General features: G+C 43.8%; 1 long non-coding RNA gene across 1 annotated transcript; it reads left to right on the top strand.

Annotated features, from left to right (window-relative positions):
- Positions 1-19,669: 19,669 nt before the first annotated feature.
- On the top strand, positions 19,670-61,264 carry LOC137330880 (uncharacterized). The gene is made up of 2 exons (XR_010965340.1): positions 19,670-19,732; positions 59,607-61,264. It is a non-coding gene; the product is annotated as an uncharacterized lncRNA (long non-coding RNA).
- Positions 61,265-72,089: the final 10,825 nt, after the last annotated feature.

Raw genomic sequence — 72,089 nt, 5'->3', positions numbered from 1 at the left:
AGGGGGTGCAGGAACAGAGAGACCTGGGGTTTCACATACGCAAATCTTTGAGGTTGGCAGGACAAGTTCTGTCAAAAAAGTTTACATGATCATAGGAACAGGAGTAGGCCATTCAGATCCTTGAGCCTGTTCCACTATTCAATGAGATCATGGCTGATCTGTATCCTAACTCCATCCACTTGCCTTGGCTCCATATTCTTTAATACCCTTGGCTAGCAAAAATCTATTGATCTCAGATTTAAAATTATTAATTGAGCTAGCATCTACTGCTTTTTGTGGGAGAGAGTTCCACATTTCTACCACCGTTTGTGTGAAGAAATATTTCCTAATTTCTTTCCTGGTAGACCTTGCTCTGATTTTAAGGTTATGTCCCCTTGTTCTAGACTCCCCCACCAGTGGAAAAAGTTGCTCTCTATCTACCCTATTAATTTCTTTCAAAATCCTAAAAACCTCAATCAAATCACCCCTTTACCTTCTCTAATCCAGGGATCCTGGGCTTTATAAATAGCCATGATGTGGAGATGCCGGTGATGGACTGGGGTTGACAATTGTAAACAATTTTACAACACCAAGTTATAGTCCAGCAATTTTATTTTAAATTCACAAGCTTTCGGAGACTTCCTCCTTCCTCAGGTAAATGTTTCAGAAACATTTACCTGAGGAAGGAGGAAGTCTCCGAAAGCTTGTGAATTTAAAATAAAATTGCTGGACTATAACTTGGTGTTGTAAAATTGTTTACAATTTATAAATAGCGGCATAGAGTACAAAAGCAAGGAAGTTATGCTAAATCTTTATAAATCACTGGTTAGGCCTCAGCTGGAGTATTGTACCCAATTCTGGGCACCATACTTTAGGAAGGATGTCAAGGCCTTGGAAAGGATGCAGAGGAGATTTACTAGAATGGTACCAGGGATGAGGGACTCCAGTTATGTGGAGGGATTGGAGAAGCTGAGATTGTTCTCCTTAGAACAGAGAAGGTGAAGGGTAGATGATGGTGTTTGAAATTATGAGGCTTTTTTATAGAGTAAATAGGGAGGAACTGCTTTCACAGTAACCAAAGGACACAGATTTAAGATAATTAGCAAAAGAACCAGCGGGGAGATGAGGAGAATTTTTTTACGTAGCGAGTTGTTATGATCTGGAATGCACCACCTGAACGGGGGGTGGAAGTAGATTTAAACTTTCAAAAGGGAATTAGATATATACTTGAAAAGGAAAAATTTGCTGGGGGAAGGGCAGGGAAGTGGGACTAATTGGATAGCTCTTCCAAAGAATCGGCACAGGCACAAAGGGCCAAATGGCCTCCTTCTGTACTGTGTGATTCTAAGATTCCATGACTTTGGCTAGACCATAGATTGAACTATTTTTGTACACTGTCTTAATACTTTGAGGAAAACAACATCAGATTGAAGTTTTATTATTGTGGATATTCAGACTGTAAATTGAATGTGACATAACTGAAATCCACTGTACTTATGTGATTGCCAGGCCTCAATGTGCCTTACAATAGTACATGCTGGCAGCATGGAGTTATACCACTGGTTGTGCATTGCTGTGTGCTCAGACAAAGCAGAGCTCTGCATCTGTATGTTTGCATGCAAGTACAGAGTCTGCACAATGTTCAAACAGCAATTACATTTTTAATGTAAGGAGTTGCACAACACCAGGTTATAGTCCAACAGCTTTATTTGAAATCACAAGCTTTCGGAGCTTTGCTCCTTCGTCAGGTACCTGACGAAGGAGCAAAGCTCCGAAAGCTTGTGATTTCAAATAAAGCTGTTGGACTATAACCTGGTGTTGTGCAACTCCTTACATTTGTCCACCCCAGTCCATCACCGGCATCTCCACATCATTTTTAATGTTAGCAAATAGCCAAGGGGACAGGTCTATGGTAATACTAAAATGTTTTGAAATTAGATTTTTTTAAAGTTGCCTTTGGACAGGTTGCAGTTATACTGTCGAGTGTAGTTTTATCTCCTCAAGGTGGTCATAAACTCCTTGTCAAAATTTGATGAGTCATCGGATTGTCAACAGCCTTCACTTTCTGGTTGTACTGCAGTTTATGGGTAAATTTTCCGATATGTGCTGGTGACTCAGAAAATCTATCCTTTCGTGTTAATGCAATGCAAAAGCTATGTTACAATGTTGCACAGACTGCAGTATAACTGGGCCACAGTATACATTTCACATTTTGTTTTGATATCTGTGCATTTTCGGAATGCATTGTCCATTTTTACTGTTACTTGTCAATATAACGTATCAGCTCTTTACATCTGAAGTATTTTGCACAGGAATGCAATCTAAAACAATAGGCAGCTTGAAATGGGTGAAGTACTGTTTGATGTTACCCAGACATCTTTTTTGAGATTCAGCTAGGGGTGGAGAGGGGAGTTTGGAGAAAAATGCTTTCTCTGTTAAAAGCGCTTGTATGTGAATGAGTGCAGCTCTGTGACCCATTAGTTTTATGTGATCATAAATCACTATCTGCTGTTATATACTGCATAAAAAGATTCTTCTCTTTTAACAATAGAATAAGAAATAAAAGTCAGAAGAACCAACATATAACGGTTTTACTGGTCAGTTGTTAATAGGGTGTTTTGCACTAACTATAGGAAACATGTTTCCTGCCATTTTCATAATATTGTCATAACTTCCCAATTTCACTTGTGAATCTGAGAGTCCCAGGAAATGATCAGTTCTGCTACTTGCACTGAGCCATTTCTTTCAAACCACAGTTAAAGTTTTCCATTGTGTGAACTTATGAACCTGTTAGCTTATGCTTTCTGATCCGGATTTATGTTTATGCTGGATAAGAAATCTCTCTTTTTTTAGTCAAACTTTCCTCTAATGTTTTTCCATTTCTGCATCAGAGGAAATGGTGAGGCGCTTCTGCAAAATTGGTTTGTAACAAAGATTCCCACAAATTCCTTCTGCAAAGCATTTAAAAACTTTTTTCTGCCTTCCATGGAAATTTGAGGAATCAATAAATTCTGAGTTCTAAGAATGGCAAACCAGATACGCTTTAAATGGCCATGTCAAGGTTTGTGCACGCACAGACAAACACAGATTAACATTTTGGAAAAGATTAAAGTGTATGGAATTGGTGAAAGATAGCAAAGTAGATTAAAACTTGGTTAGAAGGGATGAAACACAGCGTAAGAGTTTAAGGGCAGTTTCTCAGAGTGGTTGGAAGTGGGTAGCGGTGTTCTATAGGGTTCTGTTCTGGGACAGCTTCTGTTCACTGTGTACATCAATGATTTGGATATAGGGCTAGAAGGAGTGGTGTCCAATTTTCAGGTTATACCAAAATAGCAAATGCATAGTAAATAACTCTGAGTGCCAAAGGAAGCTGCAGGAGGATATTGATAAGACCGTGGAATAGGTAAAAAGGGGCAGATAGAATTCAATGTCAGTAAGTGTGAGGTGGTACATCTTGGTCTAAAAAAATGTAATGATTATACTTTGAATGTAGGAAAGCTGGGTGATGTGGAAGAGCAGAGGGATTTGGAGGCTGAGGTTTACAAAACCTTAAAAGCAGCACTTCAAGTAGATAAAGCCATAACAAAGCTAATGGATTATTGGGTTTTATGGCAAGACGTATAGAGTATAAAAGTCAAGATATAATGACAAATCTATATAAAACATTAATAAAACCACCATTGAAGTACCGTTTTTCAGTTTTGGGTCCCACACTACAGGAAGGATGTTGAGGCAATAAGGAGGGTACAGAGTAGATTCACTGGGATGCTGCCTGGTATGAGGAAAATCAAATACGAAGAAAAAGCAGGGCTATTTTCATTAGAACAAGGCAGATTATGGGATGATTTGATAGAGCTGTTTGACATTATAGAGATGGGACAGAGTAGATAGAAACAGGCTGTTTCTAGTGACTGAGGGGTCTAGAATCAGGGGACATAGATATAACATTAAATGTAAGTGATTTAGGATAGAGAGGAGAAATGTTTTTACACAGAGGGTTGTGGGGCCATGGAATGCACTACGAGAGTTAATGATTGAAGCAAAGACCATGTTAACTTTTAAGAATAGGTTAGATAGGTAGTTGAAGGAAAGGAGAATAAAAGGACAAGTGAACAGGGCAGGAATATGGGATTAGAACTACTGCCCATATGGAGGACAAACACCAACACAGACTAGTTGGGCTGAATGGCCTGTTTCCATATTGTAATTTCTATGTAATTCTTTTTTTTTCTTGCCTCCTCTTCTGAAGACGCTAAATCATGCTAGAATACAGTTCCTGGGTACCAGCAGCACTTTAGAATCCCATTCAAGCAACAATTCTTCGTTAGTGAGCCTATATAGTAGTCTCAACAGCCTATTTGACTGCACTGGTTATCACAGCTGACCCAATCTCTTCCTGACCTGAAGTCCACACATACTTTCCAGTAGGAGCAATCGGGAGCAGGGGTCCTGGCTGATTTTTTTTCTCCTTTCCTAAGCCAAGGGATATTGAGGTTAATTGTAGTAACTTACTTGCTACGCTGGTGGAGATCGGCTGATTCAGCACATACCAGGAATCAAACCTAAGACCTGCCTGCTCTGTGTGGCACACGGACTGCAGCGGTTCAAGAAGGCGGCTCACCACCACCTTCTCGAGGGCAATTAGGGATGGGCAATAAATGCCGGCCTTGCCAGCGACGCCCACATCCCGTGAACGAATAAAAAAAAAGTACCATACTAGGTACTGCATTTATCAATTGACCCATCAGGGGAACTGTAAAAGAATTTTTAAAATAATTTCTTTAATCGAAGAAAACAGTGGCATAGTAACCAGCTCTACCTCACCACCACCTCTCTTGACCCCTCCACTGTCTCTCATTTATCAAACTGCTTGTTCGACATCCAGTACTGGATGAGCAAAAATTTCCTCCAACTAAATATTGGGAAGATCAAAGCCATTGTCTTTGGTCCCTGCCACAAACTCCGTTCCTTAGCCACTCACTCCATCGCTCTCCCTGGTCTCTGGCTGAACAAGACCGTTCGCAACTTTGGCGTCCTATTTGATCCTGAGATGAGCTTCTGACCACCTATTTGCTCTATCACCATGGCCGCCTACTTCCACTTTCACCTCTGTAACATCGCCTGTCTCCACCCCTGCTTCAGCTTACTTGCTGTTGAAACACTCATTGATGCCTGTCTTACCTCTAGATTCAATGTTCTCCTGGCCAGCCTCCCATCTTCCACCCTTCACATAAGCTTGAGCTCATCCAAAACTCTACTGCCGTATCCTAACTTGCACCAAGTCCCGTTCTCCCTTCACCCCTGTGCTCGCTGACCTGACATTGCTTTAGATGAAGAACGCTTTGATTTTAAAATTCTCATCCTTGTTTTCAAATCCCTCCATGGCCTCACCCCTCCCTATCTCTGTAACCTCTTCCAGATAATCTCCTCGAGATCTCTGTGCTTCTCCAATTCTTGCCTCTTGTGCATCCCGAATTTTAATTGCTCCACCATTGGTGGCCATGCCTTCAGCTGCCTAGGCCCTAAGCTGTGTAACTCCCTCCCTAAACCCCTCTAACTCTCTCTCCTCCTTTAAGATAATCCTTAAAACCTACCTCTTTGACCAAGCTTTTGGTCACCTGTCCGAATACCTCCTTATATGGCTAGGTGTCAAATTTTAGAGTCATAGAGTCATAGAGTTATACAGCACGGATAGAGGCCCTTCGGCCCATCGTGTCCGCGCCGGCCATCAAGCCCTGTCTAATCTAATCCCATATTCCAAATTTTGTTTGATAATGCTCCCGTGAAGCACCTTGGGATGTTTTACTACGTTAAAGACGCTATATAAATGCAAGTTGTTGTTGTTGTAATGCTTTAGATGAAGAACTGGTCACTGCTGAATTCTACTTATTGTGGTATATTTTAGAGAATTGCTGACAAGTGTATTCGTACAGCTGACTAGCCATAATAAGGACTAATTGAGCAATCACTTTCTGTAACAGTGAGCTGGGAAAGGCATTAGTTTTTGTGCTTCTATGACTTTGAGATATCAAGAATTTCCACCCTCTCTCACAGCTCAGTGTGGGAAAACAGGAGCAGTCTAGTAAACTGTGTGAGCGTAAAGAGTTGGAAACACCAGCTATCTGTTACACATTTTACAGTATCCGTTCCTTATTGTGATAGCATTTTCCACTATAATGGAACTTGCACTGTCTCTTTAGCTCAAAAACAATAAACTGCTTGTGTGCGCGCTGGGAGCAAAAACTGGATTTTCTGCTTTTGGTATCAACTGGCATTTTTTATTTGTTCAAATTGCACGGTTGTGCAGAAGCAAAGTTCTTGCTGTTTTGGGTATCCATGTTGTACTTGGCATCAGAAAAATAGAGGCCATGTTCAGAACAAAAGGTAAATGTCCAAACAACAAAAACAAGAAAATGGATTGAAGAAGGAACCCCGACAGTTTTCTACCAGGGACTGGAGTCTAAACTTTTTTTCTACACAAACACCTATTTTATTTTTCTAACACTAGTTCTTAGATTTGTAATGAGCTCTTTGCTGCATGCGTTTGAGGTGAAAACAGAGGAGCTTAGAGCTACAAGGGCTGAGTCCTCTATTTCCTTCCTGAATAGTAGCAGTCGTTGCATAGAAGAAAAGCTGTCAACCTAGCATTGCTGTTACAGGGGAAGTGAAAGTACTGTTTGCACTGATGTTGGCGCAAACTCTCTCTATTTGTTCTAGTGTCAAGCTTGAAAATAGGTCAGTGCTGGCACACCCACTGTATGTATTATTGCGCTGAGTGAAAATGAAACTCATTGTTTTAAACGCATAAACAGGTCAAAGATAAATGCATAAAAAGTAGATACAATATATACAACAAACAAATTCCAGCATCTATTCCTGTAGAAATGGTCTTGGGTACGACAGATTATCATAGTATCATAGTATCATAGTAGGTATAGCACAGGAGGAGGCCATTCAGCCCATCGTGCCTGAGCCAGCTCTTTGAAGGAGCTACCTAATTAGTCCTATTCCCTACTTTTTCCCCATAGCCCTGTAATTCTTTTCCTTCAAGTATTTATCTAATTCCCTTTTGAAATTTATTATTGAATCTGCTTCCACCACCCTTTCAGGCAGTGCATTCCAGATCATTACAACTCGCTGCGTAAAAAATTGTTTCCTCATGTCGCCTCTGGCTCTTTTGCCGATCACCTTAAATCTGTGTCCTCTGGTTACCGACCCTTCTGCCACTGGAAACAGTTTCTCCTTATTTACTGTTCATGAGTTCAAAACTGTTCATGATCTCCCCTCTGTTCTAAGGAGAACAACCCCAGCTTCTCCAGTCTCTCCACCCACCTGAAGTCCCTAATCCCTGATGCCATTCTAGTAAATCTCTTCTATACCCTCCCTAAGGCCTTGATATACTTCCTAGAGTGTGGTGCCCAGAATTGAACACAATACTCCAGCTGGGGCTTAACCAGTGTTTTATAAAGGTTTAGCGTAACTTCCTTGCTTTTGTACTCTATGCCTCTATTAATAAAGCCCAGGATCACACATACTTTTTTTAACAGGCTTCTCAACTTGCCCTGCCGCATTCAATGATTTGTGTATGTGTATGTGCACCCCCAGATCTCTCTGTTCCTGCACCCCATTTAAATTTAGTTTATATTGCCTCTCCTCATTCTTCCTACCAAAATGCATCCCTTTACACTTCTCTGAGTTAAATGTCATCTGCCACGTGTCTGCCCATTTCATCAGTCTGTGTGCATCCTCCTGAAATCTGTTACTATCCTTCATATTATTTACTACATTCCCAAGTTTTGAGTCATCTGCAAACTTTGAAATTATACCCAAGTCCAGGTCATTAATATGTATCAAAAAGAACAGTGGTCCTAATACTGACCCCTGGGGAACAGCACTGTATACTTCCCCCCAGTCTGAAAAACAACCATTCACCACTATTCTCTGCTTTCTGTCCCCTAGCCAATTTTGTATCCATGCTGCCACTGCCCCTTTAATCCCATGAGCTTTAATTTTGCTAACAAGTCTATTATATGGTATTATCAAATGCCTTTTGAAAGTCCATCTACACAACATCAACTTTACTACCCTCATCAACCCTCTCCATTACTTCATCAAAGAACTCAATCAAGTTAGTCAAATACGATTTTCCTTTAACAAATCTGTGCTGACTTTCATTTATTAGCCCATACTTTTCCAAGTGCCAATTAATTTTGTCCCGGGTCATTATCTCCAAAAGTTTCCCCACCACCGACATTAGGCTGACTGGCCTGTAATTGCCGGGTTTATTCCTCTCCCTTTTTTTGAACAGGGGTGTAACATTTGCAATCCTCCAGTCCTCCGGCACCATCCCCATATCCAAGGAGGATTGGAAGATTGTGGCCAGAGCCTCCGCAGTTTCCACCTTTACTTCCCTCAGTAACCTAGGATGCATCCCATCTGGACCGGGTGACTTTATTCCACAATAAATATTTCAAAGAACAGAAATACTTTACATAATGGGGGTAATATTAATGATCGGGTGGGTTGAGAGCGGATGGGCAGTAAAATAGTTTTTGGAGCGGGACCGCATCCCGGCTCCAACGTGCCCACTTCCAGGTTTGACCCAGGCACATTAGGAAGCGCGTGCGCAACAAACACCTGGAAGTCCCATCGGCACATAAAGCCGGCAAACCAATACTTAAAGGCGCAATGTACTTCATTGCGATAGTTGAGGCACTTAACTTTTTGTGTATTACAAATGTAAAATGAATTTTAACTTACCTGTTTGGGTTTCCCATTACTTCTGAGTCACGTCAGGTGAAAGCAGGCAGGAAGGGCAGGATCCATGAGGTGAGTGCCTTCATTGCTCTGTTTGTGGACCAAGAAGAGTAGGAGTGCTTCATCCTAGACCAACAAGCTCACCTGGCCAACAGAAACCCTGCAATCGAGATAGAACAAGACCAGGGAACTATAGACCAGTTAGCTTAATGTTGGTGGTAGGAAAGATAATGGAATCTTTACTCAAAGATGTAATAGAAAAACATCTAGAGAATGAAAATATAATAAAGAATAGTCAGCATGGATTTCAGAGGGGAAAGTCATGCTTGACCAACCTCATTGAATTCTTTGAAGAAGAAACAGAAAGAGTAGAGTAGGGTAGTGTAGTAGATGTAATATATTTGGATTTTCAAAAGGCTGTCGATAAGGTACCGCATTACAGACTCATGGCGAAGGTCAGAGCATGTGGGAGTCGGGGGACAAGTAGCAGAATGGATAGTAAGCTGGCTACAAAACAGAAAACAAAGAGGCGGGGATAAGGGTAGCTATTCAGACTGGCAAAAGGTGGGAAGTGATGTTCCACAGGGATCGGTGCTGGGACCACTGTTGTTCACAATTTACATTAATGATTTGGATTCAGGAATTGGAAGTACAATTTCAAAATTTGTGGACGACACCAAATCTGGGGGTGTAGTTAATACAACGGAAGATTGCATCAAAATGCAAGAGGACATTAATAAACTTGCAGAATGGGTGTGTAATTGGCAAATGAATTTCAATATAGATAAGTGTGAGATAGTGCATTTTGGTAGGAAGAGTAAGGAGGCCTCATACAGCTTGGATAATAAGAGTCTAAACGGGATAGAGGAGCAAAGGGATCTAGGGGCACAGATACACAAATCACCAAAAGCAGTGACACAGGTTAATAAGACCATAAAAAAGGCAAATAAAACACTGGGGTTCATTTCTAGAGGGATAGAATTGAAAAGCAAAGAAGTTATGTTAAACTTGTATAGAACCTTGGTTAGACCACACTTGGAGTATTGTGCACAGTTTTGGTCTCCATATTATAAAAAAAGATATAGAAGCATTGGAGAAGGTGCAAAAAAAATTCACAAGGATGATACCAGAGCTGAGGGGATATCCTTATCAGGAAAGGGTGGGCAGGCTGGGGATCTTTTCTCTGGAAAGGAGTAGATGAGAAAAATAACATGGACACATTTAAGGGGAAGCTAGATAAGCACATGAGGGAGAAAGGAATAGAAGGATATCCTGATAGGGTTAGATGAAGTAGGGAGGGAGGAGGCTCATGTGGAGCATAAATGCCGACATAGACCAGTTGGGCCAAATGGCCTGTTTCTGTGCTGTAGTTTCGATGTAATTCGATCGGCTGACCCCCCCCCCCCCCCCCACGATGGTGGATCCTCCCCCCCAACGGTGGATCTTGTCTCCAATGCTGGACCCCTCACACCGATGTTGGACCCTCCCCTCCAATGCTGGATCCTCCCTGATGCTGGACCCCCCCAATCTTCTCCAAGGCCCACCTGATATCGTCCATCTCCCCCCACCTCCCCCCACCCCTCCAATTTCTTCCAGTGTCTCATCCTTGTCATTCTTCTCTTTGCTCCTCTGCTGCTTCTCCTCCTTACTGCTACTTTCTTTGATTTCACACAATAATCTGCTTCACACTTCTTTTCTGAGTCTCCCTTTACTTACTTTTGATTGTCTCCTCTCTAATTCTGCTGTTTTTCTACCTCTCCCTTTACTCTCCCCCTCTATGTCTCTCTCACAGTAAAACATTCCTCCAATCCCAGCATCCTTTCATTACCTGTACTTTCTCCTTTCCTTCTCGAAAGTGGTTCCACAATTTATAATTTATCCCTGAATTACCTTTAATCCCAGCCACCAGTTTTTAACATTTGTAGTATTTCCAATAAAGATCGATTCACTGGGGCAGCCCCAACAGGTATTGGGCTGTTTGATGCCAAAAGCTCTGGAACTTCAGGCTCCTGAGCTAACCATTTTTTTCAGATTTCAGCTCACGCATAGTGACAGTGAAACCAGCATTAATATTAGTGATAAAGCTGCTCAGATATTAGCAATAATGTTATTACTGTAATATAACAATAAACCACTAAAATACTTATTTTCTAAAATTACACGTTGACTTCCCCAGTCTTTTCTTTCTTCTGATGTTTTTTTTAATTTTGCTGTTTAAACTTTAGTCTTGTTATTTCCATACTCTATTTTAACTTTTCTATTTCTCTTTTGAATTATTTAAAAATGATTTATGGCCCACAATCTCAGTCTACCTCCCACCCCCTCTCCGATTCACGGTTCGTTTGCCTCCCGAAAGGCAACTGGCCTGTCAATCTGGCTGCCTGGTGCGTGAGTAACCCAGAAGCACAAATACTTACCTTCAATTGAGTTGCGATCGCAGATTGCGACGCACTTAATTCACTTCTGGGTTTCCCACATGAACCCACCCGTTCAATTCCCAGCTGCATGCTAAAATAATGCCCAATGTACCTGAAGTGGGACTGTTTTCAGTGGGAACTTGCCACAGTGAAATCAGCTGACAAGGAGGAAAACGGTACAATTTTGCAGCCCAGGAAGATAAGCCATATATCTCATTAATGTTTTGCGACTCTCATTTTTGCAGGCTGTTCCCACAGGCCTGCTGAAAATGATTCAAATCTCTGATTGCTGGAATGGAGGACACAAATATTATATTTGCAAGCTTTAAGCAAAATTTGTGATGAGAAGGATTTTGTTTTTCTCTCACAGAGTCGCAAATGCATGGGGTGGTTTCCTAACAAAAGCAATTAATGCATTAAAAAAGTAATCTGGTTAGGAATGTTTGGCCCAATCATCGTTGCGGAGCTGACGGACGGGAGTTTAGTAGTAGTAGTTGTAGTTAGGAATGAGACTGATTCCTAATTGGAAGAATAACTAGAGATAAAGGCAATTGAATACTACGTGGAGCCATGTTTGTGTTTAGGAAGACAATCACTTGCAGATTTGTGATGTAAGGTCAGGTGGATACTCTGGAGTTCACTTGATTAACTGGGGAGGGGTTGTAGAATCTTTCCTCAGCCAGTGAAATGGTGGAAGTGTCAACGAAAGAATGGATTGTACATGCTTTGTAGGAGCAAGCTGCTTGATTGGGCTAATGGACTTTTGTTGTTCTGTGCTTTCTTACATGCATATGTCTTTGACCATACATTCTGCACTGTTTTGTGCTTGAAAGTGCTTCATTATGGTACAACATTTCATACGCTCTACTAAATTAACTAATGTATAAAATTCAGTAATTTCACTAAAAGTAACACTCCTGGGGAACAACAATTATTGTAATGCCCAACACCTCAAAGCTGAAGGGCAGGAAGCAGGAGGGAGAGGTGGTTTTGTCCTATAATCTCAGTGAAATTACTTTCTAAAATTTGGCAACTGGCCATGCACAGAATAATTGGAATGTTACAAGCTGAAATATTTCAAAGCACAGCTGCATGCAGTCCGGACCACTTGGCACGAGATTCTGTTTGTTACTGTGCGGTTGAAGTCTATCAGTTCTGAACAGAGTACAGTTCCCCATAAATAATAATAATAAAGATGCTTGATAATTGCAATATTGAAAAGCTACGTTTCAACATTCAAAATAAAGTGCACTTCTAGAACAGCTACAACAGTCGGATGATAAAACATTATTACTTTTAAAGTTTGAATGGCTGATGTTTGCACAAAACAGTCTTATGAAAGAAAGAACATGCATTAATATTGTGCCTTTTATGAACTCAGGATGACCCAAAGTGCTTCATAGCCAGTAAAGTAGTTTTGAAGTGTAGTCACTGTTGTAATATAGGGAAAGACGGCAGCCAATTTTCACACAGCAAGGTCCCACAAACAGCAATGAGATTAAAGACCAGATAATTTGTTTTAGTGATATTGCTCAAGAGTTAAATGTTGGCCAGGAGACCAGAAGAACTCCTCTAAATGGGTGAATGGGACCTCAGTTTAACAACACATCCAAAAGACTACACATCTGACAGTGCTGCACTCCTTCAGTACCGCACTGAAGTGTCAGCCTAGAATATGTGCTCAAGTTTCTGGAATGGGGCTTGAATCCATGACCTTCTGACTCAGAGGTAAAAGTGCTACCAATGAGCCAAGGCTGACACATTAGAAATGGTATAGCTAACTTGGGCTTCCTAACTTTGTTTCATATGTATTAATAAATAATGCAGCTCAAGAAAATTATATTACTGTAGCTCCTCTGTAGCTCTGTAAGTAAATATACCATGTGGTGTGCTACAGAGCTCTAGTGAACAGGAAGGGCACAGATCCAATCCCTGCTCTGTACTGTGAAAGCTGATCTCAGGTGGGCAGCAGTTGGGCTGTTACAATTGACCTCAATGCCAAAGTTAAGAAAAATCAAACAGAGTTCCTGTTCCTATCAGTTGGCACTGATTGAATGTATGTGTGAGTTTGCGGACGTTGGATGAGGCTACGTTTGGGTTCGGCTTTTATGATACCCCCCACAGTCAAATAGTCTAGGGCAAATATCTAGCCTCACACTTAAAAAATTATCATTTGGGCACACACTGATGGACGGTCTGCACCCATGGAAATGTACCCCATGATGAGTTGGTGCCTTCAGGAGAGTAGGGGGAGAAAGTAGGGGGTGAGGGGGGAAGAAGAAAATAAAATGAAACCTTGTGGAACTCAGTATCAGCAGATTTAGCCATGTGGGTAGTACTCTGATTTGTTGCAACATTCAATCCTTTCATGGGCCAGTTTTGCATCCAGATGTTCTCCGAATGCAGCAAATTTTAGTTGTGAAGTAATTTCTGACTGTTTTCCCCCTGAATTATTGATAATTATTTTCCTATTTTACTAAAATTCTTATGACATCCCTATTGTTCAGGAAAACCTGCATAGTTGTGATACATTAGTGGTTGATCAGAAAGTGACACAACTGGTGGAAACAGAAATAAAAAGGTTAATTTCATGCGGCTGGTGCAGATCCCAGGTCAGATAGTTGGGACTGTAGTGTTGTGCCCTATCTCCAACCCAGGTCAGATAGTTGGAGCTGTAGCTTTATGCCCTATCTCCAACCCAGGTCAGATAGTTGGGGCTGTAGTGTTGTGCCCTATCTCCAACCCAGGTCAGATAGTTGGGGCTGTAGTGTTCTGCCCTATCTCCAACCCAGGTCAGATAGTTGGGACTGTAGCGTTGTGCCCTACCTCCATCCTCATCGAATGAAGCTTCAGGGCAGCAGCAGAGTTTGGCAAAACTACCTCATGGAGTTCATTCTGGAGGACAGAATCTGAATCCAGGTGGAGAAGCAGCAGAGGCGGCTGAATGGATAGTGACAAAGAAGCCGATGAGCTCCTCGTATTTGTTGTTGGAGGTGAGGGTGGAAGGGGCAGGGGAGAGGGGTTTAAGGAGATTGTTGGTAGCACAGTAAAGAAGCTGGGGGTTATCTTTACATTCCAGGATGATCCTGGAGTAGTAGGTGGTTTAGGCAGAGGAGACTGAGGCCCAATTGTGCTTTATGTGGTTCAGCCAGATCTGGTGATGGATGGTTAAATCAGTGGTGAGCCAGATACACTCATGTCTGCGCCCCTTGGACTTGAGGGAGTGAAGATGGAGGCCATACCAAGGGAGCGGCTAGGGTGGGAGAATCTTTTTTACTGGGGATAAGGGCATCAAAGGTGGAGGTGAGCAGAGTAGTGAAGCAAATCAACAGCTAGCATAAAAATGGAAGTAATGTAAAAATGGAGTCATTGTAAAAATGAAGGGCTAAAGGCTAGACAGGGAGTTTGAAAGTGCGATTGTAAATGATTTGGGGGAGAGTTTTTCCAGGAGCAGACAGAGAAGAAAGTGGGGCTGAAGGGGATTAATGGATGTAGGCGGTGTGGGATACAAGGAAGTGGTTGGAGACAGCCTTGTTTGTAATCGAGACCTTGGGAGTAGAGAGACCATGTGAAATGGCAAGGTCGAGTGGATGGCCATGAATATGGATAAGAGAGTTTATAGGGAGGGAGAGATTTAGAGAGTAGGAGTGTAGTGAATTCAATGGAGAGAGGGCAAGGTGAGTTGAGATGGAGACTGAAATCATCAAGGATAAGGAGTCGCTCAATACAAAGGCTGAGGGAGGAAAGGAGGGACAGGACCATGGTGAGAAACTCAAAGTGGGGCTTGGGGGATTAACAGTAGAGAATGAGGATTTTAAAGGAGAGGAGAATGGGGTGGAATAGGGTGCTTGAAGGAGGGGAAGGTACCAGAGAAATAGGGGGAGACCAAGATCTGATTGGTGATAAGGGCCACAACGTCACCACAGTGGTTTTGGGTGGTGCCGGTGGGGAAAGTGTAGCCAGCTGGGGATGCTTCAGTAAGGGGCAGAGTGTTGTGACCCATGAGCCAAGTTTCCATTAAGTGCAAGGACAGTAATAGTTACAGTGACAGTAACTCTGTGCTCATTTCTGCTGAGGTTTCAGTTTTTTGGAATGTGAGACACCTACGTGTCTGGTGAATTACCCGATACTGATGTGCAGCATTTCACTTTAACTCAGATGTGTTAAATTCCCCAAGTGTACTGCTTAGTTAGAGCCACACCCTGGGTGGAAAAAGATCTTGAGTTGCTGGTGAGCTGCTGTATTTCAAAACATAGATTGCTGACAGCAAAGTTTCCTATTTTTATACATTTCCATTGTTCTTTTTCCACATATTAATAACATTGTGACTGTTCAGTTTAGGTGTTTAGTACAAGTTCCTACACGCTAAAGACAAACATGGCTAAATGTTCAAAGTATTTCAACTTGAGGGTGTAGTTTGATGGAATGTTGTTGTTAGCTTGACTTGGCTAGGTTGCTGTGGTTTATACCAAAGATGTGGTTAAAGGATCAGCAATTTTCTGTCCTTTATTTCCCAAGTGGGACAACTTTCAAAACACTGTGGGCTCAATTTTAAAAGCAAAGTCTGGGTGCAGTGGGGGCGGGGGGGCAAAGAAGATCGTGGTTTCTTTGGAGTGGGCAGAAATCTTGGCTCCAACATGCCGATGAACGCACACGACCCAGAGTCATCTGGGTACACGCGCTGTTCCCGAACCCAGGAGTCCCGCCGGCAATTAAAGCTAGCAGGACGGTATTTAAAGCAGCAATTGAACTAGTTGAAGTAGTTTAAAAAGGAATAAATGCACTCTACAATGAAGGCACGCCATGTTGAAGGAGACGTGTTTCAGCCGGCAGCCATTTGGACATTTAAATGCCTGTTTGACAGATGGGGATAAAAGGTGAGTTATTGCAGCAGGGCACTCAGTTCTTTTAGACAAACTTTTGGCTGGGAGATCTTTGTGTTTAGACTGAAAATTCTCAGTTTACACTCAGAATTGTTCTGTTTACAAATATTTACCAACTTTTTGGACCCCCCCAAACTGACACCATCAGGATGGGGGGGCGCGATGGCTGCATTCACCAGTACATCTGAGGACGAGCAACATCACCATCCTCACCAGGCACGGCGTGCAGTTTGGCCATTTGAGGGTCCACAACACAGTGCTGAACCTCTCTGAGGAGCAGTGCACACGGAGGCTGAGAGTGAGTCACCAGGTGGTCGCAGATATCTGCAGCCTCCTTCATGCCGAGCTGCTCCTGGCTGATCCTGGCGGCATCTCATTACCCATTGCAGTTAAAGTGTCCACTGCCCTCAAATTCTTCATCTCTGGATCATTCCTGGGTGCCACCGGTGACATCGCCAGGGTCTCTCAGTCATTTGCTCACAAATGCATAAGGTGACAGCTTGTTTCACAGAGCCTCGCAATACGTCAAGTTCCCCACGGGTGACCTCAGCCAGACGGAGAGGGCAGTGGGATTCCACTCTGTGGCTGGCTTCCCACATGTACAGGATGCAATTGAGCACCTCCACATGAGCCAGGACTGTTCATCAACAGGAAGGGGTATCACTCCATCAACGCTCAGCTCGTTTGTGACCACCGCAAAAGATTTCTTCACGTGTTTGCCAGATTCCTTGGCAGCTGCCACGATTCGTTCATTCTGAGGGAATCCAACATCCCAGGCCTCTTCCATGCACTGAACAGCCTTAAGGGCTGGCTCCTCAGGGACAAGGGATACCCCCTGCACACGTGGCTCATGACACCTCAGGGGAACCCCATCAGCGAGCAACAGCGTTGATACAACTACAGCCACATCACCATCAGGTCTATAATTGAACATGCGATGGGACTGCTGAAGATACGATTTTGGTGCCTCGATCGTTCTGGGAGAGCACTTCAGTGAGAATGGGTCGCATTATATTCTTGTGTTGTGTCTGCACAACATGGCGCAACAGAGAGGGGTACCTGTTGATGAGGCCCCATACCCCAATCCACCATTCACATCTGCCATCCACATTGAGGAGGAGCAGTAGCAGAAGGAGGAGGAGGAGGCAGAGGAGGAGGAGGAGGAGGAGGAGGACGAACCCATAGGCAGAGCAGCAGCTCACCTGGCTGCTCGTGAGGCTAGGGAATCACTCATATGTGAACGATTCTCGTAAGATCAGAAAGTGAGAAGAGTGCAGTCCTCACACCACCTGGAAAGACCAGCGTCAACACCAGCCCCCTCCCACTCCCTGCACAAAACAGTCCTGCAACTACACATACACCCACTGTAAAGTGACCCATTGGACGGTATCAAGTCTTGCCGTTCATGATGAAACTCATGAAAGGGCCCTATCACAAAAGCCAGTCAAGAATGGGCAAGACGTGGCAGTAATGGTGAGAATGATAACATTTAATGTGACTTTAATAAATACAAAATATAAATGGAAAACATGACAGTCTGTCAGACACCCTTGTGCATACCCTTCGTGATCACAAATCCTTAGTCTTTCTTTTCCTATCACTTCTACGTGGTGCATCCCCTGTGGCTGCAGCAGATGTAGTGGCAGGTTGCTCATGTCCATGGCCGGACTGATTCGACGCTTCCGGCCTACACCCTTTGGGCTTTGGAGCCCGTGAGGGCCCCTCCAAAGACTGCTCAACCTGCACCCATGCAGGGGTTGACTCGGCCACCTGGAGAGGAGGCAGCATTGCAGGTACTGGTTGAGAGGGGGGCAACAGGGGTGAGACGTGGGAGCGCTTTGAGTGGCGTTCCCACTTCCATGACCCCTTTCGCCATCATCCCCCTCCTGGACCAGGCCCACATCATTCCCACCACCCTGCTGGAGAACAGTTTGGAGGACATGTATGAGGCCTTGGAAACCCAATTGTAAAGTTTCTGTCTGCCTGTTTAAGGCGGCAGAATGTTGTTCACCGTGAGTCCGAACGGCCGTTGTCAGGGCCTGAATGGACTCAATTGTGAGCCATGCTTGAAGCTCAATGGAGGCTAGCCATCTCTCCATTGCAGACATTCCCACACTTACCTGCGGCACTATCTCAGACATTTCCGTAATTACCTGCGGCACTATCTCAGACAGTTGTTCACGTCCCTGCAACACTATCTCAGAGATTCCGTTATGTCCCTGTGACACTATCTCAGAGATTCCCTCCCATACCTGTGCCACCATCCCACTAATGCAGGAGTTGGACTCCTCCATCCTCTGCGCTATTGTGGAGAGTGCGCGTGGCACCTGTTCCAGTACCTCGCAAATGGGCTGCTGCCCCTCGATCATTCTCCTTTTAAAGGATGGCCCTCGGGGTTCAGCATTTGCATCCAGCTGAACAGAGCCTGGAGAGGAGTGTGCCCTCCATCGCGGACTCTCTACTGCTAGCCCTGCCACCAGTGTCTGCTCGTGCTCACTTGTGTGTTGTGACTCACCAGGTGCCAACCCAACTAACTGACTATTAGGGCCCACCGAGCATCGCTAAGATGTGACGGTGCAACCTCAGAGGCCGGGCGCTCCTCTGAGGAATCGCCTTCTGCGGTCGTTAAAGGGCCTGTAAAAGAACAGAAGGCAATATTAAGCATCATCACAGATGTGTCATGTTGCGATGAACATACTGAGGTGTTCAACATGCCAAGCATTTTTAACATCAATTCATGTTGTGTATAATGAATGTTAAAGTTGTGTCACCAGATGTTTGTGGGATGCCAGTCTTGGCGTCCCCAACCGATAGGCACTCGAGAGTGTGGCTGATCTCCGGGGCCCCCTCCTCCGTGTCTGTGAGGACCACTGTTTGTTGTGGCCCCTCTCCAGTCCTCGCCCTCTCACGTGCATTTTGCACTCTCTTCTCCTACAAGGGGCGAAAGTACAGACGTGTGAGTGAGTGATGGTGAAGTGGCCAACCGATGAATGCATTGGTTTGGGTGAGGCTGACCATGAAAGAGATGCATCAGATGGTGAGTATGAGACAGAGACATCACATTGGATCAGGATTGGGGTGAGTGGGAGTGGTGGGTTCACAAATGGGGAGGTGAGGAAATGCTCAGGAAGTGCAGGTAAGTTTAGGATGAGGCTGAGCCTTAAGTGGGTGTGAGGAGTGATGTGATGGAGTAGTGTTGGCAGTGCAGAATGAGTTGGGGAGTGGGGGAGTGGTGATGTGCACCATGGAATGTAGGAGAATGAGTAAGTGTACTCACTTTTGCTGACCTAGTTAGGTCATTGAAACGCTTCCTGCACTGGACCCAGGAGCGGGAGATGTTGCTGCTGCCCGTGACCTCTTCTGTCACCTCGAGCCAGGCCTTCTTGGTGGCAGAAGCAGGCCACTTCCTCCTATCGGCTGGGTAAAATAGTTCCGTCCTCCTCCTCACCCCGGCCAGTAGCACCTGGAGTGAGGCATCGCTGAATCTTGGAGCATCCTTGCCCCTGTGCTGCTCCAATGGGTCCTCTTGCTCTTCGCTCCAGCAAAATCCATTGGAGCAATGGCCCTTTAAATCTAGATGCTCCGGCTGACAGCTTGTCATGTGGGTGCGCAGTCCACCCACTGCGCAGCTTTCGGACGGCAAACCTGGAAAGAAGATTAATGGCCATCAATTAAGTTGCGATCGCGTGAGGAAAGGTAAGTTTTTATTAGTCGGGTTCGCCGCGTGCCCATTGAACCCCCCCCCCCAACCCCGCTGTCATCCCGCCACCCTTTTAAAATTGAGCCCTATGTTACTGAAAGGCACAATAACAGATTATCTTACTTAAACAGTGGAGACAAGATTTTTCCCTGGCTCCCACAGCATGACTCTATTAGAATGTGGCAGGAAATTCTTAGAGAGCTGTTCCGCTGGCTCCTGCTGTCCTCCACCACTTCTGGGAATTTACAATATGTCTGCAAATGACAGGAATACACCATCCAACATATTTCCTGTCATTGGCACCCTGACAAGCTAGTTAATTGGGTATTGAAATCTAAACTATCCATACTAGCTGATTAATTTGCTACATAGCACTGATGCGCCTTTTTAAAAAGGACTATTTGGCAAACAGTGTTTTAAAATGAAACCTGGTATAATTGTAATTGGAATCTCACTACAGTGTAGGTAGACCTCTCCTCTGTTACAATCTTTTTTTCTAAAACTCAGCATAATCGTGCGCCCTTATTAAGTTTATACTTGTAAACAATTTTACAACACCAAGTTATAGTCCAACTATTTTATTTGAAATCTACAAGCTTTCGGAGGCTTCGAGGAGTTCCTGACATTTACCTGAGGAAGGAGGAAGCCTCCGAAAGCTTGTAGATTTCAAATAAAATAGTTGGACTATAACTTGGTGTTGTAAAATTGTTTACAATTGTCAACCCCAGTCCATCACCGGCATCTCCACATCAAGTTTATACTGAACAGAGCACACAACTGTAGTACATTTTAAAAAAATATATAGTTTAAAGCAAAGGAGAGTAGGCTATTTATGTTGCTTAAAGCACTTATTAAGTGTCAGACTTGGCACCATGGTAGCACTCTTACCTCTGAGTCAGAAGGTCATGGTTTCAAGCCCTGCTCTAGAGACATCTGCACATAATCTAGGCTAACACTTCTATATAGTACTGAGGGAGTGCTGCAGTGTTGGGTGCTGTCTTTTGGATGAGATGTTATAAACTGAGGTCCCATCTGCCATCTGTAGATGTAAAAGATCTCATGGCACTTTTCAAAGCAGTGCAGGGGCGTTCTCCTGGTGTCCGGGCCAACATTTATCTCTCAACTAACAACACCTGGTCATTCATCTCATTTCTGTTTGTGGGACCTTGCTGTGTGCATTTGGCTGCTGCATATCCCTATGTTACAACAGTGATCACACTTCAAAAGTACTCCATTGTGTGTGAATTAGTTTGAGGTCGTGGAAGGCACTGTACAAATGCAATTTCTTTCTTTTCAATTGCATGCTGCGCTGTTAACCATTCAGATACACCATGTTGCACACAAGATGTTCCCCAGATCATCTTACCAGGCTGCACTCTGCTTAAGACATCACAAGCAGACACGTGACTGCCTGTCCATTGCCCTTCAAAACATATAGTCCTGTCTTAAACACCTACATTACTGTGTTTACATAGAATGAAAAATATTGTGAGTGACGTTATTGAATCAACATTTATGCACTTATATAAAACTCTCCCAGTGATTTTAATGGAGGTGTTCAACCATTTAAAATAAAAGCCTCCACTAAGGTAGTGGAGAGTGGAACTTCATTTTTATTCGTTCACGGGATATGGGTGTCGCTGGCAAGGCCAGCATTTATTGCCCATCCCTAATTGCCCTTGAAAGGTGATGGTGAGCTGCCTTCTTGTACAACTGAGTGGCTTGCTAGGCCATTTCAGAGGGCGATTAAGAATCAACCACATTGCTGTGGATCTGGAGTCACATATTAACCAGACTGGGTAAGGACAGCAGGTTTCCTTCCCTAAAGGACATTAGTGAACCAGATGGGTTTTTATGACAATCCGGTAGTTTCATGGCCACCATTATTGATGCTAGTTTTTTTTAATTCCAGATTTTCCTTGATACACGTATGTTAAGAGTTTGTATAATCACATCCCTCACAGTAATTACCAGGCTCATACGAATGCCCGAAGCAATTTTACATCACTAACAGTCTTGCTTTTACATCACAATCTTGCTACTTCCTTTTCAACCAACTAGACAAAACTTAAAGTGCTTTTTGCGGGTCTTCTGGGCCACTGGTCCTAGCAAAACCTGGCGGTTTTACATTTAGCTGATAGTGACCCATGCATTGAGAACCCAGTGACACTAAAGTGGGTCTCAGGCAATGTGAAAGCACCTTTAAATATTCTGGCTGAGAATTTCCTCTCCAGCACAATCTGTGGTGTTGGAGTGGCAGGACAGGCTTTGCACCTGCCCGGCTGACCCACTGCTGACCCTGACAAGGTTTCCAGGGTCAGCCTCATTTAGATTTTTGGTGATATCCCCAACTGCACTTGGGAAATCGCTACTGCTGGAGGGGAGGGGTGGGGGTGGGGGGGGGGGGGTGGTTGTGGGTGTTGGGAAATGGAGTCAGATGTCTGCAGCAGCTTAAAAGGGCAGGTAGCCTCAAAGAACAGAAAATGTTGGAGCCCCTGATTACCATGGAAGAATCTGCTGCTGTGGATTTGTGCGTAGATTGACCTTGCATTTCATTGCACTCACTCATGTGGACATAAGCCCCAATTTTAATGTGAGTGTAGGGTTGGCATGGCGGGTGTCAAGCTCGCCTTAGCTTGTTGACATGAGGCCCAGGCCATTTTAACTGCCGGCATCATTGAAATAGATCAAGCCCAACTCCTGCAGGATTCAGACAAACGTGGCAGGAGGCCGAAGATGGTGATCCCCGGGATCGGTCCCTGGCACTCAGGTAAGCAGTGTGGGGGGGTTGGCGATCATGGTCGGGAGAGGGAAGCCTGGTGCCTAGGTTTTCTTGCCCCTCCCGGCCCCCAAAATTAAAAAATAAATTTACTTTTTCGCCCCTCTTCTGGGCCTTCTGTTCCTTTGCACCTGGTGCCCTTGGTGAAGCTGACAACGGGCGCCGAACGTGGCTGCCCCTAATTAAAATATGGACGGGGTCTGCAGGATGGCACCAGACCCCGAGTTTTGAATTTCAATGAGGTTCTCACCTGTATGGTGCCAGGGCTCCACTGGCTGGCCAGAACGCGCCTGTTAAAGTGGCATGCAGTGCAAAGCCAGTGAGAATCAGTTGACTGCCACGCTGCAAGGAATTTAACCCCTGGCATGCCCTGTTTTCGTCAGGTGCAGGGGCTTTAAATAGGGGCTTTACATTTTTGAAAGCTTTGTGCCTTACTAACTAATGCTAGACACCGTTATCTTCTGGCATGAGTCGAGTCCAGTGTTGTCGAGGTGAAAATGACAGAAAATGTGATGCATATTCCATCATTATTGCCTCATTTGAATTTGTCTATCTGCATCTGGGCGGGCACTTTTGGCATCCAGTGGAAATGACACCGGAAAACCAGAACAGATGCGAAATGGGGATCTGACTTAACCAGTCCCTACCCAACTTTTCACTGCCTTGCCCACCCAGTACTGCCACAAAACAGAAAGCCTAATTTTGCCATCTATTCTTACATATTTATACGTCATTTTGGATTATAGTTATTCAACTTCTTTGACCTAAGTTCCATTTCCTGGGACAAATATTTTGTTCCCAGTAAAGTGTCACTGGATCGCAGTGTGTACACCACACAAATATTGGCAGATGGCAGCGCAAAGTCACAAAATTAACCCCCCTCCCTCCCACTGTATACAAAGATAGATTTTCACATTTCAGCTAGCTCTGGGATTAACTATGCAAAGATTGAAGTTAATTGCTCTCCTAGTTTAATAGTGATTCTTAGAGACAAATTGTTACAGTGCATAAAGTATTTGAATACAGATAATTAAAGAATAAGGGGAGAACCTTCCCACTCATGAATGGTTAGTAGAACCATAGAACCATAGAAAAGATACATAACAGAAGGGGATTTTTCAGCCCATTGTGTCTGTGCCGGCTCGAAGAACAACTAGGTGCCCATTCTAATCCCACCTTCCAGCACCCGGTCCGTAGCCCTGCAGCTTATAGCACTTTAGGTGCAGGTCCAGGTATCTTTTAAAAGAGTTAGGGTCCCTGTCTCTACCACCAATTCGGGCAGCAAATTCCATACACCCACCACCCTCTGGGTAAAAAAGCTTTTCCTCATGTCCCCTCTAATCCTTCCACCAATCAGCTTAAATCTATGTCCTCTAGTTCTTGAACTCTTCACTGGGGGAAACAGGAGCTTCCTGTCTACTCTATCTGGGCCTCTCATAATTTTGTACACCTCAATCAAGTCACCCCTCAGCCTCCTCTGCTCCAAGGAAAACAACCCCAGCCTATCCAATCTCTCCTCATAGCTGCAATTTTCAAGCCCTGGCAACATTCTTGTAAATCTTCTCTGCACTCTCCCGAGCAATTACGTCCTTCCAGTAATGTGGTGAACAGAACTGCACACAATATTCCAGCTGTGGCCTTACCAGTGTTTTATACAGTCCCATCATTACATCCCTGCTTTTGTATTCTATACCTCGGCTAATAATGGAGAACATTCCGTATGCCTTCTTCACAACCTTATCTACCTGTGCTGCCACCTTCAGGGACCTGTGCACATGCACTCCAAGGTCTCTCACTTCCTCTACCCCTCTCAATATATTCCCGTTTATTGCATATTCCCTTTTACTGTTTGCCCTCCCTAAGTGCACTACCTCACACTTCTCCGGATTGAACTCCATTTGCCACTTTTCTGCCCACTCCACCAACCCATTGATATCTTCTTGGGAGTCTACAGTTATCCTCTTCACTATCAACTACACGGCCAATTTTTGTGTCATCTGCAAATTTGCCAATCATGCCCCCTACATTCAAGTCCAAATCATTAATATATACCACAAACAGCAAAGGACCCAACACTGAGCCCTGTGGCACACCACTGGAAACGGGTTTCCATTCACAAAGTCATCCATTGACTTTTACCCTTTGTTTCCTGTTACTGAGCCAATTTTGGATACAATTCACCACATTTCCCTGTATCCCATGGGCTTTTACCTTTCTGACCAGTCTGCCATGTGGGACCTTGTCAAATGCCTTCCTAAAATCCATGTCGACAACATCCACTGCACTACCCTCATCAATCCTCCTTGTCACTTCCTCAAAGAATTCAATCAGATTTGTAAGGCTTGACCTTCCCTGAACAAATCCATGCTGACTATCCCTGATTAAACCATGCCTTTCTAAGTGACAGTTTATCCTATCTCTCAGTATTGATTCTAATAGTTTGCCCACCACCAAAGTAAGACTGACCAGCCTATAATTGTTCGGCCTTTCCCTCATACCCTTTTCAAACAATGGTACTACCTTTGCAGTCTTCCAGTCCTCCGGTACCTCCCCTGTATCGAGTGAGGATTGGAAAATGATCCTCAGAGCATCTGCTATTTCCTCCCTACTGATGGAAGTCATGAATTTTAGTGGGCCAGAATGCGTACCCAGAACCCTGATAAGTACTCCTGAAAGATGAAACTCTGCACCATCAGCACAAATTCATAGACATACCTAAAGTATCTGCTCTTATACTGACACTTGTTTAGGTCGGATTCCAGTAGTTTGGCATCTTTGGGCCAACATTCTGCACTTAATCCGGCTGACTTATCCCAATGGCAGAATTGTAAACCCAAAAAAACTGGGTATATTACAGGAGCAACTTTGCATTACTTGTGCATCCATGAGGTCTGTATATGTCACAGTACCATTGTTGCCATAATTGTTATTTTGGAGCAAATGTGTTTACACAAACTCCATGCACTCATAGGGGGAACTCTTCAGCCTTGTCTTTTGCACTCACGTGCTGAGCTCAGCCATCATTGAGGATGGAGATGTTCATGGAGCCTACTCCTCCAATTAGTTGCTTAATTGTCCACCACCATCCATGACTGGGTGGCAGGACTTCAGAGCTTTGACCTGATCCTTTGGTGGTGGAATTGTTTAGCTCTATCCATAGCATGCTGCTTCCGCTGTTTAGCATGAATGTAGTCCTGTATTGTAGCTTCACCAGGATGGCACCTCATTTTCAGGTATGCCTGGTGCCGCTCCTGGCATGACCTTCTACACTCCTCATTGAACCAGGGTTGGTCATTGATATATATTGTAAATAGTTGAGGCCCCAGCACTGATCCCTGCAGCACCCCACTAGTTAGATTGTCATTTTGAAAATGACCCTTTTATCCTGACTCTTTGTTTTCTGTTAGTTAGCCAATCCTCTATCCATGCCAGTATATTACCCCCAACACCATGAGCTCTTATCTTGTGCAGTAATCTTTTATGTGGCACCTTATCGAATGCCTTTTGGAAATCCAAATATACTGCATCCATTGGTTTCCCTTTATCCACCCTGCCCGTTACTTCCTCAAAGAACTCTAATAAATTTGTCAGACATGATTTCCCCTTCATAAAACCATGTTGACTTGCTTGATTGTATTATGGGTCTCCAAATGTCCTGCTACTACTTCCTTAATAATGGACTCTAGCATTTTCCCAATGACAGATGTTAGGCTAACAGGTCTATAGTTACCTGCTTTCTGTCTCACTCCCTTCTTGAATCGGGGTGTTATATTTGCGGTTTTCCAATCCGCTGGGACCTTTCCAGAATCTAGTGAATTCTGGAAGATGACAACCAATGTATCCACTATCTCTGTAGCCACTTCCTTTAAGACCCTTGGATGCAAGCCATCAGGTCCAGGGGACTTGTCAGGCTTTAGACCCATTAATTTACCTGGTACTTTTTCTCTAGTGATAGTGATTGTTTTTAGTTCCTCCCTCCCATGAGGACAGTGCAGTGGCCACTCCTGCCAATTGAGTATAAGGTCAAGGTCATTCCCTTGTGTTGGTTCTCTCACCACCTGGTAAATTTGTGAGTGTGAAAACTAATTATCTTCAGGAAAGAGAACCTGCCACCCCTACCCAGTCTGGCCTACATGTGACTCCAGTCCCACACTATGTGGTTGACTTTTAGTGCCCTCAGGGAAATTAGGGATGGCCAATAAACACTGACTTGCCAGTGTTGCCCACATCCTAAGCAGAAAAAAAAAGCTATGTAGGGGAGAATGATATTTTAAATATCCATATATTTACTTAGGTGTTAATCATATGACTGCAGCTCAAAATATTAATACTGAAGACTGTAAAGGGCATGATAGCATATAGATCCTTTATTCATATCAAGGCATGACAGTTCCAGCTCTTATTAGAGTTGCAACGTATTCTGTGCATGAGAAAGTGATACCATAGCAGTAAGGGTTGATATGATGGTGTTACAGTTTCCATGGAACTCAAACAAAAACAATTCCTTGGCACACTACAACTTATTCACCCCAAACATGGAAAATATATATTATTGCTTTCACATAGTAAGACTTACAAATTCTCTGATAACAAAAAAGCTGCTAGTTATTATAAAATATAAAACCATGAGCACAGAGCAGCATGTTAGCATATTGTTGGATTATGTAATGCATTTTTATTTAATGCATGTACAGTACTTCATTCTAACTATTAATATGTGAATTGATCAAAGGTTTATGTTTGGTTGAAAAAAATTTTTAAGAGTTATTTTGTGTAATTAAATAAGGCTGCTCCCCTCATATGTGATTCCATCAGGTAGGAGAAGTGAGTGATTCATTAGATGCAATCATTGCCACTTCATGAAAGAGAAGAAGCATATTTGTGGTGAGGGATTTGTTCTTCACCTTCCCCAAACCCCTCCTGTTTTCAAAGGCACCCCACACAGCTGCTAAGTCGAGCACTGACCACATTCATCACTCACATTTGTAGCTGAAACATTTAAGTGATAGGCAAATCTGGGGTGAATTAAACCTACAAACAAACAGCTATTTGGAAAACAAATGCTGCTTTTTTTATTGCTAGGTTCTATAGGCTTTAGAGAAACTAACATAACTGCTCTGTGTATAACACTAACAAACATTAACATTTAGAAGAATGATAAATCTTTTGATAAGATGTTACATTCTAGTCAGTAATTGTATTTAAATACAAAATATCTGAATAAGAGTGTGTTGGAGGTGTAGTGTGGGGATAGGTGTAGACTGAGCTATGAAATACTGCAGAGAACGCAATGGTTCCTGTGCTGCAACAGCCCAGGGTTGACTAGTGGAGATGTGAGGCTGCTTGAATATTCTGTTTTGCTTCATTATATTGTGAATCAGGGAGTTTGTAGTATTTTCCTCATGGGATTAAATGGACGTGACATGGTTTGTACATGGTTTGTGAAAGGAGCAGGCTTGATAGTCTGCATGGCCTTTTATCATTCCACACTTTTTCATGTTCATATAAACAATTAAAAATATATATAATGTGTGATTCTGATTTAATTTAAAGCAATATAACTATCAGACATTTCGCTGCTTCTAAACATGGGTACACATGTCAACTGCTGTGTGTGAGCGCCGTTGGATTTTTAAAAAAACAATTCCCAAAATGAATAGAATTGGTCCATAAAATGATGTGCTGCAACTGGTAGGACATTTAGTGCATTGTGAGATTCCCATCAGACAGCATGGCAGAGCTATTTTGGTGCTGTTTTAGCCACTGTACTTCTCGAATAATCTCCTCGACCAAGCTCCTCCATAGTTGCTGCACACTGTGCCGAACAAACTATCAACAGATTATCACACGTAGAGAAATATTTTAAGGCACTTTAGAGTGTCCCAGTTGTTCACTCAATGAAACAAATAATCACGCATGAAATGTGCTTTATGGTAGAAAGTACAATAATTATAATTTATGGCAGCCTTGCAGCAGCCTCCCAGACAGAAGGTCATAAGTTTAAATCGAATGCCTGGCCTTTTGTTTGAACCTTTATTCTCACTGAGTGAGTTTCATCTGGGAAGCTAACTGGGAAATGTAATGGAATTGATTTGCCCTTTGATATTGTAAGTGAAGGAAAAACTGGCAATGCCAGCACCGGCCTGCAGAAGGACACCTCCTATCAGCTAATCAGGGAGCAAAATCAACAACAAACATGGAGATATCCACTTGCCTTTCCAGCGAAGGAGGCCGAAGGCTCCTTAAGGGGACCTAGGAGGGGGAAAAAAGTGGAAATAAAAAAAAGTAAATACAATTCATAAAATAAACTACAGTAAATCTCGGAATGTTTACATTCGGCCCAACAGGTTCATGTCAGTGTTTATGCTTGTATGAGCCTCCTCCCACCCCTCTTCATTTAACCCCATCAACATATAATTCTATTCCTTTCTCCCTCATGTGTTTATCTAGCTAAACCTCTCTGTCTCTCTACCTCTCTCTGCTCCTTTAAGATGCTCCTTAAAAACCTACTTCATTGACCAAGCTTTTGGTCACATGACCTAATACCTCCTTATGTGGCTCAGTGTCAAATTTTGTTTGATAACTTCTGTGAAGGGCCTGGGGACGTTTTGTTACGTTAAAGGCACTATATAAATGTGAGTTGTTGTTGTTGTTGTTGTTGTTGTTGTTGTTGTTGTTGTTGTTGTTGTTCCCCTTAAATGCATCAATGCTAGTCGCCTCAACTACTCCTTGAGGTAGCGAGTTCCACATTCTCACCACTCTCTGGGTAAAGAAGTTTCTCCTGAATTCTATTGGATTTTTGAGCGACTATCTTAAACTTATGGCATCCAGTTCTGGTCTCCCCCACAAGTAGAAACATCTCCTCTACATCTACCCTGTCAAACCCTTTCATAAACTTAAAGACCTTTATCCCTCAGTCTTCTCTTTTCTAGAGTAAAGAGCCCCAGCCTGTTCAGTCTTTCCTGATAGACATAACCTCTCAGTTCTGGTATCATCCTAGTAAATCTTTTTTGCACCTGCTCCAGTGCCACTATATCATAGGAACATAGGAACAGGAGTAGGCCATTCAGCCCCTCGTGCCTGCTCCGCCATTTGATAAGATCATGGCTGATCTGTGATCTAACTCCATATACCCGCCTTTGGCCCATATCCCTTAATACCTTTGGTTGCCAAAAAGCTATCTATCTCACATTTAAATTTAGCAATTGAGCTAGTATCCATTGCCGTTTGCGGAAGAGAGTTCCAAACTTCTACCACCCTTTGTGTGTAGAAATGTTTTCTAATCTCACTCTTGAAAGGTCTGGTTCTAATTTTTAGACTGTGCCCCCTACTCCTAGAATCCCCAACCAGTGGAAATAGTTTCTCTCTATCCACCCTATCCGTTCCCCTTAATATCTTATAAACTTCGATCAGATCACCCCTTAACCTTCGAAACTCTAGAGAATACAACCCCAATTTGTGTAATCTCACCTCGAAACTTAACCCTTGAAGTCCGGGTATCATTCTAGTTAACCTACGCTGCGCTCCCTCCAAGGCCAATATGTCCTTCTGAAGGTGCGGTGCCCAGAACTGCTCCCAGTACTCCAGGTGCGGTCTAACCAGAGTTTTGTATAGCTTTTTATAATATGGAGACCATAACTGTGCACAATACTCCAATTGTGGTCTAACCAACGTTCTATATAAGTTCAACATAACTTCCCTGCTTTTCAATTCTATCCCTCTAGAAATGAACCCCAGTGTTTTGTTTGCTTTTTTATGGCCTTATTAAACTGTGTCACTACTTATAGTAATTTGTGTATCTGTACCTCTAGATCCCTCTGCTCATCTACCCCATTTAGACTCCTATTTTCCAAGGAGCATGTGGCCTCCTTATTCTTCCTACCAAAATGTGCCACCTCACACTTATCTATATTGAAATGCATTTGCCAATTATACGCCCATTCTGGAAGTTTATTAATGTCTTCCCATATTTTGTCACAGTCCTCTTCGGTATTAACTATACCCCCCAATTTGGCATCATCTGCAAATTCTGAAATTGTACTTCCGATTCCCGAGTCCAAATTGTTTATGTAAATGGTGAACAACAGTGGTCCCAGCACTGATCCTTGTGTAACACCACTTCCTACCTTTTGCCTTCTGCCTTTAACCCCCTACTCTCTTGTTTTCTGTTTTGTAGCCAGCTTGCTATCCATTCTACTACTTGTCCCTGACTCCACATGCTCTGACCTTAGTCATGAATCTACTATTGAAGGCCTTTTGAAAATCCAAATATATTACATTTACTACATTACCCTTGTCTACCCTTTCTGTTACTTCTTCAAAGAATTCAATAACGTTAGTCAAGCATGACCTTCCCTTTTGACATCCGTGCTGACTATTCTTTATTATATTTTTGATTTCTAGATGTTTTTCTATTACATCTTTGAGTAAGGATACTATTATCTTTCCTACCACCGATGTTAAGCTAATTGGTCTATAGTTCCCTGGACTTGTTGGGGGTTAAATTGGATAACCCCCAAAAATTATTAATGTGATTAACCTGTGCCCATTCATTGAGCTGCAGAAAGCACATTAAATTGGTGCTGCCTGCTGATTTCCATAATTGCTGCGTGCAGCCAGCGCTACCTGCACTGTTCATTGGCTGCACGCATCAGCAGGGGGCCCGATACCACGAGTGGTTAGCGCTACTTAAAGGAAGCCTGCACCTCTTAAAGGGGTGAAGCATTTTGGCTGCAAGAAGTGGTGGGAGTTGTTTGAAAACTGAATCTGATACTTTGAGGAATGGCTGAACATGTGAAAGAATGTGCCCCATGGTTTTTTGATAATACGCTGGAGGCTTTGGTGCAAGAAATGGAAAGAAGGTGGGACATCCTGTATCCATAGGGGGGGCAGAAGGTCCTCCAGACATATGCTCAAGAGGCAGTGGGAGGAAGGAGCAGAGGAGGTAAATGCCAAAAGCATAACTCCAAAAACATGGATGCAATGCAGGAAGAAGTTCAATGATTTAACACGAGTTGTCAAGGTGAGTGAGTTCAAGTTTCAAGTGGCAAATCCTACCAACTGTACCACTAGCATCATCCACGGCTCAATGCACTATATCCCCATCACCAACCTACCAACAATCTCTTTCAATCAGTACTCAACCATTCAAATCAAATGCTTTATCTCACCCTTACACACTTAGCATTGTTGTCAAGGTGAGTGAGTTCAAGTTTCAATCCTCACACCCACAAATCACAGTTCACACACACCGGCAGCTATTCAGCCTTGACAGCCACATCACCCAAACATCTTGCAGGACACTCACTGACACACTTCCCTCTTTCTTGTAGGAGAAGATGGCGCATAACAGGAGACAGCAAGAAAGAACTGGAGGAGGACAAGCGCCCCTACATGTTTTAACCCACATGGAGGAGACAGTGCTGGCCATCATGGGAAGGGCCATCGTTGAGGCCGTGGTCACTGGTGGTGCTGGAGGGATCAATGATGAGGATCTCTGCATACCAAATCCTCCTTCTCTCTTCCCACTTCTCCCTCATCACACAATCTTTTCTGACTCACGTGCTGTAGATACTGTAAGCATGCACTTCTTACTTTCTCCTCTCCCTCATCACAACCCAACCCGTGTTACTTTGTCATTTCAGATACCGAAGAATTGGAACCTTCCCAGTCAGAGGAGGCAGAGGAAGAAGACAGTGATGATGAAGAGACACCGTCACTCGATCTGACACTTGCAGCCACCAGCTCAGAGATTGACACTGTGTGTACTTTAGAGGCTAGGATAGAGGAGGGATCTGCACGTGGTGAGACACCGGGCACAAGTGGGCAGGAGCCAGGACGGGGGGAATGGATACCACAGGTGCCAGCTTGCTAGTGGGTGAGGTCACACATTAATTCTGCTGCAGAGGACTCAGATGATGAGTTCGATGGGCCAGGCTACGGAAGAAGGGTAATGGGCCTACACCACCAAATGGTTGGTGCACTGGAAAGCCTGCCAGAAAGCCTGAGTACAATGTCAAAGAGCATGGAGGAGTCCAGCTCCAACTTGGCACAGGGTTTTGCGCAGAGCTTGGAGCGTATCCTTTCCAACCCGGTCACCTCTATCAGCACACTTGTGGCACCCACCATGATACAGCGTCTGATGACCGATGTCGCAGCTTCCATTGCAGCACAAACATCTTCCATCAAAGGTCTGACTGCTGCATTGAGAGCTCAGACTGCTACCATCATAGCTCTGGGTACCACTGTTGAAAGGGGCTTCCAGAGTGTCACAGCAGTCAAGCAATCTGTTCTCCAACAGATCACCAGGATTGCTGCGGCCCCGTCCTGGGAGAGTGGCAGTGGCTCCATGGATCACGAACCTGCTGTCCTCTCTCTGGATGAACGCATTCCTGTTCCCACCCCTGCCACTCCGCCAGTACCCTTGCTGTTGCCTGTCAGCCAGCCGGCCCAGACGGCTGCAGCCCAGGCAAAAATGGTGCAGTCTGAAGCCGGGCCCTCCAGTCCCAGAGCTGCTCGAGGTCGTCCTCCAAGGCCATCTGCAGTCTCCTCAATTGAATGTCAGCAGCCTCCCACCACCCATGCTCCAGCCACTGGGGATGCACCTCGTAGGAGCACTAGGAAAGGAAAAGGCACACGAACGACAGGCACTAATGAAATGCACAAGGGTGAATAGTCTCATCTTGTTTGCACAATTTCATGTGTTAATTTATAAAAGTGGATTTGAATTTGCAATTTGTGGTGGTTCTTATTTCTGCCATGAGCTGAGGGAGGAACCAAGAGTAAACATAAGGAGGATGATTTAATGGTCATGTGAGAGAGGAAAGGTAAGGAGTGTGGGACTGTTGGTGAATGGGGAGGTGCAGTTGAGGTTACCGGTATCGCTCATTAATAATCTGATCACGCAGAGCCCTGGCAGACAGGGCCTGTCTACCCTTGTAGCCTTCCTGCCTCTTCCTCCATGTCCTGTTGCACTTCCGTCTCTTCCTCCTCCTCCACTTCCTCCTTTGCCTCTTCCTCCTCTTCCTCCTCTGTCTCTTCCTCCTCCTCTTGCTCATGCTCCTCAGGTTCTCGCCTGATTGGCGGTGGCAAGGGCTGTTCCCTCATAATGGCCGGGTTGTGCAGCATGCAGCGTACAACCACAAATCTTTATACCCACTCTGCTGAGTATTGCAGGGCTCCTCCAGAGCGGTCCAGGCAGCGGAAGTGTTGCTTGACCATGCCTTTGGTGTGCTCTATGATGTTCCTTGTGGCAGAATGGCTCTCATTGTAGGCCTGCTGTGCACGTGTGCGTGGGTTCCTTACCGGAGTCATGAGTCATATCATGAGAGGATAACCCTTGTCGCCCAATAGCCAGCCTTTGACTTGCCGACCTGGTTCAAATACAGGTAGAACAGAGGACTGCCACAGAATGATGGAATCATGACTGCTGCCAGGAGAGTGGGCATTGACCCGCAAGATACGCTTGCCTGTGGTCCCACACCAGCTGCACATTGAGGGAGTGGAACCCCTTTCTGTTCATGAATATGGCCGTGTTCAGATGAGGAGCATGCAAGCCAATATGCATGCAGTCAAAGTACCCTTCACCATGGGGAAGCTTGCAATCCGAGCAAAATCTCGAGCCCGTTCCTCCTGTTTGATGCTGCAAAGAGGGAATGAGATTAATCTGCCTCTCATTGTATAGAGACCTCCCTTATACCGCAGTGCACTGCAAACTGCGAGATGTTGCTTATATCTCCAGCAGCAGCCTGAAAGGAGCCAGAGCCATAAAAATTAACAGCCACTGTCACCTTGATAGCCACAGGCAATGCTGTCCTTGCTCTGCTTTGAGGCTGCAATTATGGCCGCAGCAGTTGGCAAATTTCAGTCATGACCTCTTTTGTGAACCGAAGACGTCTGATGCACTGGTCGTCGCTGAAGTTGAGGAAAGAGAATTGGTCCCTGAAGGGCTTCTGTGGATATGGCCTCCTGCTGAGTGCCCTGGTCTTCCTCCCCCTTCTAGCAGCTTGTCCTGCTCTGTGTGGCCTCTCTTCATTCTCCCAGTCATGTTCATTTCTCAGAGGAAGCCCTGCCAGGCCACCCATGCCTGGAAGCAGTTTTTTTTGGCACAATATGTTAAATGACACAAAGAGTACAGTAAAACCAGCCGGACCACTATCTCTGTAAGCTATTGAAACTTTACCCAAATAGAGGCAACCTCCAAAAACACGTACAATTGCACAGCAGCCAGAAGAAATAATCTAGCCACTAACCTGTAAGTACTTCATGACCCCTTTAAATAGCTCTGGTGGGGTGGAGGGCGGGGGGTTTTTCATGCCCTTTAAATCCTATTTAGCTGTGCCAGGTTAAGAGTGTGGAGTTCCAAAATAACAGCATTGCCTTCAAATCAGTGTTGCACACTGATCCGCGTCATAATCTCTCTACTCTGCATGCTGCCGGCGGTCGTTAGGTGCGCGTGCGCAATCCCCTTTACCAAGATGGCGTCCTGCGCACTTCCCCTTGGAAGTGTGCGTGCACATCCTGGACCCATTTTCGGGACTTAGGTGTCTGCGTAGTGCCTAAAAAACGGGTGCTGCACGGCCCCAATTTCACCCCAGTTCTATCTCCCTTTTTAAATATAGGAATCACATTAGTTGTCCACTAGTCCTCTGGCACTATTCCCTTTTCTAATGATTTTTATATATGTAATAGTGCCTCTGCTATCTCTTCCCTAACTGCTTTTAATATGCGTGGATGCAATCCATCCGGACCAGAGGTTTTATCCTCTCTAAGTTTGATTAGTTTATCAATTATCTCCCCCTTTCTATCTTAAATGTCTTTATATCTGTTTTTATCTCTTCTTCTAATGTCATGCCCACTATGTTGGTCTCCCTGGTAAATACTGAGGGAAAGTAATTATTTAATATTTCTGCCATTTCGCTGTCATTACCTGTGAGTTTATTGTGTGTATCCCTTAGTGGCCCTATCCCTATCCTGATTTTTCTTTTGTTATTTATGTGTCTGTAGAATACTTCACTATTTCTTTTTATATTCCTTGATAATTTAATTTTGTAGTTTCTCTTTGCCTTCCTAATTGTTTTTTTGACTTCTTTCCTAACCTTTCATGTTCCCTTTTGTCATCCTCTCCTTTGTTTTCTATGTACTTAGTGTATGCCTTTTTCTTCAGTTTCAATTTTGCCCTTATTTCTTTATTCATCCATGGTGTGTCATTACTGGATAGTTTGTTCTTTATTTTTGGTAGGATACATTTCTCCTGGACTCTATTGATCATCATTTTAAAGATTTCTCACCGATGTTCTATTTCTTTGTTTGACAGTAAATGTTACCAGTTTATTTTCCCTGGTTCCATTCTCATCCCTGAAAATCAGTTTCTTTCCAATTTATTACTTTGGTCTTTGTCTTCCTTATGTCTTTCTCAATCTTTATCTTAGTACTTATTATGTTGTGATCGCTATTGCCTAGATGTTCCCCATGCTTACTTCTTTTATCTGTTCTGGTTCATTTCCCATTACTAGATCCAGTAGTACTTCCTCTCTTGTTGGGCTTTTTACTTACTGGATCAGAAAGGAGTCCTGCACAAATTGTAAAAATTCCATTCCCTGAACCCCTTTGCCTACCTCTTCTTGCTAGTTTATTTAGGGGTAGTTAAAATCTTCCATATTGTTATTCTATGTCCTTTACTAATTTCACATATTTGCTTACATATTTCTTCTGATGATGCTATCTGTACTTAGAAATTGTACTACAGACAGGCAGAGGCCTCATTAATATTTAAAAGGTAGGGTCCATTGATATAATTCGGACCGCGAAATGATTTTTACCTCTGATCATGAGTCGTGCTCAGTGGCGGACCCACCAGTGAAACCTGGCTGGAGCAGGTTTGGCACTAGATGAGGACCAGGTAAATTTAATTCTTTGATTTTTTTTAATGGTTTATTTATGGGCCAGGAGGAGCAAGAGAGCTGCTCCAGGCCCCACAAGGAAACATTGGGCCTTCCCTCCCCCAACCATTATTGCCTCCGGACCACCGCACCTCCCTTCACCACTTACTTTATGCTGGGGTCCCCAGCGGCGGACTCCTCCCGCCCAAAATCCTCCTCCTGCCTGTCAGCAATCCCGTCATTCCTGCTGAGTTCGAGCAGGAATCCACACTGGAACATGGTAATGAGACCCACGAGTTAAAATGTCTGGGCCTCACGCTCCCACATGGTCCCCACACTCCCACATTGAGTTCTAAACCCAAAACATTAACGTTTCAAGCTTGTGAAACAGATGTTCCACATGTGACTCTTTTGTTTTTGGATCCAACATACTGCAATTTTTTTTGCAAGTAATATATATTTAAAACTGAATTAAAATAATATCCAGTAACTAACACCACAAAATGTTCTTGTATTATTTTTAGATTCAGTGTGAAGCTTACAAATGTATTTACTGAGTTTTTCCCTGTGTCTAGAGAATTGAGTGTTTATATGTGAGAGACCTAATGTAAATCATCATGGCAGTTTGATTATAATAGCATACTACAAAAGAGTTTTCTTTTAAAAAAAATACCCCCTCACCATAAAAACTGCAAATAACAGTACAGCACTGAGATTTGTCTTTATATCAAACACAAAGTGGTGGCCAAGTTTTGTAACCTTCAAAACTTAAAAATCTCAGAGCTGAACTGCTGCCAGATCCTTACCAACAAAAATTGTTTCCATGAGAGAGAAAAAAAGCTATCCCATTAAAGCTTTCCAGTTGCTATGGGAGTTTGAAATATTCTGAAAATAGCTCCTTTTATGTTCTTGACTCTGTTTACTCTGTTGCACAGTGCCAAGGGAGGGATGTGAAATGTTGCGACGCGTCGTGGGGTTGCAAGGCTGTGTGTACTTAAAAGACCAGCACAAATGGATCCATTTCATTTTGCCCTCCACACAAAGCAAGAGGGGAGATACAGCTTGGAGGAGGAAATAAAGGAGAAAAAAACAAGGGATTGGATGTTCTTCTCGATTAGGTCCCTGGGGCAGCATCCGCTGCTGTGATATGAAGAATTTAAAGGATGTTTTCTAGAAATATTTTTTTTTAAAAAAGGCAGCAGAAGACAACCTGGGTGCTTAAATCTGTTCACTTCTGCCGCTTCACTATGCAAAGGTTTAATTGTTAGTTTTTCATAATACATTCTGACAGATGTGTCCCTCTTTCTCCATAAGTATATTTACACAGCAGCTAATGACTGGAAACCAGAGGCCAAATTGTAACCTATATTGGAAAAACAAAGGATTAAAATTGCGCAGATGTTGAATTTAATGAAAACAGTATTTCAGAATGCACTGAAATTTTGTGATTCTTGTAAATCCCCTGTAGTTGCCCACAGTAAGTCGGAGGACAAGTTATTTTGTAAGGACAGGAGCATTAACCCATATAACTGATATGTATTATTCTGCTGTTAAAGAGGAGCTATGTGCAATCTGAAGACCCTCTAAGGCAACAAGACTCTAATTGTTGTGCTTTCCTGAGGTAAATCAGAAGCTAATTGCAGTTAGTAAATCTTCAGGTCAATTAGAGATCAGACTTTTTCTTATTTTACATACATTGGCTAGAATTTTCAGCTGGAATTACGCCAACTCGCGAGCATAACTCCAATGGGCTGGGGCAAGAAAGTCTTTGAGAGTCACTCAGCCAGCTTCCTGCTCTCCCTTGCCACTTCTGGGACTTGTTGCTGGAATTGATGAGGGAATATAAAATATGTCCACCCAAACATGGGTGGGTATATTCAATGGGCATGTCAATGTGTGTTCCTGATGTTCAGCATTGCTATGGCGACTATGGGAAAGTACACAGCAGCAGGCATCAAGCAATTTTCCTCCCCGAGGTGGCCTCCCCACTAGAGGTGAGAATCCTGCCCCCATATGTAAATTAACCAGACTTCGGAAAATCAGCCAAGGTAAGGGGCAGCCCTTTGGAGGGAGCGGAACGCTGACCCTGACAAAGATGCAGCGGGATTCTGCCAAAGCAGAAATTTTCAACCTTTTTTTTGTGAGACTTCTGAAGTCGATTAGAAACTTTTTTCTGTTGTTGTGGAACTTTCTCTGTAAAATGGAGATTTCTGAGAAGAAGTAACCAGTGGATTTCAGAGGGCGATAGATAATAAGAACTTTGAAGGAGGGATAGGAAGGGGAATCAGGTGCTGGCCATGTCCCACCATGGCACTTTGGGCAAGGAATGTGGTGGAGTGTGTATTCAGGCAGGGTGGCCTTGATGGGAGAAAGGAGTTGCCGCAGTGAGCCAGGTTTTCGTTCGAACTAAGGCATCAATCGACTAATCCAGGATGAGGTCATGGATGCAGAGGGACTTATTGGCAAAGGAGTAATCACTTTGTAGGGCAACCATAATGATCCAGTAGTGAAAGGCCCACTAGGGAAGGTTAGCAGTTTACCCTGGGGGATCAGATGTGCAATGTGAGATTGGGGTTGAGGCAGTTGGCACTCTTTCTTTGGGATGACCAACAGTAGATGCCTCGCTGAGAGTGATGATGGATGCCTCAGTCAGAGCAGAGGAAAGTCTTGGACCCATCCATGTGCGACTCAAGACTGGGGGAGTACTAGAAAAATCGATCAGTGGAGGAGTAATTTCAAATAGGACAGGGGGCAGAAAGAGGCATGATTGCAGTGGGAGAGTGAATGGCTGAGGCCAGAAGGGAGGGAGAGGCTGGAAATCGGAGGCAGGCAGAATGCACTGCAAAAATCAGGGAAGCTCAGGTCCAGAGCATCAGCCAATTCACGTACGTGAATGGACACAAAGTTGTGATAAAAATTGGCTGCATATGTAAATTAACATATTGTAATCATAATGGTCACTGATATACAGTTTTCATGCAAAACTAGACAGAATTGCCTGAATTTGATCCCCAAAATGCCAGTACAAGCCCCAAAATACCATGCGGTAAAGTTATTTCAATGAAAATTGGACAGATTCTATAACGGCGGGGGCGATCCGCTTCACCAGATTACCGCCCATGTAGTGAAGACAAAAATTTAATCCCATGTAAATAAAAAATGCCCCCGGAATTCCCTCGGCACAGCTCCCGCTCTCCCATTGTAACTTCACTGGAAGCACAGTGGAAACCACGTTTACATGCTCAAATGGGGTTTCCACCACACCACACTGAAATTACGGTGGTGGAGGGGGAGCAGCGTGAAAAAATTCTGGGCCATGGAGCTGATATTCGAAGAGGGTAATAAAGCAGATACAGGAAATTACAGGTCCATTAGTCTTGCTTCGATATTGGGCAAAATAATGGAACTGATGATCAAATTATAAACTTGAGGATTTCCTGTACAATGGTTATTTAGTAAACTGCAACGATCATGGATTTAGAATGGAAAGATCCTGTTTGACCAATATTCTTGATTTTTTTAAGGAAGTGACATCTCAAATGGACTGTGGAAAGCCTTGCAATTTAATGTATATAGACTTCCAAAAAGCATTTGACAACATTCCTCATGAAAGGTCACTAGTTAAGTTCAAAGGTGTGGGGATTTAGGGTAAATCTTGGGAATGGATAAGACATTGCTTGAAGGGTAGAAAGTACTTGTTAGAGGAGTTACGTCGGGGTGCAGGTGGGGGGGTGCGGAGAGGAAGGTGTTGAGTGGGATGACTGAAGATCAGTTTTGGGACCCCTACTGTTTCTAATTTCCATAAACTACTTGAATTCAGAAACTCAACTGGTCAAATTTTGAGTTAAACAAAACATAGAATAATTGTAAATGAAATTTAATACAGATAGGTGCAAAATATTGCACAGGAAGGAAAATATGGGTGACATAAGTACTCCATGAATTAGTTTGAAATAGCTAAAGTTGAAATCGTAAAAGATCTAGGAGTTTTAATAGATTTGGTGCTCAACATGTCCAACCATTGCAGAGCAGCAATCAACAAATAGAATGTTGAACTACATTGTTAAAACAATGGAGTACAAGTCAGAGGAACTCATGCTCAAAGTTTACAGTGCTCTGCCCAGACCACATCTTAAGTACTGAAGCCGATTCTGATCCCCAAAACACTAAGGAAGCATTGAGCACTGGAGGCAATGCAGAGAAGAGGTGACTCCTAAGGGGATGAAATTGGTCTTGGGCAGTAGTGCAAAGCAGGTGATAGAGAATCAGCAGCCCGTTTAATATGCCACCCGAATTTCTTTTCCATTGAACTCAAAGGAAAAGAAAACTTAGCGGTGTGTAAAACGGGCTGCCGATTCACTATCACCCGTTTTGCACTACTGCCTAAGACCAATTTCCCTACCCCAACCGCCCAATCTAATGTCAGAGGACTGAGTTAAGAGGAAAGACTGGAGTAACCTGGGCTTTACACTCAGAGATTTGAGCTGATGGAGATACATGAGAGAAATTGGCACATAGGGACAGGACTGTAGATCAACAATGGGATATTTTGAAAAAGGAGATTACAAAGCTGCAGAATAAATATAAACCATTTAAAGAAAGGAGACTACTTCAAATTTCAGAAGGCTGTGGACAAATAAAGAGGTAAGAAACAAATTAAAATTGAAGAAGACGTTTGGGATCTATAGGTATGATGAAAAAATAAGAAAGAATACGAGAAAATAAGTAAAAGGGTTGAAGAGATAAGGAAAACGAGTAGTATCTGGAGAGAATCTCAAAAAATCTTCAAAAGAACAGTGAAGTATTCTACAAATATAAAAGGAGAATTGTTAAATGTGTGGTAGGACCCCTGAGATTATAGCATATTGAGTTTGTAGAGGATAAACAGAAACTGGCAGGAATACTTAACAAGTACTTTACTCCAGTGTTTATAACCGAGAAGGGCATTGAGGAGAAGGTCAATCCTGAATTGGTTAAAGGAAGGTGAGAGATATAATAAATAAAGGGAAAGTACAAGAGAAGTTAATTAAGCTAAAGGAAGACTTGATGGGACACATTCAAGGATCCTGAGGGAAATGGGGGAAGAAATCAGTGAGAATGAACCATATCACAGAAAATTCATCCAAATGTCGTTCCGAATATTATGGAATTTTGAAGGGAATCAAATTAACATTTAGCAACACTGAAAAACTGTATTTATTTATATTTTTACCAAAAATGTTCTAACTGATAACATTTAAATTCTTTTTCTGCATTTGTTATTGTTCTGTAAAATGTATTTATTTAATATGTTGGTACAGAATAAGTATAGTGGTGGCCACTCATATGCTATCTCTGCTGATGTTTAACAGAGTAATTGATGCTGCCTCTCTGTGGATACATTTCATTTATTTTTACTTTTTAGAAGTCTTCAAAAATGTGGACTTAAATAAATCCACTTTTTAATCCCCGTCTCTGCTGTCCATCCATGTTCAACTGGAAAGATGGGAACAATCAGAATGTTAAGTTTGCAAAGCTCTGCGCTGACATGGAATCTTGCTAGATGCGAGGGTGGGGGTGCAGAATCAGAGCTACAATCTTGTCACCTATATCTGACTCCATGCTCTAGTCTAGTGAGCCTCACTGTATATGGCCCATGTTGGCACCATGGTTTTCTCAGTGATATCATCATTGCTGCTCCATATTAGGTGACAATTGTAAACAATTTTACAACTTTACAACACCAAGTTATAGTCCAGCAATTTTATTTTAAATTCACAAGCTTTCGGAGGCTTCCTCCTTCCTCAGGAACATTTACCTCTGGTTTCAACATGCTGGGATCTTGAAGATCATGGCAGGAATGATTTATAAAATGACCCAGGTCTGCCCAGAGAATCTGAAGCACTGTTTTAAAGATCCTGTTGTTTGTTTGATGTTGATCCTGGTGGCTGCGTGTGCCTTGCATCTGTTCTCTGCTGCTTGTTCATGTCTGTCTCAGAGATGTCATGACCCAGTACTCAAGAAGATAATTTTGATCTCCAAGGAGTCGGCCTTGCACACTTTGTGACGGAAATAATCCTGGCACCATGGACTGGCTTAAAATGAAGGTGTAATGAATGCTGCGTGGGGAGCAGACATTCTGTTGCATGATCCCCATACAGCCTAGATATTTATGAAGTTGCAGCCCTTGCTGTTCACAAAAGGAAAGGATTTGTATGCAGGAGCCTGTGCGGCCATATATGTGCCACAATAATGCCCTGGACTTTGATTAATCTTGCCACTTGAAAAAAATGCAGCACCTCCTCATTTTTCTGCCAGTTATCTATGGGGAAAGTCATTAAATTGTTTGCCATGTTGAACAATGCATCAGTCACATGCTTGATACATCTGCAAACTGCAGGTGGAATGATTTCTCCTGTGGCAGCATGGAATAACACAGAAGCTTAAAAGTTTAGGACCATGGTGACCTTGACCAGCACTGACAGTGCTGTCCCTCTGGTAGAGGTTGGTTGGAGGTCAGTTTCCAAGAGCTGGCACAACTCCATCACTGCCTTTTGTGTAAGATGCAGCCGCAAAGACAGTTGTGCTCCGCCATTCCAAGGTAGAAGTACGACTGCCTGTAGATATGGGAGTTGTGGGCAGTCCGTCCCACGTATAGAGGAGGAATTCTCCTCTGCAACCCTGCCCAGAAATGTTGGATAATTTGGGCAGTCAGGTCTGCAGTCACATCCTTGTCCCAACTGAGATTTATCTTTCCCTGCCCTGCTGATTACCCCTTCCCCGCCACCACATTCAAACGGTGGGGGGGGGCTGTGGAGCCCAGGTCCCCAGTGGATTTCCCTCCTTTCCATCCCAGTTACGGCTGTCTCCCGGGGCTGCCACGTGGAGGGTAGCGGTTCGTCTCAGGAACTGGCAGTAAAGGGCATGAGTTTCCCCAATAGAGGGAATGGGACTTGTAGCGATCTCCTCTCACTCCAGTCAGCCCCAGACATATCTGTTGTAGGCCTTGATTTCAGCTGAGGGCTTCAGAGGGAGCCTTCCTTCTAATCTTCAGGACGCCTCTGCCCCTTGCTACCTCTACACGTACTTCTTTGATCACTGGAGAATCCTCGTTCATACTGGCAGGCTGCTTTTTGATGGTGGAAACCCTGATGGGAGTCCATCGTGCAAACGGAATGAGTCCCAATCCATTTTGCGGATACGGAGGGGTGGACAGAAATCCTGCCCAGCCGAAACTCTGCCCTGAAGAGAAGATTCTCCTTCATAATCTTACCAGCATCTTACTGGCATTCCACCTTTCTTCTGTTCTTCCTCCAAATCACACAAAAATAATGGCATTCCCACTGGAATGCCCTTGGTGTAAACTACTGGTGATCACAGCCAAAACCTAGAAATTTGACCTGGCATAAAATGTGCAGCGAAAATACTCTGTAGCACAAATCCGCACTCAAAGTACAGTCTGCCTTTAAATGCTAACTTCCCGTCAGTGACCTCCCAGCAAGGCCCATTTTGTATCAGTGAAACTAACCTGCAGCTTATCCCAGCGAGAATCATGGGAAATTGAACATGTGCTAATCTGGATAGCAATAAGAATTATTTCAATATCATAACAAAGCTCTTGGTTGTTTTCGGTGAGAGCTTCATCCACCCGTATTAGAACTCCCCCCCACCCACCAATAATGGAGTGCAGATGTACTGTATTCTGGGTGGAGATGCAGTGATCAGGTTGTCTGCCCGATTTCTGTACTACCGCTACCAGCAATGACAATTGAAAAATAAAGTCTCTGGACTCCATGACACCTGGAGTTATTCCTTTAACTGAATGTTTGCATACCTATATCAAATGATTTCCCTTTCAGCAATTTTTTAATTCAGAAAAGTGTTAATTATGGCTTAAATGTATAATACAATTCCTGTAGCAAAATAACTAGAATAGTTGAATTTTAACTCTCAAACAGTAATTGTGTAAAATGTGCGATATCAGCTCGACCACCCGTTATACACATCTCCTGAATTTTGTTTACATTGGAGTCAATGAAAAGGAAAATCAGGAGAAATAATTAACAGTTGGCTGAGCCAATATCGCCTGTTTTACACTATTGCCAAAATTCAAAATTACCCCCATTGTATTTCAAGCAAAAAAAAGTACCAATGCAATCAGGCAGAGTCAACATGGCTTTGTGAAAGGGAAATCGTGTTTGACTAATTTATTAGAGTTCTTTGAGGAAGTAACAAGCAATGTGGATAAAGGACATTTTATTGCAATGTTTAAACCAGATTGATTGTGGATGTGGTGTACTTGGATTTCCAGAAGGCTTTTGAGAAGGTGCTACTACACAAAATAAGAGCTTATGGTATTGGGGGTAACATATTAGCATGCAAAAAGATTAGTTAGCAAACAGGAAACAGAGAGTAGGCATAAATGGGTCATTTTCAGGTTGGCAAGATGTAACGAATGGAGTGCCACAGGGATCAGTGATGGGGCCTCAACTATTTACAATCTATATCAATGACTTGGATGAAGGGACCAAATGTATGGTTGCTAAATTTGCTGATGACACAAAGGTAGGTAGGAAAGTAAGATGTGAAGAGGACATAAGGAGTCTGCAAAAGGATATAGATAGGTTAAGTGGATGGGCAAAGTTTGGCGGATGGAGTATAATGTGGGAAAATGTGAACTTGTCCACTTTGGCAGGAGGAATAGAAAAGCAGTATATTATTTAAATGAATAGAGATTGCAGAACCCTGAGGTACAGAGGGATCTGGGTGTCCTAGTACATGAATCACAAAAAGTTAGTATGCAGGTACAGCAAGTGATTAGGAAGGCAAATGGAATGTTGTCATTTATTGCAAGGGGAATGGAATATAAAAGTAGAGATGTTTTGCTACAGTTGTACAGGGCATTGGTGAGACCACATCTAGTTTTGGTAGCATAGTGGTTATGTTACTGGACCAGTAATCCAAAGACCTGGACTAAAATCCAGAGTCATGAGTTCAAATCCCGCCACGGCAGCTGGTGAATTTAAATTCAATTAATTAATTAAATTCAATTAATTAAATAAAAATCTGGAATTAAAATACTAGTATCAGTAATGATGGCCATGAAACTACCGGATTGTCGTAAAAACCCATCTGGTTCACTAATGTCCTTTAGGGAAGGAAACCTGCCGTCCTTACCCGGTCTGGCCGATATGTGACTCCAGACCCACAGCAATGTGGTTGATTCTTAATTGCCCTCTGAAATGGCCTAGCAAGCCACTCAGTTGTAAAATCTCGCTACGAAAAGTCATAATAAGAATAAAACCGGACGGACCACCCGGCATCGGACCACTCGGCACCGGACACGACAACGGCAAAACACCAAGCCCAGTCGACCCCGCAAGGTCCTCCTGACTAACATCTGGGGACTTGTGCCAAAATTGGGAGAGCTGTCCCACAGACTAGTCAAGCAACAGCCTGACATAGCCATACTCACAGAATCATATCTTTCAGCCAACGTCCCAGACTCTTCCATCACCATCCCTGGGTATGTCCTGTCCCACCGGCAGGACAGACCCACCAGAGGTGGCGGTACAGTGATATACAGTCAGGAGGGAGTGGCCCTGGGAGTCCTCAACATTGACTCTGGACCCCATGAAATCTCATGTCATCAGGTCAAACATGGGCAAGGAAACCTCCTGCTGATTACCACCTACCGTCCTCCCTCAGCTGATGAATCAGTCCTCCTCCATGTTGAGCACCACTTGGAGGAAGCACTGAGGGTAGCAAGGGCACAAAATGTACTCTGGGTGGGGGACTTCAATGTCCATCACCAAGAGTGGCTCGGTAGCACCACTACTGACCGAGCTGGCCGAGTCCTGAAGGACATAGCTGCTGGACTGGGCCTGCAGCAGGTGGTGAGCGAACCAACACGAGGGAAAAACTTACTTGACCTCGTCCTCACCAATCTACCTGTCGCAAATGCATCTGTCCATGACAGTATTGGTAGGAGTGACCACCGCACAGTCCTCGTGGAGATGAAGTCCCGTCTTCGCACTGAGGACACCATCCAACGTGTTGTGTGGCACTACCACCGTGCTAAATGGGATAGATTCAGAACAGATCTAGCAGCTCAAAACTGGGCATCCATGAGGCGCTGTGGGCCATCAGCAGCAGCAGAATTGTATTCCAGCACAATCTGTAACCTCATGGCCCGGCATATTCCTCACTCTACCATTACCAACAAGCCAGGGGATCAACCCTGGGTCAAGGAGGAGTGTAGAAGAGCATGCCAGGAGCAGCACCAGGCGTACCTAAAAATGAGGTGCCAACCTGGTGAAGCTACAACTCAGGACTACATGCATGCTAAACAGCGGAAGCAACATGCTATAGACAGAGCTAAGCGATTCCACAACCAACGGATCAGATCAAAGCTCTGCAGTCCTGCCACATCCAGTCGTGAATGGTGGTGGACAATTAAACAACTAACGGGAGGAGGAGGCTCTGCAAACATCCCCATCCTCAATGATGGCGGAGTCCAGCACGTGAGTGCAAAAGACAAGGCTGAAGCATTTGCAACCATCTTCAGCCAGAAGTGCGGAGTGGATGATCCATCTCGGCCTCCTCCCGATATCCCCATCATCACGGAAGCCAGTCTTCGGCCAATTCGATTCACTCCTCGTGATATCAAGAAACGGCTGAGTGCACTGGATACAGCAAAAGCTATGGGCCCCGACAACATCCCAGCTGTAGTGCTGAAGACTTGTGCTCCAGAACTAGCTGCGCCTCTAGCCAAGCTGTTCCAGTACAGCTACAACACTGGCATCTACCCGACAATGTGGAAAATTGCCCAGGTATGTCCTGTCCACAAAAAGCAGGACAAATCCAATCCGGCCAATTACCGCCCCATCAGTCTACTCTCAATCATCAGCAAAGTGATGGAAGGTGTCGTCGACAGTGCTATCAAGCGGCACTTACTCACCAATAACCTGCTCACTGATGCTCAGTTTGGGTTCCGCCAGGACCACTCGGCTCCAGACCTCATTACAGCCTTGGTCCAAACATGGACAAAAGAGCTGAATTCCAGAGGTGAGGTGAGAGTGACTGCCCTTGACATCAAGGCAGCATTTGACCGAGTGCGGCACCAAGGAGCCCTAGTAAAATTGAAGTCAATGGGAATCAGGGGGAAAACTCTCCAGTGGCTGGAGTCATACCTAGCACAAAGGAAGATGGTAGTGGTTGTTGGAGGCCAATCATCTCAGCCCCAGGACATTGCTGCAGGAGTTCCTCAGGGCAGTGTCCTAGGCCCAACCATCTTCAGCTGCTTCATCAATGACCTTCCCTCCATCATAAGGTCAGAAATGGGGATGTTCGCTGATGACTGCACAGTGTTCAGTTCCATTCGCAACCCCTCAAATAATGAAGCAGTCCGAGCCCGCATGCAGCAAGACCTGGACAACATCCAGGCTTGGGCTCATAAGTGGCAAGTAACATTCGCGCCAGACAAGTGCCAGGCAATGACCATCTCCAACAAGAGAGAGTCTAACCACCTCCCCTTGACATTCAACGGCATTACCATCGCCGAATCCCCCACCATCAACATCCTGGGGGTCACCATTGACCAGAAACTTAACTGGACCAGCCATATAAATACTGTGGCTACGAGAGATCAGGTCAGAGGCTGGGTATTCTGCGGCGAGTGACTCACCTCCTGACTCCCCAAAGCCTTTCCACCATCTACAAGGCACAAGTCAGGAGTGTGATGGAATACTCTCCACTTGCCTGGATGAGTGCAGCTCCAACAACACTCAAGAAGCTCGACACCATCCAAGATAAAGCAGCCCGCTTGATTGGCACCCCATCCACCACCCTAAACATTCACTCCCTTCACCACCGGCGCACTGTGGTTGCAGTGTGCACCATCCACAGGATGCACTGCAGCAACTCGCCAAGGCTTCTTCGACAGCACCTCCCAAACCCGCGACCTCTACCACCTAGAAGGACAAGAGCAGCAGGTACATGGGAAGAACACCACCTGCACGTTCCCCTCCAAGTCACACACCATCCCGACTTGGAAATATATCGCCGTTCCTTCATTGTCGCTGGGTCAAAATCCTGGAACTCCCTTCCTTACAGCACTGTGGGAGAACCGTCACCACACGGACTGCAGCGGTTCAAGAAGGCGGCTCACCACCACCTTCTCAAGGGCAATTAGGGATGGGCAATAAATGCTGGCCTCGCCAGCGACGCCCACTTCCCGTGAACGAATAAAAAAATTTAAAAAAATTTAAGAAAGGACATAATTGCTTTCGAGGTGGTTCACTCGACTGATTCCTGGGATGAGGGGGTTATCTTATGAGGAAAGGTTGGACAAGTTGGGCATGTATATATTGGAGTTTAGAAGAATGAGAGATGATCTTATTGAAACATATAAGATCCTGAGGGGACTAGAAAGGATAGATATTCCTTCCCCAGAGAGCGGTGGAGGCAGGGTCATTGAATATTTTTAAGGCTGAGTCAGACAGATTCCTGATTAACAAGGGAGTCAATGGTTATAGTAGGTAGACGGGAAAGTAGAGTTGAGGTTGCAATCAGATCAGCCATGATCTTAACAAATGGCAGAGCAGGCTCGGGGGCCGAATGGCCTTCTTCTGCTCTTAATTTGCATTTTCGTATGTTTGTATTTTTAATATATAGGGCACTAAGTGGGGCTGTGTAGCGCCCATTGTTTCTGCGCTTCGCGGCCTCTCTAACAACCAAGATGACGTCTTGGCTGCGCACGCACATTTCCAGCGTGATGTGCGCCGGGTGCCATCTTGGTATAGGAGTTAGCGCATGTGCAAATACCGAATGCCGGAAGCATGTAAAGTAGGGAGAAAATGTGTGCAATCGGTGAGCATTGCTGATTTGAAATGATAGACACCATTTTGGACCTTAACGCTCAACTCAACGCACGGTCTTAACCCCGACCATCTGAACATGTCTTAGAGTGTCTGGAGGACCCCCCACCAGCGCTATTTAAAGGGACCATGCAAGTGTTGCAGGTTAGTTGCTGGATTATTGCTTCTAGCGGCTGGTGGAATAGGAAGTATTTTTGAAGCTCCCTATACTTACTGAGAGTTCCTAGAGTACATTTGAGAGTGGTTTGGCAGGTACTGCCTTATGGGTCGGAAAGTTACAATCGTGGTTGAACAACATTCCTGCCAACAATGGGCGGTCTGCTAGGGCTCCCGCTGGGCATTGAGCATGACTGGGAGCATGCAGAGAGGACACGCCCAGCAGGTCAAGCTGCGAGGAGAGGGAGGAGGAGGAGGAGCAGGGCACTGAGCAGGAGGCCCTACCCAATGAGGGCCCTCCGGGACCAATTGTCTTACCTCAACGTGACCGAGGAGGATTGCATCCGACGCCTGAGGTTCACTAAGGAAGACGCGACCGAGATCTGTCAACTGGTGCGGCCACAACTGCAGCCTCAGAGCAGGGCAAGGACACCATTGCCCGCGGCTGTGAAGGTCATCGTGGTGCTGAATTTCTACGGCTCAGGAGCATTTCAGGCCTCTGCTGGCGACATGTGCAACATTTCGCAGTATGCAGTGCACTACTGCATAATTTGCATAGGGAGGACACAGATGAACTGTACCAGATGAGGAACAGGTTCATCACCTTCCCCCTCCACAGAGACAAGCAGAACGAGCGAGCATGGGGGTTCGCCCGCATTGTTGGCTTCCCCATGGTGCAGGGTGCCATTGACTGCATGCACATTGCCCTGCATGCCCCGCACATCAACTCGGCCATCTTCGTCAACCGAAAGGGCTTCCACTCCCTCAATGTGCAGCTGGTGTGTGACCACAGGCATCGGATCTTGGAGGTCAATGCCCGCTACCCAGGGAGCAGTCACGACGGCTTCATCATGCGGCAGTCCAACGTGCCAGCTACCATTCACCCGCCTCAGCAAGTCAAAGGTCGGCTACTGGGTGACAAGGGCTATCCCCTCACATCGTGGCTCATGACTCCGGTCAGGAACCCACGCACACGTGCACAGCAGGCCTATAATCAGAGCCATGCTGCCATGCGCAAAGTCGTTGAGCACACCATAGGCCTCCTCAAACAACGCTTCCACTGCCTGGACCAGTCTGGAGGAGCCCTGCACCACTCCCCTGAGTGGGTGGGCAGATTTGTGGTTGCTGCACAACCTCGCCATCATGAGGGACCAGCCCTTACCACCAATGATCGGAGAAGACCCTGAGCCAGAGGTGGAGGAAGAGGAGGCTGAGGAGGAAGAGAAGGAAGAGGCTGAGGATGAGGAGGAGATGGAGGAGCCGGAAGAGGAAGTGGAGGAAGATGCAAGGGTGCAACAGCGACCACATGCCTTGTCTGCAAGGGCTCTGCATGCTCGCCTGATCTGTGCACGCTATCAATAATGTCAACTACATCCCCAAACTCAGCAGCAGTCCTACACTCCCCACCTTTCCACTCCCACAAGACAATCAAATCTTCGACAGCACCTCCCAAACCCGCAACCTCTACCACCTAGAAGAACAAGGGCAGCAGGCACATGGGAACGACACCACCTGCATGTACCCTCCAAGTCACACACCATCCTGTCTTGGAAATATATCGCCGTTCCTTCATCATCGCTGGGTCAAAATCTTGGAACTCCCTTCCTAACAGCACCTTGGGAGAACCTTCACCACACGGACTGCAGCGGTTCAAGAAGGCGGCTCACCACCACCTTCTCAAGGGCAATTAGGGATGGGCAATAAATGCTGGCCTTGCCAGCGACGCCCAAATCCCATGAACGAATAAAAAAAAAATCACCCTCCATCTGATTGTATATTGGTTTCCCTCTCAGCCCATCGCATAAATAAAAACCACCACCAAATGCAAATTCAAGATCATGTTTATCAATGAATAAATGAAATTATGCAAACATAACAGAACTATTCATGCTTGTGCATTGCCTTAGTGCCTGTTGCTCGTGTGCCTTTACCTATCCTAGTGCTTCCCCAGTGGCTGGAGCATGAGTGGTGGAAGGCTGCTGACCTTCAATGGAGGAACATGCAGATGGCCTTGGAGGATGACCTCGAGCAGCTCTGGGCCAGCTTCAGACTGCACCATCTCAGCATGAGGTACAGCAGTCTGTCCTGGCTGGCTGACAGGCAACAACAGGGGCACTGATGGAGTGGCAGGAGTGGAAGCAGGAATGCTGTCGTCCTGAGAGAGGACAGCAGGTCCCACTGCCATGGCACCACTGCCACTGTCCCGGGGCGGCGCCTCCGCAATCCTGGTGATCAGCTGGAGAACGGCTTGCCAGAGTACTGTGATGCTCTGGAAGCCCAGTTCCACAGTGGTCCCCAGAGCCACAATAGCAGCAGCCTGAGCTTCCATTGCAGTAGATGACATCGGTTTGTGCTGCAATGGAAGCCACTACATCGGCCATCAGACGCTGCATCATGGTGGGTTCCACAGGTGCGCTGATGGAGGTGACCACCCGTTCCATGTTGGAAAGAATGGGCTTCAAGCTCTGCGCAAAGCCCTGTGCCAAGTTGGAGCTGGACTCCTCCATGCCCCTTCTCATTATGAGCAGGCTTTCTGGCAGGCTTTCCAGTGCCCCAAGCATTTGTTGGTGTACACCCATCAGCTGTTTTCTGTAGCCTGGCCCATCGAAGTCCTCATCTGACTCCTCTGCAGAACTAGTGAGTGACCTCACCCTCCGGCGAGCTGGCACCTGTGGTATCCGTTCCCTCCGCCCCGGCTCCTGCGCACTTGTGCTCGGTGTCTCACCACGTGCAGATCCCTCCTCTAACCTAGCTGGAAAGGATGCGCAGTGTCAGAATCTGAGCTGGTGGAAGCAAGTGTCAGATCGAGTGACGGTGTGGCTTCAGTGACCTCCTCCTCCTCCCCGGACGGTGCCGCCATGTCTTGTTGGGTATCTGCAATGACAAAGGGAAACAGGTTGAGTTGTGGAGTGAAGAGAGGAGCAAGTAAGACGTATGTGCTGGCAGCATGTGCAGTACGTGAGTCGGAAAAGATTATGGGTGGAGGGAGATATGGGAAAAGAGAAGGAGCACAGATATGCAGAGACCCACTTCATTGGGACCTCCAGCGAGGCATGTTCTCACAGCTGCAACGATGGCCCACCCGATGATCCAAAGCATTGTCTCCTCTAGGGGGGTGAGGACGTGTAAGCGTTCCCGTCCACCCTCAGGTCCCTCCTGCTTCTGGCTGTTATGCGCCACCTTCTCCTTCAAGACAGAGGACAGTGTGTCAGTGAGTATCCTGCAAGGTGTGTGGGTGATATTCCTGTTGTGGTCGAATAGCTGCCAGTGTGTGTGACCTGTGAGTGGTGGCTGTGTGTCCTGTAAGTGTGGTACTATGTGCGGGTGAGATGCAGCATGCCGAATGCAGCATTGCGTATGGATGGGCAGTGATTTGTTGGTGGGTGGGTGACGGGAGGTGTTGTGTGTGGAGCAGTGGTGCAGTTGGTAGGACGTGCCACTTGACACTTGCATTTACTCACCTTGACCACTCGTGTCAAATCATTGAACTTCTTTCGGCACTGCACCCACATGCGTGGTGCCATGCTCCTGGCGTTCATTTCCTGCACCACAGCCTGCCAATGCCTGCGGACTGCAGTCTGGAGGGTCTCCTGCCATCCTGCGGGGACATATTGGCCCTCCTTTCATCCACCCCTTCCACCAGGGCCTGCAGTGCATCATCGGAAAAGCGTAGGGCCCTTTCTCGTGCTGGTCCTACCATCCTTGCGGCCATCTTTCCCTCCTCCTAGTGGGCTGTGCACATTCCATTTAAAATGTGCAGCTGCACCTTTAAGAGGTGCAGGCTGCTGATGACGTGCGCTGAGAATGTCCCATTTCCAACTTCCTCATTCTCCGTGCAGCCTCTCAGCAGCGCGGGTAGCGCTGGCTGCATGGAGATATCATGGTAAGTAGCAGGCAGCTCGAAATTCACATGCTGCCTGCATAGGGGCCATCGGGTGTGGGGTAATAACACATCATGCTACCCCCGCCCGAAAATGGCCCTTGTTGAATCTTTTCTCCCCCCCATAATTTATTCAGAGAATATTGTGAATATGGATTTAATCTAGTTCATGGTATTCTCTTAATTCCAGTCTACAATATTCATAACTCATAATTCATAGACTACCAGAAAATGTTGGAAATATAAGGCAAATTAGTTAGCATCTGAAAAGAGAAAAGACAAGTTAACATTTTGGTGAGATTCACTTTCAGATTTTTGCTTCAGATTTCTAGCATTCATAGTCTTCTTTTTTAAATTTTTTTTTCAGTTTCGTAAACATTCGATGATATGTATTTTGACAGTTGCCAAGGAAACTCAGAAGGCTGAAGTTACTTTTTTCTCAATTCTTCCTTGGTATAGAAATAGTGTCAGTTATTTCATTAGTGTCTAACTACATTCAGACTTATCTTTTTTAAAGCTGCTAATATTGTAAAGAGTAAACTCAGGCCAGAATCAACCCATCCCCTCTTTTTCTCACTAACAAGGTTATTAATGAGTGAACCTATTTTCCCAGAAAGATGCTAATAAAAGAACCGATGGAATCAGGTCAGTCTTGAGCTGAAGAGAGCCAGTACCAGTAGAGACAAAGGATTTATGATCTTTCAGACATTAAAGGACAAATGAATAACTACAAATGCACTGAGAAATCAAAATAAATGAGTCATATCTGTGAAAGGCCTTTATTCCCACTCCGGGTGTTTGCTTAAGCCCTTGCAATGTACCAAATGAGTGACAAGTCTGGAGCTCTTAGAAAAGCTAATTAGATAAAGGTCAGCAATGAAGTTTCACTTTAATCACTGTAGAAATGTCACTTAGAGGTGCTCATAGACTACCTATAAGAATGTAGTGTAACACATAGAATTACATAGTCTTTACAGCACAGAAATAGGCTATTTGGCCCAACAGGTCCATGCCCGTGTTTATGCTCCACACGAGCCTCCTTCCACCTTACTTCACCTCACTCTATCAACATATCCTTCTATTCCTTTCTCCCTCATGTCCTTATCTAGTTTCCCCTTAAATGCATCTAAGCTATTAGCCTCAACTACTCCATGTGGTAGCAAGTTCCACATTCTAACCACTCTCTGAGTAAAGAAATTTCCCCTGAATTCCTCATTGGATTTATTAGTGACAACTTGTAGGTCAGTTGTACTATGCAGCTTGCAGTGATGCGGTTCTGGCCTTGCATCAATGCAGACGTTGTGTAGCATAATTTAGCTGCAAAGTCACCCAAATCAAATTCAGACTATCTCAAGGATGTAGTATTACTTTGTGTTAGCTTTGCACAGGCTGCAGTACCCATTGGGCAACCTTAGAACTTGTTAACGCTCATATTTGATATTTTCTGATATGCAGAGAGCTCCATTTTACCTAGTCAGAGAGTAATGTGGAGCCAACAGTATCATTCAATCACAAACTGATACCACTGTTATACCAGTAGCAACACTGTGGTTAACACTTGTCAACTAAAATATCATGAACTCATTTAACTAATGCACTCTTTTTAAAGCTGTGCAACCAGGCAACATTTTCTTTCAGATTACTTGTGAGGTATACTATTGCCACCTTAGGATCTGTTCCATCATGAAGTGTTCCAGAATTACTGGCTTAACTCAAGAGTGGACGGGTTTGATTTACTATAGACAAAATGATTTACGAGCCTTTTAGTGGTCATTATACTAGTCCAAAATACCAAGGGATGTTATAAGTGGGAGAAAAATGCCATAAGGCATTTTTGACTTGTAGATTGAGCAGAAAGGCAGCTTCTGGTTCCATGCAGTACCTTCTAGGAGAAACTAGATGTAAATGAAGATACAATTTTAAACTTATACTGTTGTTTCTACTTCAGCCATAGGATATTAGGCAGGTTTTTGCTTCTCCAGATGTCATACCCCTATAACAAAGGTCCGGAATTGTGAGCCCATAAAAATGGATGACTATAACCCATAAACTGTGTGTAATTTATATAAGTAGGAAGGTATTTACAATTGATTACATCTTGTTAGGAATATGTCGATCTCTGTTTAGATGTAATGTTGCATCAGATCTGGTCATGTGTAACTGTGTATGAACAGGGTATTAAGTTGGGAGCTGTATGTTAGGAACTAGACTATAGACACTTTGGAGGAGGAGTCAAATCGCAAGACAAGTTTTAAGGTTGGAAGACTGATCGCTTCAGGGATTCCAGTACCTGTTCAGATTTGTTTCCATAAAGTTGTTATTGGCAGTGCTGAAAGCAAATCGAAATCGCCCATAAAACATGCTACAGCAATGATTTATACAATGCCACTTGTAATCGTATATTAAATAAGCAATTATTTTCACTTGTAAAGAATGCTTATACACAATACCTGGCCTCATGTTATACAGCGGTGATGAAAAATCAAAAACTGAGTTTTGTCAGATCTGACAAGGTATCTTTATTTGAACCTCTGCACTTAAAGAGAGTCTCCAGTCGCTATAAGTGATTAGTACGTTATGACAGATTCACAGCAATAATGTGACAACAGTCCTCACATTCTACAGGTTTTCAACTTAGGAGGAAAAGTCATGGGTAATTTGTTTTCTTAACTTTAATAATGAAAAATGTTTTATTTCACATTGTTCATGAAAGACCATGTGCCGTAAAAGTAGCAATTAGCATTGCTTTCATGTTTGTTGTCATTTAATACAACAGAGGACTCTGAAAGTTACTTAATTAAAGTTCTTTGAACTGTCTAAAGCTATTAGCTTCATTATTAGTTTACTTAGAAAATTGCATTTAATGGATTTCATTCTGTTTTAGACATTAATAAAAAAACTTCAGAAAGGAAACTACTGTTTACTATTTTAGGAAAAGGTGATGCAAAGTTTTACTTACAGTTTGTCAGTAAATGATGCTATATCTATTCAAGGAAGGCAGTATTCTCAGGTTTCCATTATACTGCAGGTATCAGCTTGAGACCTATAGAGCTACTTAGAGCAACATGGGGCCAGCAGACCTAAGTTATACTGCTGGCTGTATATACCTTCTGATTAGGGAAAAGGGAGTTGTTTGCACGCATCAATCCACATGTGAACAGAGCTCCACTCACCTTTACCTGGATGCCAGTTAAATTTTAATGTTAACAATGACCCAACAGAACAGTCAACTCTTTGTGAACACTGTAATGATTATAAATTTAATTCTCAGGCAGTCTCGTGGATCTGCACTTTGCATCTATTGCAATTATTTTACAATAACCTCAAAGCAGTGAGAGACTAAATTCTGGAGGTGGTCTTACATTCTCTTACCTAAATTAGATTTGGGCATTTTTGCAGCAGAACTGCAGTGTATGGGTTGTGTGAATGTGGAGACAAAACCATTTCCATTGACACAAACTGTGTAGTATAACTGACCTATACTATCGCAGTCAATCCTAACTGCATATTAGACTTGTCCCAGTTTTATATCCGACATTATTGACTTTGGTGTAGGCAAGTAATAGAAATATTATAAATGAGCAACATTTACTGGTGAATTATTTTGTTGTACAGCACGATTTGATGTTTTTATTCTGTACTATGTTATTCGGTAGGTGCCCAGTGCAGACTGGCACACTGAACCATTGTATCTGACATGACTTTGCTTTGGATTAAGGGATCACATGACTAGATTCCATTTCAGTCTGAGAAGTTTTGTATTGCAATAGAGATTAGGTTATCCAATAAAGCATTCACATTATGTGTAGAGGAGGGAAAAGGTAGACAATGTGTGTCATGGTTCACCCAGTAGTCACACTGCAGCACTCTACACCAAAGAATTGTGATGTGCATTAAGATGATTAACATTTAAACCAAAAATATAATGAACTTATTAATGTATTCTGTTTAATCAGAACAACTAGATACCCATGATTGGAACACTCACTTCATAAGAGAGGGAGTGTCACATTCAGTAGGACTTTCTTTATAGACATTTTTAAATCCATTAAGTACCAACTATATAATACAGGATTGTTTTATATAACACAGTAATCCTCTCCTTTTATAGCTGGAGTGTTAAGAACCGCATTATCAGTGACCATGCTTGCAAAAAGCTGATAGTGTCATGACTCCGATTCCTTTGTTTGTGTATGTTTCTACATGCAGTTGTGCCAACATTTCTTGCTTCGCTCTTTGAGTTTTGGTTAGGAAGTGTTACTTAACCCCAGACAGTCCAGTCACAGCGATATGCTACACTGGACAAGATTCTCTAAAGGAATAGAAATAATGCCTCATGTATTTTCCTCAATCATTCCCATTATTAAATAATAATGTTCATTGTCAAAAAACCTTCAGATCCTCTTGAAAATGTACTAAAGGTATCAATGATATCTAAAATAGCTTATCAAACAATTCTTATTCTATAGTTTGGCATATCAAGAGTTAGACTGTATCCCGATACTGGGCGGCTGCAGAGTCTCCATCAGGGAGGGTACTTGTTTATCCTGGACGAGTTCCAGACAGCGAGGCCAGTTCGAGATGGCTGTTGTTGACAAGAGAACAATGTGTGTCTGACCACGGGAGATTATCCAGTTCACCAAACGCCTACATGACTTATTTGCCTACATTAAGTTAGATTAACAACAACATAAAATACATTTGCAATTATTTACCTAATATATTTTGTTTTTTTTAGGAACTAGTGCCACATTCAAATAATAATAATACCAATAAATCTATTTTCCTTTGGTGCAATGTTTCCACAAGTTATGTGTATGTAATGCTAACCTTGGCATCGTCGCATGGTTGACCCTGTCATCTATATTGACCCTCCTTTAGATGGACCCTAATGATCTGCCAATCTACTACCAGTGGCTTTTGTGCTGGTTCTTTCTGTAGCTTTTGTGTTGAATCTACTTGATGGCTGCAAATCATGGCTCAGCTAGCTGCTTTCTGTCCAAGAACAGCACAGAAAGGAATTTCCCCATTCAGAGTGCTTTTCCCCTTCCTTTCTCTTTCTTTTCTTTACTCCTTCCTGACACAAAAACTCACAAAAATGGCAGCCTGAGGTCAGGTCATGTAAAACGAGCAAAGACACCAGTTTTTTTTCTTTGTTTTGGCAGTGAGCGTGAAAGGAAAAAGAGACAGCTGTATTAGCTAGATAATTGACTTTAAAAATTGTGTTTTGTTTCTTTATTTGAAAACTAGTTAGTGCTGTGGTTTTCCAAACCCGGAACCATTTTGTAAAAGGAGATTGGTCTCACCTGTTAAAAGCTGGCTATTCAGCAGTAAACTAAAGCACATTGGGGTTGAATTCCTGCGGGGATTATCTCGATTGTCCGTTAGAACTTTGGCAGAAGATCCACGGAAATCCTGGAGAAATGGTGTAAGCTAAGTTTACACCATTTCTCTGGATTTTCACGGATCTTCCACTGAAGTTATGGCAATCGAGAGAACTCCTGTCGAAATGCAACCCCTTTATTGCCTTTTCTTTTTAGCTACTGAAGTTGCTTTAGCAGCTTGGAAGTCTTTGAGCTATATCTTTTTCACAAAGTTCTCTCCCCTCCTCTTCCATGGTGGAGTATTGTAAACAATTTTACAACACCAAGTTATAGTCCAACAAATTTATTTTAAATTCCACAAGCTTTCAGAGGCTTCCTCCTTCCTCAGGTGAACGGTGTTCACCTGAGGAAGGAGGAAGCCTCCGAAAGCTTGTGGAATTTAAAATAAATTTGTTGGACTATAACTTGGTGTTGTAAAATTGTTTACAATTGTCAACCCCAGTCCATCACCGCATGGTGGAGTATGATTCTATAGGCACCATCTGCCATCCGATACCTCACCTAAATGGCCATTCTCTATGTTATGACCCCTAGGCGGTGAGTTTCCACAGTGTATTTGACCATGTTTGACTATGTTTGGGAGGGAACATAAACCTGATCCTGTTCTCACCTGTTGTCTGCATACATGAACTTTCCAGCATGTCACTGGATAGAAATCAAGGACCGGAACACTGGCCAATTCCACCTTCCAGCCTCCCTCCCGCCTGCTGAGAGACACCGAGGCTGAATGCAAAACCCCAACAGCACTAAAAAAAAGATGATCTGGTCATTATCACATTGCTTTTTGTGGGAGCTTGCTGTGTGCAAATTGTCTGCCACGTTTCCTATATTACAACAGTGACTACAGTTCAAAAATGGCTGTAAAGTGCTTTGATACGTTCTGAGGTTGTGAAAGGCGTTATATAAATACAAGTCTTTCTTTCTTTACTGCCAGGTCAGCTGACTCAACACAGGCTGGGCATCAAAGCTGGGACCTTCCATTCCTGCATGGCTCATTATGCACTGGACAGAGTTATTTCCTGTTGAACCAGAATGGAATCATCAGCTATCATGCAGAGTTTGAAACGTGGATGTTCTGTAGATTCATAAAACTTTTTTCTTAGTCAGTTAAAGCCACATGAACGAAGAAATAGTTCAGACGCAGATATATTTAACCAATGGTAATAATTTAATATTTTGATGTAAGTAAAGATTGTTTTCCTGAATTTTATTGAATTATTGATAGGTCTTTTTTTTAACAACAAAACCCCTGGATGAATTTACATTGCCCTGTGAGTTGGCAGGCACTCAGTGAGCCTGGGGAAAGTGCTGACTCAGATACAGAACTATAATGTGAACAGACACTTGAAAGAACTGCACAGGTACAAAACAAAGGAACATAGGAACAGGAGTAGGCCATTCAGCCCCTCGAGCCTGTTCCACCATTCAATGAGATCATGGCTGATCTGTATCCCAACTCCATTTACCCGCCTTAGCTCCATATCCCATAATACCCTTGGCCAGCAAAAATCTATTGATCTCAGATTTAAAATTATTAATTGAGCTAGCATCCACTGCTTTTTGTGGGAGAGAGATCCACACTTCTACCACCCTTTGTGTGAAGGAGTGTCTCCTATCTTCTCTCCTGAATGGCCTGGCTCTGATTTTAAGGTTATGTCCCCTTGTCCTGGACTCCCCCACCAGCAGAAAAAAATTCTCTCTATCTGTAAGAATTCTGGGAATTCCACCTTTTCCCTGAATATGTAAAACTTTGGCCATTGACCAAAATCCTAAGATGGAAGGATAGGTGAGAGGTCACCAGACGAATCAACAACACACACAGTGGAATGTGGGAGAATTACTGCTTCAGACATGTCTCTGTTTTAGTGCAAAACCTACGGCAGGTGGTCAACAATCAGCACTAATTCGAGAGGCAGTCAGCCATTCAGAGAGGCAACTGCTCCAGACATGGCGGGGCCATGCCTCGGTTCTGATGCAAAACCAATCGACACCTAGGACGTGGGATGAAAAGGGAACCTTATGTGGCAAGTGCTTGACGATCGGAATGAATTCGAAGAACAATGGTCCATCGAGAGAAGCAATTGCAACATGATCCGAGACCATCAAAAGCCATCAAGGACTCTTAAGGACTTTGTAAGAACTGTTTAAACAGACATAGAAGTGCCTCATTTAACGACGAAGACCATTGTAAGAGAGGGGTATATAAGTGGAAGCTCGAAACCCCTCTCTCTTTTGGTTTGCTTTCTTGCTTTTGCTGTCTCTGGTTCTTGCTTCTTATCTCTTCACCAGCTCTCTCTCTCTTCCTCTTAGTTCCTGCTCTTTTTTTCACCTGAGCTCTCCAGGGAGGAGAGCAGCTTCCAGTGAAACTAATGAACCCTACGTGAGAGAACCGGTCAGCCAGACCTGCAAGTGCAAAGGATTGGTGAGCCTCAACATATGTGTGATAGATGTCTCCAGGGTCCCCACTAACCTCTTAGTTTAGCGGGATAAAGTACTGTAGTGGGTGTGTACAACTCAATGTACTGTGTAGGACCGTTTTAATCGTTATTTTCTTCGTGTTCATGGTATAATAAAACCAACATTCCAATTCAATTCAAACGCCGAGTTTGTGTGTTCTCTGTGCTATTCGGCTACGTGATCCATCACCGAATGTGTTAGCATAAGTCCCGTTTTCCTGAACCCCCGATCCGTGAGGTATAAGTGTTCCTTGGCTAGACCGGGGACCAGATATCTGCACCGATCAATGGGGTGAGAACAACCCCAAAACACCCTACATATCTACCCTATCAATTCCTTTCAAAATCCTAAAAACCTGAATCAAATCACTCCTTATCCTTCTATATTCCAGGGAATACAAGCCTCGTTTATGTAATCTCTCCTCATAATTTAATTCTCGGAGTCCTGGTAACATTCTGGTATTTCTGTGCTGCACTCCTTCCAAGGCGAATATATCCTTTCTAAGGTGCAGTGGGACGATAGAAGATGCAATCTATCCCAATAATTATTGAACCTCTGAATTAATACAGTCTGCTACTTCATTGCTGCTATCAAGAGGCCTGTAGACAACTCCCATAACAATTTTAAGTCCTCTCTTATTCCTCAATTCTAAGCAGAGTCTCCACTGATTGCTTTTCCTTACCTCTATCCTCTCTTACTAGTGTTGCAATAGTATCTTTCATCAATAAGGCTACCCCTCCTCCTCTTCCAGTTTCCCTTTCCTTTCTAAAGCCCTTATAACCTAGAATATTTAATTCCCAATTATGATCAGCTTGCAGCCATGTCTCAGTAATGGCCACCATGCAATTCCCTCTAATGTATTTGAGCCTCTAATCCACTCAATTTATTTCTTATACTCTGTGCATTAGTATATCACTTTTTGTGACCTGAACTCTGCTCTTATCCCATTTCTTAAATCTTTAAACTATCATTTTTACTATTGTTTCTGACTGAGCCCTGCCCCCCCATTTATTAGTTTAAAGTCCCTTTTACCACCCTGTTGATCCTTTCCGCTCTCAGCCCGGTTCAGGTGCAGCCCGTCCCAATGGTACAGCTCCCTCCTGTCTCAGTACTGGTGCCAGTGGCCCATGAAAGGGAACCCCTCCTACCCACACCACTCCTTTAGCCACGTGTTAACTTTCCTAATCTGCTTATCCCTGTGCCAATTAGCGCGTGGCTTGGGTAATGATCCCAAGACCCCTTAAGGTCCTGCTTTTTAATTTAGCTCTTTATTCCTGATATTCCCTCAGCAGGAACTCCTCCCTTTTCTTCCCTATGTCATTGGTCCCAATATGGACCATGACAGCTGGATCTTCCCCCTCCTTTCCAAATTCCTTACCAGCCACATTGAGATATCCCTTACCCTGGCACCAGGTAGGCAACACACCCTTCGGGATTCTCGGTCGTAGCTGCAGAGGATACTATCTATCCCCTTAATTATTAAATCCCCTATAACTATGATGTTTCTATTCTGCTCCTCTCCCCTTTGGACTGCCCTCTGCTCCATGGAGCCCAGGTCAGCATTGTGCCTGTACTCCCCACAGTCTTTCTCCCTATCCTTACAGTTATCAAGTACATTGTACCTGTTGGATAGGACCAGTGTCTGTGGGACCTCCTCCTCTAACTCCCCTCAGTTCCCCCTACCCTGCTGACTGACAGTCACACTCTCCCCTCCCTGTACCTGCGCTTTCCTCTGAGATGTGACTATACGCTGAACTGAAAAGACACAAGAAAAGGCACTGCCTGGAAAACACCAGGAACAGCCCCTATTCTGTACATTTCATAATGTATTATTTCAGTTAATTATTTAATATCCATAGCATTAATTATATAAACTTTTTGCCTCACACACTTTGCTGCATAGTGCTATAATTTCATGGTGCCCCTGGCATTTTTATCATTAATAACTTGGAAAAGGTAAGGGAGTGGAATTCAGCATCACAAAGGATTTACAGTCATATTTATTTTGGTGAATATTATGCTTCTGAAGGTGACAGGTGTTAGCAGTGAGGAGCGGAAAACTTTCCCATTTTGATCACCCAGTATCAACATTAATGCAAGGTGTCAGGTGTAGCACAGTTAGATACAGAGCTCTACCCTGTCTCATCAATCTGCTTTATTCCCCAGCACCCCCTAACGTATGGTCTAAGTTTCAAATGTTTGCAATAGAATTTCTTTTGTAAACCTGTCCAGAATTGGGCGACCCGACAATTTCCCTCAACAAATTCCTCCCGCCACCAAATTTTCTCCCCCGACGAGGCCTCGTCTTTCCAATGGTTTCATCGACCCTCTGGTACCTCACTCAGTGTGAGCCTAGACATAGTTTGGATGGTATTGTAGCCGGGCACATTCTGAGCCGGAAGTGCCATATTGGCTGCAGGCATCAAAAGAGGCGTCCAGGGCCTGCGCTGGTGCCAGGCCAGCTGCATTCAGTAAAAGATGGTCTACATGCGGCTGATGGAGGCCGCCACCAAAAAAGGTAGATTTTGTAAAATATACTTACCTGAATGTGGAGTCAGGAGGAGCAGCTCTGCTCCTCTCAAATCCACTGCAGCTCCTAAGACCATTGTCGGCTCCTGCTCAGTCCCTCCCTCTTCCGATTGCTGCTCTCCATCCCCTCCCGGATAGCTCTTTCAAAGGGCCGGCACAGGCACGTTGGGCCGAATGGACTCCTTATGTGCTGTACGATTCTATGATTTCAGGTTGCTTCTATGTTAAACATATGGGAGCAGATTTTCCTCTTTTGGCTCTTGGGCATAAATAATCACCTGGGTGAAGTTTATAGAGGAAAATTGGGCAGCAAGGATCACACAGCCATAATGGAGCCCATCAATTTTTCACCCATTTAAAATATTAAATGGGACGCCAGGCAGGCTCCATTACGAGTATGTCATCCCCACCCAATTTGGCTCTGTGTGCTCTGTACAAATATTATTTACAACCAAGCACATAAGAGGAAAATCTACCCCATTGTGAGTGTGGAAATGACAAATGCAATGAAATGTATTTTTTTTAATCAATAAAGACAGCAGATTATGTAAAACAGTTTATGCAAGTATGTATGATAGTTTATTTACACCCACTCATGGTTACCAGTTCTTTGTGAACAGATTGTCTTGCTGTAACTTTGCTTTTCTAAACTAAATTAGAAATTATGAGGAAAATTTTCTTTCATCGCTACTTATGGTGAAATCGTAAACACTTTTTTTAGAACAATTTTATCATCCTGCTAGAAATAGTGAATATAGGACATCTTTCTGTATGATATTACTAATACACAGTGACCAGAGGAAATCTTGCCCCTAAGGTAGTTCCTAATTGCCCTATTTATACATTTTCAGTTAATTACTGACTTTTATCAAGAAGTTTTCAAACTGAACAATGCCTAATTGTTTGATCTGCCAACTAAGTGAATCACAAAAGTGCAGTAAAAGAGTGTGGTCCTAAATGCACAAACCACATTCAACGTGCTCTGTCAGACAACATTCACTGTACCATGGAGGTTCAATTACAGTAATGGCAAGGTTATAGTTCCAACTAATCCCTAGCGTTCCAGTGAAAATACAGTCTGAGTCATCATTTATCATTTTTGTTTGCAAAAAGAATTTCTGGATATGCTGCTTTGACCACTGTCCCCTAAACCATAACCCCAACAATTTCAAGATTAAAATTTTTATTTAATTAATAAGAGCAGTAAATAGTCACCTGCTTTTGTTTGTTTTTTTCCTTCACAATATATCTATGACAAAGTTGAAAAGCGGTTTCCCTTTTCCACAATGGGTTGGATTAACAAGGCCGGGTACAGTGTTTCGCACATAAAAGATCGGTTTGGAGCTGAGATACAATTATGCACAAGAATAGGGAGAGGGAGTGAAAGAAAGAGATGCTGTTGTGTACATACAATAGTTGTTCTGTATTCTCTCTGCCTCTGAGTACAGTACACACTGTATATCATGGAATTACAGTAATAGTGCACTGGTAAACAGCTACATCGCCCCAGCCCATATTCACGTGCAACTTCAGCACAATAGGTACTGCACGGTTAACTTTCTGCTTTTGCTGTCCTGGCACAGAGCATCGCACACCAGCAGCACATGTCAGAATACTGAGCACGGAGGATAGCACTTATGCTATGCAGACTGCCCGTTTTCACCCATTAAAATTAATTGAATGAAAAATTGAGCAGGCTGCATTATCTTCTGCATATTCTGTTATGCACACCTGGTGAGCAATACTCTGTGCCAGGGGTGTAAAAATGGAAAATTTATCATTATAGCCTAGAAATTGCTTTCAGGGTAAAGTATTACACTGGTGGCAATTGTGCAATACATTACAATATTACAATACATTCCTACTTTACAACAGTGACTACACTTCCAAAATATTTAATTGGCTGTAAAATGCTTTGGGACGTCCTGAGCTCAATATAAATGCAAATTCTTTGTTTCTTTCCTTCTTTAATACTGGCCAGTAATTCCAGGTTTCTGGAGTTCACATGCTTTCTACCAAATGAGTGCCCACCATAAAGTCTTTGGTGGCCTTTGTGCATCATGCCTTCAAAGTGCAAATTTTGCCCATGTGAAATAGATGTTAGGACTCAGGCAGGCTTTTGTATGTTGAGAATCGAGGTAGTTGTCACGTTTTGATTTGTTGGATATTTGTGGCTCAGGTACGGTATTCTTGGTTCAGACTAGGTGCAGTTTATGAGCTTTGGCCAATTCTAAGCAACAGAAGTCCTTTGGAGATGACGGGCTAGATGTGCCCTCATTGGAGATGTGCCCCCAATAGAAATCCCAGATTGACATTGTTGCTCTCAATATAATCTATGCACTGGACCATTGAAAATTAAGAACACAGAGAATATAGGTATGTAAAGTCAGTTTATCTTAAGAGGAATTCTTGACTACCTTTTTAAAATGTTCTTTGAACTGTACTATTAATCACATTCCACATGTTACGTTACGAATTCTGGATGTGGATCTTAATGTGTAACATTATGTCAGGAGTAGTTTTTTTTAACTACTGGTAGCCAATCAAGTTTGCTAGTAATCAAAGGCTAGAAGTTGCTGTCAGCGTACAGTATTACACCTGCAGAAATTGTGAGATGAAGACGAGCAGAGAAGGGCAGCCAGAGATGTCAGATGGCATTGGAGGAGCAATATTTGCATCCGCTGCTATGTCGGTTACGACATTTACAAGCCAAGGTGCAGCTAGCTGGCAGTGACTGAGGAGCACCAACTTCAGGGGCTTATGTTTATCAGGAACACAGTTACAGAACCATCTGCTTCAAGAAGACCTACAAATAACAACAACAACTTGCATTTATATAGCACCTTTAACATAGAAAAACATACAAAGGCGCTTCACAGGAGCGTTAGCAAACAAAATTTGACACCAAGCCATCAAGCCACATAAGGAGATATGAGGACAGGTGGCCAAAAGCTTGATCAAAGAAGTAGGTTTTAAGGAGTGTCTTAAAGGAGGAGAGAGAGGTAGAGAGGCAGAGACATTTAGGGAGGGAATTCTAGAGCTTAGGGCCTAGGCAGCTGAAGGCACGGCCGCCAATGGTGGAGCAATTAAAATCAGGGATGTGCAAGAGGCAAGAATTGGAGGAGTGCAGGGATCTCGAAGGGTTGTAAGGCTGGAGGAGGTTACATAGAGACAGCATGACCAGAGGGGTCATCAAGGTGACTACTGGCCATGATTTTTTTTTGAAGTCAGGTTACTTTATTTTAATTGAATTACAATTTTGGTCCAATCTTGGAGACACAATACTGAAGTATTTTATTGCCACCAGCTCCTTCCAGGCTAATGCAGGGGACAATTGCAGTGCCAGCCAGTTTGATGTTCACAGATGTATTAAAAGGTCGCCAAAGCATTATTCAACAGGGCCAATGACTTCAACACTTTTGCCACTGACAATAGCAACAACGTGTGAGGGCAACAAATTTCTGCAGAACTGCTGGCTTTTTCCGGGTCCATAGAGTCTGCACTCATGTTGCCAGTCAGGCCCCTGTGCACAATGCTATGCTCTATTTGACCCAGAAAGAATTTCCTCACTGCAATATGGGCATAGCATGTGACCACCAGCACCAAATTATGTAGATCAATGCTTGCTTCCCTGGAAGCTCTCTACATTTATTTTAGGATGTTTATCATCTGTGCCATCTTTGTTTGAAGCGGACTGGAGAGTAGAAGGATGTTACCAGAAACCACGGCTACCATATACAGCCATGGCTCATGACAATTATGCGCCAACCATGGATAGAAGCAGAGGGCAGATCATTCTTGGGATGTGAGCATTGCTGGCATTTATTGCTCATCCCTGGTAGCCCCAAGGTAGTGGTGGTGAGCCTTCTTCTTGAACTGCTGCAGTCCATGTGTGAAGGTGCTCCCACAATGCTGTTAAGTATGGAATTCCAAGATTTTGACCTCCCAATGATGAAGCAATGGCAATATATGCCCCAGTCAGGATGGTGTGTGACTTGGAGAGGAACTTGTGCCTTGTAGGTGGTAGAGAAGCTTTGGAGAATCAGAAGGTGAGCCACTCCACACAGAATACCCAGCCTCTGAACTGCTCTTGTAGCCATGGCATTTATGTGACTAGTGTGGTTGAGTTTCTGGTCAATGATGACTCCCAGGTGCCCAGCAATGACATAGCGTTTCAAGTGCAACCATCAGAAAATGCGAGCGAAGGAAGCCCCACCTTAGGTACAATGTAATCAGTTTTTTAATGAGGCTTGTATATTCCAACAGCTTGAGCATCCTGAGCAGGAGCACATACCAGCACATTTTCAGTGCTCACACTTAACACCAAATTTCCCAACTCCATCCCGGCATACACATGCACCAGCGGCCCATTAGGAGTGGAAAATGTTGGGGGCAGTGTTTTGAGTGCTCTTACCAAAATGAGCCACCTTACACTTTGATATATTGAATTTCATTTGCCACCCACTCTCAAGCCTATTTATGTCTTCCTATATTTTGATGCAGTCCTCTGCGTTATTAGCTATTCCCCTAATTTGGTATCATCTGCAAATTTCAACACCATTTTCTCTCATTTCTGAGTCCAAATAATTTATGCATATTGTGAATAACAATGGTCTCAACACGGATCCCTCTGGCACACGTCTTCCTCCTTTCTGCCAGTCTGAGAAACTTTTCTTAACTCCAACCTCTATACTGAAGCCGTCTTTCAATCCATTCTGCTACCTGCCCCCAGATTCCACATGCCCTGACCTTTGCCATGAATCTCTTATGTGGCACTTAATCAATCAAAGGCCTTATGAAAGTCCATGTATACCACATCGACTGTTTGCCCATGTCTACTCTTTCTGCTACTTCTTCAACAAATTAAATAAGGTTGGTTAAACATGATCTTTCTGTTAGAAACCCATGCTATTCTTTATTATATTCTTTTTCTCTAGATGTTTTGTTATGTGGCCTTTTCAGAGAATCATAGGCCGGGATTTTAACCCACCTTGCCCAGCATGGGAGGGGTTAAAATTAGGCCTGAGGTCACTTCAATCCTGTCTGGCGCCATCTTATCTTCGCGGACTCTCAAGTTCACTAAGGCTCCCGCTACAGGCAGGCGGGGGCCGATTTACATTCAAAAGTCATTGGCGCCGCAACGTAATCTTAACTTAAAGTTAGGTGGTGTTCTGCTATGTCTGCAGCCTGGTAGCAGAACCACGGATGGAGGTGCCTACTGGCCAGCAGAGGCCAAGGTGATTTTTAAAAATTTACTTCTGTCAGAACTCCTTGTGGTTCCAGGAGGAGCAGGAATGCTCTCCCCAGGCCCTGCATTGAGTCCTTGGGCCTCCCCACCCCTCCCCGTGATCACAGTGGAACCTACCCTCCATCCCCAATCGCCTCCAGACCCCTCCTCCCACTGATTGCCGGGGACTGTTCCCACGAATCCTTGGCTGTAGCCTCCTGCTATCAAATTTCCACTCCCGCTCGCCAGACAGGTAGTGAATCTGGCTGGGTGTCGGGCGGGACTCCGGGAACTTTTATGTTAATGAGGCCCTGCTGTTAAGATCGGCAGGGCCTCCACATCTCCGGACTCTCCAAGTGTGCCACCCGCTCTGGAGCTCGCACGCACCGTTTTGCTCCCCTTTTAAAATCAAGGCCACAGAATCTACCCGCACAGAAGGAGGCCATTCAGCCCATCGTGTCTGTGAAAGAGTTATCCAATTAGTCCCACTCCCTCGCTCTTTCCCCATAGCCTTGCAAATTTTTCTTTTCAAGTATTTATCCAATTCCCTTTTGAAAGTTACTATTGAATCTGCTTCCACCACCCTTTCAGGCAGTGCATTCCAGATCATTACAACTCGCTGCGTAAAAAAATATCTCCTCATCTTCCCCCTGGTTCTTTTACCAATTATCTTAAATCTGTGTCCTCTGGTAATTGGTCCTACAGTATCTCCTTTTCTGCTCCATCAAAACCCTTCATAATTTAGAACACCCCTATTAAATCTTCCCTTAATCTTCTCTACTCTAAGCAGAACAATCCCAGCTTCTCCAGTTTTTGCACATAACTGAAGTTCCTCATCCCTGGTACCATTCTAGTAAATCTCCTCTGTACCCTCTCCAAGGCCTTGACATCCTTCCTCAAGTGTGGTGCCCAGAATTGGCCACAATATTCCAGCTGAGACCTAACCAGTGTTTTATAAAGGTTTAGCATAACATCCTTGATTTTGTACCCTATGCCTCTATTAATAAAGCCCAGGATCCAGTATGGTTTTTTAATAGCCTTCTCAACTTATCCTGCCACCTTCAGAGATTTGTGTATGTGAACCCCCAAATCTCTCTCTTCCTGCACCCCCTTTAAAATTGTACCATTTAGCAACAACTCTCTGGGTAAAAGAAACTCTCCTCATCTCCCCCCTGGTTCTTTTACCAATTATCTTAAATCCTGTTGCTAGATAGAAAACCCAACTTAGTTTTATTTCTAATTTGCCTCAATTTTAAGAAGATGAAAAAGCTGCTTAAGCAATTCTTTTATTGCAGTACATAAATCAACATTAATGACCAAAGGCACCTTCTTCAGGATTCCATTAATGAAAGCAGGACCCAGAAAGGTACAAGGGGGCCATGTGACCGAAAACCCTTGAAACTTTAAGAGCTGGACAAAGAAGAAACATCCCGCTGCAGTGAACTTTCTTTGCATATGAAACATCAGCATGGAGAAAAAAAAGTACAGAGTGATAAAAAATAAACTACAATTGTTTAAAGTTAAAAATAAATAAAATAAAGCAGTAGGCATGCTGATTGCTACGGACAAGAAAATTAAACCATAAAAATACAGGAATGTTTTTGAAAAATGAATGTTTTAACAGTTTGCCTAAAACTATTTATATATTTCCTATCTGCAGAATTTACAAAGATGTGTCTGCTGGGGTTTGGGAGGACAGATCATTGAAATATTCCTCCACAGGGTCACACTCTGAATAAAATGGTTTATCAGCCACAGTGCAGCTGGATTCTTCCTTCAAAACTCCCAACACACTGGCCTTCAGAGGCTCAAGGGAGTTCTGAATACTAACATTTCAGAGCTGTAAGGAGGATGACTGCTGGTTTCTGAACAGTTTGGTATGGAAATTAATTGTAGAGACAACCTGCTCCATCAATTGTAACCAAGCAAATTGAATATTTTATGCAGTACGGTCACATTATTATCTATCTAGGTTGGGCCAGACTAGGCAGTTTCATCAACATTTTTCACAGCCTATTTCAGGACAGTGTTTTCCTTCTGCATGTGTATGGTGGAAGCGATCAAAGGCCAGCACCTTCCCAGCATATATCCCACGATCCAGAGATGGTCTTACGGAGAATCTTGTCAAAGGTATGAAGCTGTTGCACAGCTTGATAGCACAGTTTGTGGCGTGTACCCCAGACCCTTGATTTTTGGAGATTGTAATGCTCCCTCCTTGTGCAGTTATCTCATTATCACCTTGGTCATTATTGCACAACCTCCCTCCCCCCACCCCTTCTCCAAAATGATGGTGGTTCCCAGTTCTTAGGAATTCAAATATATAAATGTGGAAGAATTTTCTATGGAGATGTGAAGACGTTAATGAATTGACTTTGGACTAGCCATGAGCTGATATTACTTTTACAATAAAACTTTTCTAGATGATAGAATACCAAAAGTTAATTTATTTACTTCATGTACAACAACTGATAATGGGCAATAAACATTCTACATCAGATTTGCAAAATCTTACTAAATATTATTGACAAACATATTATAGAAGATATCGTGAAAATTCTTCAAATCACTTCTCGATGACTCAATTGTTAAACACAATGCATACCTCAGCCATACAGAGGATCAGATGGTCCTCTGTGCTAAATTAGCTGGTCTCAATTGGGGTGGTGGTAGGGTGCTGTAACTGGCCTCAGTACTCTTGAACAAAGAAGGAGAAAATCAGTCTAGGCCAGGTTTCTCAGTACTGATAACTGCCCAGTGACCCTTGCTGGAGAGTGTACGTGTGTGGATACCAGGTGAGGATCGGGAGGTACCTTGCTAACATGCACCATCTAGGCTCAAGGATGGCTACTTAGATAAGATACTAGAGGGTGACCACCTCAAAGTATATTATACATATGTGTGATCAAACATACTGTAATTTCTACATTTTGAAGAATCTTTTCAGTCTCCTTTATTGTCTGCAATGGTCCTATTTGAGCACACGACATTCCTGAAACAGGATTTTTCAATCACCTATTTTCCTGCTGCTTACTTTAACTCACACTGTGAGTACCCAGACACCATTGTGTGCTGCATTCCTGTGAATCCTCCAATAATACCATACTTCCCCGACCACTTCCATGGCTTTTGATAATTGAGCACTAAAATTGGTAGCCTCCCTCAGAAACAGCATAAAACTGCTCAATGAGGGATACAGAAAAAAAT

This window comes from Heptranchias perlo, chromosome 1 (genome assembly GCF_035084215.1).
Source record: "Heptranchias perlo isolate sHepPer1 chromosome 1, sHepPer1.hap1, whole genome shotgun sequence".
NCBI lineage: Eukaryota > Metazoa > Chordata > Chondrichthyes > Hexanchiformes > Hexanchidae > Heptranchias > Heptranchias perlo.
Note: the sequence above shows the minus strand (reverse complement) of the source record. Positions and strands in the feature narration are given on the sequence as shown.